Source organism: Gavia stellata, chromosome Z (genome assembly GCF_030936135.1).
Source record: "Gavia stellata isolate bGavSte3 chromosome Z, bGavSte3.hap2, whole genome shotgun sequence".
Classification (NCBI taxonomy): domain Eukaryota; kingdom Metazoa; phylum Chordata; class Aves; order Gaviiformes; family Gaviidae; genus Gavia; species Gavia stellata.
The window spans coordinates 79,449,865-79,521,953 of record NC_082637.1 but is presented as its reverse complement, the minus strand read 5'-3'; positions in this window follow the sequence as shown (position 1 = coordinate 79,521,953).

Here is a 72,089-nt window from a genome sequence, read left to right as displayed (position 1 = left end):
GACATGGCCCTGAGGCTCCAGGGGCCCATGGCCGTGCCCCCCAGCAGGCCGGTGACACCCATGGTGGGGTGCGGGGTCAGGGCGAGGCACCAGGAGAAGGGGGAGAAAGCAGCACCCAGAGACTGTGTCGGGGAAATAGGAATTTATTTCCGTTCTCTGGACTCTTGGGTTGCTGGGGCCCTGCTAGCGCTGCCGACGGGGCGGCCTCTTGCAGGGCTGGGCAGAGTCCTGGGGGCCGGGGGCCCTCCTCTTTGGGGGGCGTCGGGGCCCCCTGGGCGAGCGGTTCCTGCCCCGGCCGGGAGCGGAGGGGCTGCGGCTGCAGCCCTGGGCAGAGGGACCTGCCGCCACCACCGCCTCCCCCGGCTCCGCCGGGGGCTGCCCCTGCTCTGCAGGGTGGGGCACAGATGGGGGGCCGCTGGGTCCCCCGCGGAGGGCGGCCTCCGACGTGCTGGCTTGGTCCTCCCCGTCAGAGTGTGCAGGGCTGCTGGAGGAGGCCAGGCTGGAGTCGGCAGTGCCTCCCCGGGAGGCGGTGGGGCTGGGGCTGGCTGCAGGGCTGTCCTCGTAGCCTCGTAGCAGCAGCCTCCAGGCCTCCTCCCTGCACCGCTGCACGATGACATCGATGAGGCCACGGACAAGCGGTGCTGCATCTTCCTCGAGGCCAGGCTGCATCCGCTGGACCACGGCCTCCTCGTCCAGCCCGTAGCAGCACAGGGCATGCAGGATCAGCTTTTCTGCTGCCATTGCCAGCCACCACTCTTCCTCGTAGATTGCCTCGAGCTGGCGGCGCAGCCAGGGCAGCACGGGGTAGAGGAGATGCCGGTGCTGCTGGAAAAGCGCCGCCCAGACCTCGGGCCAGAGGCCACCCAAGGTAGCCCTGGCCTGTGTCCCCGCAGCCCCTTGCTCTTCCAGGAGCGGCATCCCCTGCGGAGAGGACGCAGGGGAAGCCGCGTGGCGATGGGGGCTGCTGTTGGCCAGGCGGCCGGGAGCTCTGCCTGCCTGGCTGCTGGCGACTGATGGCTGTGCGGGGGGCGAGATAACATGCTCTAGGTAGTCATCTCCTCCCCGCACAGAAAACTTGAGCTTCTCCATCAGTCTTCTGCAGAGTGGGCAACTTGATGTCCTTTTTGTCCACCGCAGGATGCAGCCCAGGCAGAACTGGTGTTGGCATGGCTGCACGAAGGCAGTGCTCTTCGACGCACCACAGCAGATGGGGCAGCTCCACTGTGTCTCGGTGGCCATGTGTGTGCTCCGCCGAGGGTTGGGGAGAGCTGAGGATGAGGAGCTGCTCCCCCTCGCTGGCGCCGGTGCTGCCAAAGGGTGTCATGCACTGCAAAAGGGAGAGAGGCCATGGTCACTCGCTATCCAGGGGAGGGGAGGGGAGGGGAGGGGAGGGGAGAGGAGGGGAGGGGAGGGGAGGAAGAAACCCCTAGGTCCCTCGAGAAGGACACTCTCCTGGCTCCCCGAGCCCCACCGCCCACCCCACGGCCACCCCGGGGGGACGTTTCCCCGCACAGCTCACCTCGGTTGCTGCGAGCACGCCCCGCAGTGCTCGGCTGCCCGAACCAGGCAGGGCCGGGGAAACACAGGGGATGGCTCCGGGACAGGCACCGAGAGCTGCCGACAGCAGCCCCCAAAGCACCACCCAGCACCACCAGAAGCCTCGCTCGACCCTCCAGACCTCGCAGGCACGCTCAGCTGGAGTGCAGCCACGAGCCAGACTGAGGCAGGCTCTGCCAGTGCCCAAACATAAGCAGCGAGGCATGCGAGGTCACAGTCCATCGCTCGGTGACGTCAGCCGCCACCACTCGGTGATGTCACAGCAGGCCCTCTCTACAGCCCCACTGGACTGGGGATGAAGGGCACAAGGACACTTTACTTCTGTTTGTAGGGCTGCACAGTTTTTCTCCATGGGTCCCCTTGCTGCTCTCCGGCGGTAGGGGAATACGAAAACCCGGCATGAGTTCTCTCTGCAATTTCTCTTCGCAGCACTGTTTCATCTGGGTGTTTACAAGGACAGGCCTCCATCGTGCGAACATCTCTGAAATGACAAGGACGTTCTCAAAATTACAGCATTGAGGCCTCTGAATAAAGCAAATCTGCAAATTTACAAATGGTCCCCTCCCTTGTGCAGATGAAAAATATTATGACTCCTGTATTCCTTGAACTCAGAAACTCCTCTCTTCTATGGCTTGAACATGTTTGACTGCAAGCACAAGTTCTCCAGAGGTGACATAGCTGAAGCGTGACAGATGAGAAGAAGCCATCAGTAATCTTCACTGCCTAAGCAGCCATGTTAGGAAGCTCAAAAGCAAAGGCATAGTTTGAACAGAAAATGTCTGGGATATGTCAGAAGGACAAATCTTACATTCAGATTTTTGCAGAGAGTTGTTCACTACAGGAAACTGATGCCCAAAAAGGTTTTCTCTGACTTTCTTTTCCTAGTCATCATCCTGTATTTTTTTCACTCCATTTTAATTCCAAGTTACCATCTTGGGATGAAACATGGGGAAAAAGGAGAGTAGAATTTTACCAGGGGGAGGTGTATATGTATGATATGGTGAGAGGTTGAGAAGATCAGCCTTTCTTGATTAGACAGTGTATTCAAGCACACAGTATACCCTGCAGATAACTCGAACAAATGGCAAGTCTACTCTTCAAAATGCCAATAATTTAAAAGTTTCAGGTAAGCCACAGGCCTGCACCATTTTGTCTTCAATCCTGTACGATCTTCCCTCAAACAGTTCTCTAAAACACTATTCATTGAAGATTTCTTTTGAAAGGAATGGAAAACCTGTTCTTCCTTTCTTTGGAAGCCGGACTATCAATGGTCACCTGTGATAATTAAGATTTCTGAAGAACACTACAATATTTTTAAACAGAATTTCTATTAATAAGGACATTATTTTGCTGCCAGCAATCTGGACTTATTCTCATAATACACCTAAAATAGAACTCTGTATTTCTGCTTTTAATTGATCTCTTTAGCCAAAGACACATATATGTGTAGTTTAATTCAGATGTTATTACTTAAGATTAATACTTTTAGAAAAGCCATTTGCAGTGATTTGGAATGTATTTCTTTTGGTAGGGCTTAAACAAAACCTCAGGAACAGGTTTAAATAAAAGACAAACAGGAAATTACATCCCTGCTAGTACTACTGAGACAAACAGCTCACATAATACCACAGAATATATGAATTCGAAAAAGTTGCACTTTCTGCCATACTTCTGCACAACACTCCGTAGTGAGGATCCCAGTTAAAGGACTAGATAAAGTAACAACAGTTCACAAAACAGAAGACAGCACAATAATGAAGGACCTCTTCCAGCTGGGCCAAGTATTAAAATAGGTCTCAGAGGGGACAAGAATTGAAGCCATTGTTGTTTTCTTCTATGTAGATAACTTCAATGGCGTGTCGATGGAGCAAGTGAAATGCTGAGCCCCAAGACAGTTGCAGACAGATTTCATAAGGATTTGGAATTGGTCTGCAAATGGCCTGACATATGATGAATAAAATTTAACGTTGACAAATAGATACTAATACACATCAGGTTCAAAAAATGACAGACATGGAGGGGTACACATGAACGAACCAGGATTCATCGTTGAGGCCACCCTGGAGCGTGAGGAAGTAACAGTGGACTTCTTGTTAGCAAACAAGCCATACATTATAAAGCTGCATAACCAAGTCGGTGTGAGGTATTTAATAGCTCAAGTGAAGAAGTTTGGAACACCAGTGCTCATAGCTTCACTGCCGCAGCTTGTAATGAAGAGAGCTCTCACATGCTTGGAATATTTTCTTTAAGCCTGCTCGCCCAAGTCCAGATGCTATTTTCCCATCACTGAAATTTAGCTTTATGTGCACATTTAAAAAGCAGATAGCAACCTCCCGATGCTATTTAGGAGTTTCTGGCTTTGCTGCTGTACTCAGAAGGGGTGGACCTCTTGTGCTTCACAGGAAAACAGTAGTCTATGATTATGCTTCTCCTTCCAAGTCCTAAGGTCCATCAGCTAAGTTCTATATCAGAAGTTACCTGGTGGGTTTCTCCAGTCTAACAGTATGATTTTTATAGCCAGAGGAGTTTTCAGAAAACCATAGTTAATAGTTAATTCCTAACTCATGATTCACATTATTATAACATGAAAAGATATGCAAGATGTAGAACAGTAAAGCGTCTGAGAAGGAATCCCAAAGGCACAAGTTTCACCTTCATTTTGGGCTTTCAAATACTTAGAACAGGAAATTAGTTGTACAAAAGGTGCCTGATTTGTTCGGTTGGGGAAGACAAAAGAAATCGGTGATCTTATTCACACTGCTTCTTAGCATGAGCTGAAAACAGTGGCTGACATTGCTCAGACCAGCTTTTTTTTTTTTTTTTTTTTTAACAAGCTGAGGTATTTAACCCATGTTTTTACAACTTGAGATGGTCTTTTACATGCTCCCCAGGTAAATTTTCATCATGGTGAAAGTGGAGTAAAATAAACATGCTGACCACTAAATCAGAGTTGCTAAATATGTGCTATCCTTCAGCAATGTTCTGCTACAATATCCATTCCTATGGGATGTATCTACCGTACATTCAGCACTTGACATTTTTCCAATTCATATAATCAACCAGACCTCTCTCCAGTCCTCTTCTGTATTGATCTGTACCATCTGATTTATAACCAAACCTCACAAAATCAAGAACCACTGTGTAATTCACACTCCATGTCATGATTATCCTGATCAAATACAAGAAAAAATGGTGTTTTACTAGTTTCACTGTGGAGGTGTGATGTGGAGGCATGTCTTCAAGAGCACCAGGGACAGAGAAAGTTTTGTGCATTAATGAGTTACAAAAGTTGCTAGTCCTAAAATGGGAGTTACATGTCATATATCTAGATCTTGAAGAGAAGTTGTGTTTGAGTAAATAATTGCCAGAATTAGCTAATTCCACACTAACTCTGCTTCCTTTTCTAAGCAGAGGTAGCCATTAAGGGAAGTTCTTTCCTACTTACCCTCATGATCAAGCTGGTAATTTTATGATTTCTAGTATATTAATTAGCCCTGATAAGATAGAATATGGCATACAATTTAAGGTTATGTTTGAGGCACAGTAAGGATTCTGCTGAGATCAGGAAAGTAATTTCACCAGCCCTAAGTCAACTACCAAACTGCCAAATCAGAGTCTGTCCAAAGGTTTTTTTGGGTAACAACTTTCTCTTGGGAAACAACACTGAATATTTTGTGCCTGGAAGTCTTAAACCAAATATAATATGTTACTCTGCCCTGGAAGCTCCTGTTTCAACTTCCTGAGGTAACCAGATTACCTAGGATTATATCCAAATCCTCTGTGAGGAAGCCCTGAGAAAATACCCACTTAACTTTGATCCTGGTGTTGTATCTCTAAACCTCAGAAATGTATTTGCACACCACTTCTGTAAGCCCCTACAAAATAAAGCATTTAAATACATGCCTCTTAAGCAAGGCAGTAAACATACCATAGCAATGGCACTTGAACTCATATTTAACTCTGCTCAACTAGAATCAAGAATGCAATGTTGAATTAGAATTTTGAATTTAATGTACAATGCTTCTGTGGCTGGCTCTCAGCAGTGGGACACATTTCCCAGAGAGAGACTGGACGACCTTCCGCTCCTACAGTCAACAGCCTACCTTCGAAAACTAGTGGAAGCATTGTCAACACCCCTGACAGGTCTCAGACAACTAATCATTATTACAATAAATACTGTCAAAGGTGTATCTTTCATGAAGTGCTGCTACCGATTACAAGAGTAACTGTTCATGTCTTATTTAAAAGCAAACCAAATATTTGCATAAAACTTACATAAACATTGAAGTATGAGTTCAGTTCACCCGCTGGCACATTTAATTTATACTGGGTAGGTGTGCTGGTTATTTTCCTCCCTGGCTGTTTTAAAGAACTTTGAAATGCACAAAACAAGTGCTGATTATTGGAGTGAGGCATATCTCCTTGTGTTATTGATGGAAATATGCAGTTAGTGTTGACCTTAAGATACTCGAAAGTAAACTGAAATGCTTCCAACTCTTTCTTACAAAAATACTATGGTATTGCAAAGACAGACCAAATAGAATGCCAAGAAAATAACTGCTCTAACTACATCAGCATATATGCTGGGTTTGTCTGGGATAGAGTTAATTTTCTTCACAGCAGCTAGTACAGGGGTATATTTTGGATTTGTGCTGGAAACAGTGGTGATAACACCGGGGTGTTTTTGTGACTGCTGAGCAGTGCTTACACAGAGTCAAGGCCTTTTCTGCTCCTCACACCAGCCCACCAGAGAGTAGGCTAGGGGTGCACAACAAGTTGGGAGGGGACACAGCTGGGACAGCTGACCCCAACTGACCAAAGGGATATTCCAGACCATACGACATCATGCTCAGCACATAAAGCTGGGGGAAGGAAGTGAGGGATGTTCAGAGTTATGCTGGTTTTCTTCCCAAGTAACCATTACGCGTGATGGAGCACCGCTTTCCTGGAGACGGCTGAACACCTGCCTGCCGATGGGACATAGCGAATGAATTCCTTGTTCGGCTTTGCTTGTGTGCGTGGCTTTTGCTTTACCTATTAAACTCTCTTTATCTCAACCCACCAGTTTTCTCATTTTTACTCTTCTGAGTCTCTCCCCATCCCCCCACGGGGGAGTGAGCGAGCGGCTCTGTGGTTCTTAGTTGCCAGCTGGGGCTAAACCACGACAGCATACCATGCTTGGTGCAGCAAAAAGGCTTCGGGTATGGAAACTACTACAGAAAAATTATTTCTTCTCTCTTGCAGAAATATGCACGTACAGCACTTTACGTTTTCACCAGCGAACAGCATTTTGTCATTCTGCACAATATCACTGCATACTGCACATAGCTGTAAGCACACAAATCAGAAGTGCAACGTTATTCTCTTTTTTTGCACCAGTTCATAGCCTTCCTCTTTCCATGGGTCACGATTATTTTTGTTAGGCATTGAAAAGTAAGTGGTTCTTAGTGCCCTAAGGCAGCTAAGGCATTTAAGGAAAAGACTGTATATACTTTTAAACTCAGAAACTTTCACATACACTTTGCCATTCATTGAGCTGCCCTGCAGAACCAGCAAAAGCCCACAGAAATATGACAAACTAACTCCTTGGCAATAAAGATAGTGACAGAGACCAGCTTCCTTCATCCCTGTGATTCTGAAACAAATCCACAGGGGCAGATCTGGTGCCATAGGGTTCTTATAGCATCAGTGTCAAGACCTGCTTTTCTGCAGAAAATAAGGTAATTAAGAAATTTCTGTTGGAGAGAGACTGTGAGTAAAATACCTCTTCGAAAATGTAACATTTTCACCAAGTTTTCCCTTGAGGGTTTTTTGATATACTCTAATGTACGACTGTCAATAAAAATTTACCTCTCTCTTCGATAAGGGGATTCAGGAGAATAAATTCTATCCTACAGATCAATCCTATACACATTTGCAGCTCCAGTTCCAGAAAAAAAAAAAAAAAAAATTGTTCCCATGAATGCAAATACAGAAGTCCTTGACACAAGACTTCATTGTCACTAGCTAGTATTTGGAAGGGATGTGTTAATATTCAGATCAAGACATCTCAGAAAATTCCTTGCATGGTAGGATAGGTGATAAAGGTACAATGATGAGACAAAACACAGCCAATGTGAAATGGGATTTCAAAATAAGAATCTGCTGAAATCATCTGCAATACAAACCTGAACAGGAAATATATCTATTAGCAAAGACTGAAGGAAAAAAAAGTCTTACTAGTACAGCAAAGTTTATGCCTGGCACCCACATGCTCAGATTAGGGGAAACTCTAACATTTTCCCATGGAACTGAGAAGTAACAACAGTTGCCATCCTCCATAAAAATAAATATGTGATCTTTAAAGTTTTTAATTTAAAAAGTAAAAGCAAGATTTCTATAACAAAAATACCATTAGGTCCAGAAAAACAATACTGCCTTTTCTTCTCAAATCCCAAATACTAAAGAAGAAAGTCAAAGCTCTTTCAAAACAGACCAGATTTGAGGTCTTCCTCTTATCAAACAAAATGTCCCATCAGGACAGGTTTTCAGTCCTTCCCCTCCCAGAATCAGACCACTCAGCAGAATTTGGAGATGTGGGACTGGCATTGTGCTGGTCTGTGGCGGGGAGGAGGTATGGTGGTGTTGCCAGCAATCTCGGCTTTGGATCAGTCTGAAGCTGAGAAGAAACACCTTCCAAATAAAATTTCCTTGAAACAGTGTCTTCTTGTAAAAGGAGTTGTTTTCTATGAATAGACGTTTTTCATCAAAAATGTTTCTAAAAACTCCCAGTCAGTTTTAACCTCTATTCAGCTTTAATAACAGGCTGGTAATTGCAATGTCCTGCAGGTTGCAGACTTCAGACTGCAGTACTGCAGCAGAAAGCAAAGCAGAACTGCTAAAGAAATAATCCAAAGAGAAACCCCCCAAACTCTCTCTCTCTCAACCTTTCATGGAGATGGTTCATCTGTACAGCAGCACTCAGTTTTCAGGAGTTCCATCTCTGGTCATTATTCTTACAACAAGCCTGTCGCTCAGCTCACTGGACACCTCCACAGTCGATGCTCATCCTGCCTTGCCTACCATGTATGGTTCTTGGAATAGAAGTGTATGATATTACTGGAGCAGCATGGGTACTGAAATCTAAGCTTTAATTTCACTTCTTTAAAAGTAATGATAGATTTGTAAGAAGATACTCTGATTTTTAACAGATAAGTAGCAAGTAAATGAAAAGGAAACAGTGTAACTAAGAGATCTATCTTTAGGGTTGGCCCTTCTTCGGTCAGAGAGCTGGACTGGGTTAGATGAGCTCCAGAAGTACCACTCAGCCTAAAGTATTTTTTGATTCTGTGATAAATTTCAAACTACCAATAGTTACACTATGCTCTTAGCATATAACTGCATGTTCTCTAGTGTACAGTAACAGCTTTCAAAACCAAGTTTTCCTCAGTAAAATGCCTAAGCACTTACTAAAGTGCTAGCAAAACCAAAAGAGAAACATCTGCTGAAAATTAAGGTAAGGGTATTTTTACATTGCATAAATGAGGGACCGAGGGCTTATGCCTAAAGCTCTCCTGTTGCCACCATTAAACCTGAGTCCTGGGCATGACCACTCACTGAAGTCCAAGACTAAATCCAACCCACAAATCTAAAACCAGAGCACAGAAATCTCATCTCAAGCATGAATATTATGTGCAATAGACTAAGTTAGGTCAAGGTCACACAATTTAAGCCACCATAGATTCAAACTGTTTGTGAAAACAGTTGTCCTACCTCTCTCCTTTCTCCTCTTTTCCCTGCACCAACATTTGCACAGCTGATCTTGCTGATCTGCTAGAACCTGGTTAATAATTTCTTTTTTACTTTTTTCTTTTTTAAATGAGGTTCATTTTTTGCCTGATGATTTCTCTGATCTAGCTCAGCACATGGTCATGAACATTGAATGGAAAAAAAATGGAAGCAGCAGAAATGAGTTCCCAAGTTAAACAGGGAACAGGACTCTTACCTACTGTGTAGTCACAGCACCAGGCTGGTGTCCTGTCCATGCATTCTCCCTCCACTGTTCTATACTTCTCTGCCAGGAACATGAGCCGGACAACACTAACTCCTCTACCTCACTCCTATTCAAAATTCCCCCTTAGAGTTTTAATTTCTGTGTTTGCGTGTAACCAAAAATGAGCAATAAAGAGGCTTGTAAATGAAAGTGAGAATGAACATGTGCTAATGAATTCTGGATTAAAGTTAACCCTTTTTCTTCTCTCATACCCAGCCAAGGCTGGCTACATAACTTGCTGACCCTATGAACTCAGTGCCCAGCCTACTAAAGTAGCAATTAGCTAAAGAGCCGGTGGATGGAAGAGTAATAAATAAATTGCAGGTAAATACTTTGGCCAGTATTAAGCCTCTAAGGGAAAAGGAGGGATATCAGACAGCAGTCCAGGTACAAAGTTTAGCTTTGCCTAGCAAGTGCTGTCTGGGAGAAATGGAAGCTGCTGCATGTGCAGCTTCTGCAACTGCTATAGCATCGGAGGTGTCAGGAATTGCAGCATCTCCTTTGCAGGCTGGATGTGAACAGCAGAGTCAGCGGAGGCAGAGCTGGGACTTAGGGGTTTCCAGGAGAGTCTGTTCACTTCTCTGCATCTAGAAATCATCCTTCTCCCCTCCCTTTCTTGATTATTCCTTCCTTGGACTTCAGCAATAGGTTAGGGGCAGGTCAGTGGCCTCATCCAGGATTGCAGCAACTGCTCACAGGTCCCTACAAAGGCCACTGCAGGAGGAGGTGGCCTCACCTTTGTCTTAAACGATCATCTTCGGCAAAAAACCAAAACCACCAAACAAAGATCTTTTTCCTCCAGAAGCCACGCACATATCCCACTCTCTACAGCAGCCTGAAATAGTGATCATGCATCTTCACCATTCATTCTGAATAGATAGTACTATGTGAAGCTACACACCTACAAATGCTGGTAATAAGTTTACAGTAGTGATGGTTAAACAGTGTGCTGGGTGAACCCAGGCAGTGGTATATATCTTATCAACACGTGAGAAGGTAGTGCAGAAAGAGCATACACACACTGACTGTCACGCAACTACTGAGAAGGCTGTAAAAAACACTTCAAAAATAAACAAAACTGTACATTTCAAAGGCTAAAACTTGAGTGGATCATAACAAGAATATGTCACCTCTCAGAGATATTGCTACTACAATATTTCAATTCATTTGTGAACTGCCTTTACAAGTCTTCAAAGCAGGCTCCCCCTTCCTGAACATCACATTCCCTTTCTCCCCTTTTTCTGCTGCATCTGCATTGCAGATACCTCAACAAAAAGCAGCCACGGTATAACTAATCACATTGAAAAATCACTTGTGCTCAATTTCCAGTTTCGCTAATTTAATATCCTTGTTGCATGCCTAGAAACTACACTGAGAAGTACATTGGAAAGCATGTTAGTACTTAGATAAGATTCACCTAAGGTGTGGCTGAAAAACTTAATGGTACACATCAAAGGTTCAGACAAAACATTCCAACAAAAGGTTCAGAAAAAGGCTCAGAACTGGAGCCTATCCAGTCTTTCTTTTTTGCACCACAAGGCAATCACCACGGCTAATTGCAAATTTCTGTTGGCATTTCAATTGTCCATTCACAACAACTTCCCTTTCAGAATGAAAATACCAGGAATGACAAGGAACAATGACAGTTAGGGACTTGTTCATACAGGCCCAGTGACAGTCCATGAAGTCACAGGGAATGTGACTGTGGAGTCCTTCATTCAAGGGCCTGCCTCTTTGCCCAGCAGTCACTCTGAGCACTTCTTGGCTGCTGAACCAGAAGAGGCAGACGCATGATTGAATCACATCATGTCACTTGTCTTCCTTTGTTACTGCTAAAGTGGATTGAGATATCCCTTTGTTAAGGGATGCCTAAAAACTGCCATTCCTTTCTTTGGTCATTAACATTTGAAGGAAGTTTGCTATTATGTTTGTACTGTATTCAGGGGATTATTTAATACCAGTATAAACCTAAGGCATAGCGTTTGAATACATTTGAAATGTCTGAGTCCTTTTTTAAAATTAAAACATGACCATTGAGAACATTAAGTAGGTTTATAAGCAATGCCCCTAATGTTTATATTATACGTACTACAACACGACAACTTTAAGCTAATTTTTTTCTCTCATTAATAAGCTGGTTGTTTGAATGTAAAACAAGTAATTCTTTATGATAAAGTCCAGTGTGTCCATAGTGTTGAAAGAACATGAAGCTGTATTTCTCAGGTTTGCAAAAACCTGAAAATACAAAAAGCCTGAAATTAGAAATATATTTTCTAAATCATGAATTGCAGCCATTTGAATTTAAAGCATTTGATATCTATGATGCAAATAGATCTTGAAGATGCAGTGATCATAACTTAGTGTGAAACACACCTCTTTCACGCAGAAGTTTCCATCTTTTTATTCTCCTCATAGTAACTATAAAGGTATCACGAAGAAGAAAGACTGTTGGATTTTAGGGGATATTTTTGTTGGCTTTTTTCCAAAATGGATTAAATGTTTCTTCTTTTTTTTTAATGCATACTAGCACTGAAACAATGTCAGTGCTCTGAAGACTGGTTTTTAAGTATCGCTAGATGGTACCACATTGCAGCCTTCCTTTCACTGAATGAAAATCTGACTTTAAACAGTGATTTAAAGAGATTTTATTTACTGCAATAGAATTTTGTTCTGTTACATTAGTCTGTGATGCTTGCATTTATACCTGTGTTTTAAAAACTCAGTGACACAGTAAGAACCATATGAGACTGAAATAAAGGAAGGGACAAACTGGGTCACCAAGAGAGTGGGTCTAGGCCTTCATTTTGACTCAAGGAAGCCACGTTCTCTGGTTTAGGTAAGCCGAGGACTCCAAATAGGTACCAATAATATAAGAGTTAAAAACTCTTTTCATGGAAATCTTAAAATCAAACCAGCGGTAGCATCTCTAAGTGAATCCAAAAAATATACATGGGGGAAGCACATGTAAGCAGCCTTTAATGATATTTTCATCATAGTCTTGTCCAACATGAAATGGACCAAAATTTTTTTTCTTAAGGAGCCAAAACCAAAATTTTAGACTACGAATATGCATTAGCAATGAGCCCAGAACTCTGCAACCCCAGCTGCTAGCCATCACACCTTGGGCATTCCTCTGAGAAAAGGAAGTCATCCATCTGGACACCCTTAATACAGAAGAAATCTGAATTTGGGTCTTCCCTCATCCTGTTTGCATGCACTGACTCCAGCTTAAAAGTGGGGCGGAGGGGGAGTGCCAGTAAGTTCAACTCACTTTCATATATATTAGAGTCAGTCAAACAAGCTTCCCTCCTTAATCACTCAGTTCTAGCAATACTGTGCCATAACATGGCAGTGTGAAAATCGTGCAGTTACATCAAACATGTTAAAAACTGTGCAACTTCTTTAAACGAAGTTTTGGGTTCCAAAGTAATTTATACACATCTCATACAAATGTCATAATGTCCTTTTAACTAGAGTTCTGCAATTACAAAAGGACTGTCCCTACTCTGCTGTTAACATCTTCCAAGTTTTAGAAGGAACAGGCTTTGAACTAATGTCTGCTGATTAAATCTAAAGATTTGTATGTTACCATACCCAGTATGAGTATTTGCTGAATCACAATTAGGTTTCAGAGCTCTCTTTACACTTGCACTTTGCAACAGAGACTTCTCTCCACTAATGTAGCATCAGCCTTTAAATTTGCCCTTGCAACTATGTGAGATTACATACGCCAATACTTGAGACTCTCCCCTCCACCCAGAATGCTTGCATGGCAGACACCTATTGAACTAGCTTGAATGTAATCTTTAGCTCCTGCTGCAACAGCAGCTATCAATTGACTATTGATCCCAGACTATAAGCTACGCTTATGACTAGAAAAGTTATAAGCATAAGCAGCATTTATCCAAGCTCTCTAAATATTTCTACTCTGAAAAAAAAACAAAGCTCCAAAGAAAACCCAAGACCTAAAAGCACATCAGCCCTCTGACCTTATCAGAGAACTGTGTCAATTCTACCAGTCTACTCCTCCCTGGGCAACACCAGCTCCCTGTTTCCTTGGTATAGGGCTATGCTCTGCAGTATTTGAGTTCCTCTAAGAACATGAGCCAAAGCCAGAATACTCAACATAAAATTCCCCTTCCCTGGGTCTTGTTAGTTAAAATTTTAATGACACTGTGGAAAATCCTTGTAGAAAAGAATGCTCCCAAGGGATTTTCTAAGTACCAGAAAGCTTTCCTGGATACCCTTGCTCATTAGAAGATGCTTCTTATTCTCTTAACATTCATGCCACTTCTCTAGCTGCTAACTCACTCCTATTGGGACATATCTTGGTACCCCTGGGACACTATGCAACGTGCAGGGAGGCAGGTAGAGTCCCAGTGTCCTGGTTTATAGGTTCACTGTGCTGCTTTGTGAAGACTGTCTTGCTAGCCAGTTTACTGTGAAATCATTCTTAACTCAAGCCAGGTTAAAGTAAAATGCAAATAAAAGTATTCATAACATTCAGTATAGAAAACAGCTGCAGAGACTTGAGTGAAGAAATGAAGAAAAAAGCACTTTTAAACTACTTATGGTTAAATTAAATCAGAATTGGTCTCCCTCCCCCACCAGCAGACTAACTCATCATTTTTCCTAACACATAGTTTGCTAGAGAATCCCTGTTTACTCATTAAAGAAAGTCTGTTTCTTATGGTGCATTCTGGTTGTGCAGCCAACTTAGCCTTCTGAAGACCTGTAGGGCTGAGACAGACTAGATCTTTCTTTCCAAAGTTTGGTCATTCCTTCCTTTTCATGAAATGATCTTTCTTTTCCTCCCAGCTGAAACAGTTTCACTTTCTTTAAGGAGTCTCTCTTTTTAATCCAGGTGTCATTTTCTGCATTTGTTCGGTTAATTAACAACTCTCTCACCTAACAAGTGAAAATCTCTTCTTTTGGTAACTCACTCTAGATCTTCCCCTATGAAATGTCTTCTCTGCTATACCTCTTATAAATCACTCTGTGATGACAACAGATTTGGGGTGATACCCACCAACTCCTCACATCTAAGCATACTGTATGCAACAGGTACTCTACAGTTCTCCTGTCTTTTGAGATCCACACCTTATTTTTCTTTATGGAAGGCTCATTCTTTCAGAAGAGGTGCTAAAATATCACTGATGAGGGACATTAATGGTTAACTTCCAAAGGGTTCAAATTCAGACAAGCAGAAGTTAGGCAATATTAAAGTTAAGCTCTCTCTGGCATCTTTCATTCTTATCTCTCGTTACCTGTGCATCATCACATGGGTTTTAATTTCTTGGCTTTCTGTTATCTTTTTTCTTATGAAAGATCTGAACTTCAGGTGCATTAGAAGACATTGTGTTTCTATGGAAATATGACAATTTTAGCTGTAAGAGGAACGGTGTATCTTGAAGAATGTTATCTTTTATGCCTTCTGGCTCACAGCTAATTACTGTTCTTTTCCTACATCCCTCTTGCAATTTTGAAAGGGAATAGACTTCACAGTGCACTGAGTAATAAGGAGGAGACAGAGGGTCACTAAAGAGGTGATCTGAATTACTCCAGCATGCCCTTTATAAAGTTCTGTGGTGTGCCTGGGACAAACTCCAGAGATATTATTAGGCACCAGCAGCTGAAGAGGGAGAAAAAACAACTCCCCAAAACAAGAATTAAGTAAGAAGCACAAAAGCATTAAAAATAAACATTCTGTAGCTTCTGCTACCAACCAACCTAGTCAATTCCATACCGATGTCCAGGCTCCTACTGGATAATTCATAAAAACTCACAATTAAGGAAGGGAAATTCTGTGCTAAAAGTAAGCTTAAAAAATTATACTAATCCTGAATTTCTGCTGAGGATGTTCAGAGAAATGAATAGTGAGCAGATCTAGCCACGACATGTTCAACCATTAAAGAAAGTTAATTCCTTTGACACGGCAGTTCACCATCTCTGACTCATCTGGAACCAGGTTCAGCCATTTTAGAGTAATTAGGGCCATTTCAGAGTAGCCCTCTTCCACTCTTGCAGCTGCTTATTGGAACAGGCAGTAGCTGAGTGTCTTGCAGACTGAGTGATAAAAGAAGACGAGTGCAAGTGAAGCGGCTTCTGCTGGTGACATATGCGTATTAAAACCCAGAGAACTGCTCTGGGAGAAAAGTGGCATTTGCATATCTCAGGCAGACCTGGAACACAGAGGTAACTACTGTCAGGGGAAGGGGTACCACTGCTTAGAGCTGGTGGAAGAATTTAGATTTTAGGTGAAAGTTATTAAGTGAGGAAAGAATTATGCTTAAGAATTCTGAATCTCTCAATAAAAGCAGATCAGTATTTTCAGCACAGCAGGACATTTTGGGAGGAAAAACATTTGGGTGGTATTTCATGAAGAACCTGATCTTCTTTTCTTTGTTACAAAAGGTCTGCAAGAACTATTTGCCCAACTACAGGTTAGCTCTAGTTTGACATACCTAGACATCTGCCACCTCATGATCGTCCCACTCAGAAAAATAATGGGGAAAAAAAAAAAATAGAAGCTCAGCAATCAACTTTTAGCAAATTACCCTCTTTTCCCTCACCACCTTCCTCTCCTATTCTCTTTGTCCCTGATAACAGCAAAGATCTTTATATTCTCACAGCTGCTGCTCAGAACATCCTGACCTACAATGTGCTGTTGAGAGTTTTGGTATAGGTCATTTAAAAACTTTAATTAGAGATTATGATGAAGCACAAATATTCCCAGCCTACAAATTCTGGAGGGGTTTGTTGGTTTTGGGTTGGTTTTTTTTTACATTCCCCCTTTAATTAATCTACTTACATGCCATTTTCCTCAGACATAATGACAGAAATCTGTTTATCATAGATAAACAGGAATTATGTCAAACCTGAACAGAATGCAAAGCAGAAGTATCATCAGGTACAGCATGACCAGTTTCAACTTCACATTTAAAACAACTTGTATAACAGTGTAGCAAACAGACACGTTTCTGCACCTGAAAATGCTTTATAAGTATAGCAATGCTTCTTCTCACAGTTGTCTCATACTTGTCACAAAAACTTACACTGTCTGGGAAAGGAAACATTCTAGAGCATATGACCTGTTGTTAATTTTACCACCTTCTAAAATTCCTCAGTTCCTTCACTTCAAGAGCAAGCTTTTTACTTCACCAACTCAGAGCTTTTGTTTAAGGAAAAAAAATGAAAAAAACCCCCAAACTTCTAACTCAGAATTATTAGGTTTCACATCTTTCATAACAGTTCTACCAAAATATCCTAAAGAAATAAGAGAACAGCAGAATTAGCCAGAAGGAGACACAGAAAAGGAGGGGCAAGGATAACAAAAGGGGATTTTCACTTTAAAAAAAAAAAAATACAGAAAAGTGCAAAAATTCACAGGAGTTCTGGACAGTTCCCATGGGGGGCCTAGTACTAGAGCAAGGTCATGCTGAACAAAGAAGGACTAGGCAGATGCCAACACAGAAGTCAGTCAGATGAAAAGATGAAGGAGAAAGGTTTTTGCAGAGCATATTTGAATCAAGTACCTGGAGAGTTTTTGAGCTGAAGTTGGGGCTGGGGGGGAATTTTGCTAAATAACTGTTCTTCAAGATGTTGAACTCTGACACCTCGGCTCTTCAGATCCCAAGATCTTCATGTGCGCATGATCATATCCTTGTGCCTAAGAGTAGGAAATAGAGAGATAACTGAGACACAAGGCACTTAAGTGTTTTGTAACTTTACATGGTTTCCAAAAGAATGAACAAACTGCAGACATGGTGTTAAAACAATTTTCATGCTCTGACAACCCATGTAAGCAAATAGAAGTTACAATCCCCAGAGTGTACTTTGCTTACTCAACATATAGAAAACATGATGAATGAAGTATAGTGTTTTGCATGATGTCTGTGAACCATGTACTTCTGAAGACAACCTGGTACGCTAAGCTCCAGAGAACACAGTGATACATAATACAAAACAATCCCAGAGGTTTCTAAAGGAACAGGTAAGTGAATCTCACGTGATTTTCTGGTTTCTCTGTAATGCAATAAAACTATACTGCTCATGCTTGGCTAAATAGATTGCAAAACACTCATTCTCACATGCAAACTTTGGTTATTACCCTGCTAGCTGAATTCATACCCACAGACATTCAAGTGTTCTTTCTCCTCCCAAACACAACCTTAAACCCCAGCTCACAGCCACAAGTTAAAGCTAAAGCGAATTCAGCAATCCCAAACAATAATTGCACAGAATCAACTGACAATAGGTATTTGCATCAGGAAAACAAAGTATTCTACCAAAAGGTTTTGTTCCATCCATTAGATGAGCTATCTTTATAGAATTCCTTGGTTTTAACTATCTAGTAAGCATTTGTAAATGTACTAACTTTCATTCTCCTTCAAATCTTACATTTATGACTTCAGTTTTAATGGATTTATTCACTGAGTTGTGAATTTTGAGTGTTCTGAACATGGTCAACTAAAACTTTCATTTTAAATAAACGTGTATGCTACACTGTAAGTATGCACTTTGTTTTCTTCAAATTATACTGTTTGTTTCAATACATTATGAACTAGACTTTCTTCCTTGCTCTGCTATTTCTGTTTGTCTTTTATGGATATAGCTGATTAAACTTTAATAACTTAAGGATAGTGTTTACATTCTCCCTGTTGAGCCATTATGTTTGATACATTTCACATCTAAATTTACTTCCAGGCTGCGGAGAAATGGAACGTGTGCTTCAGAATTGTCTTCTAGGTTTTTCCATGCTCTTTACATTTGTATTACCACTACCAGTTATTAACAGCTTTTAAAAGGAGGAACTGGACGTTTCTCCATTTTTTATTTTCTCAGTTGAAGGAATCATAAAAATCTTTGGTTTATTGCTCTTTGGAAGAGCACCTTTCCTACTCTATGAGCTCTGTGCTAAACCATTCCTTTAGTCCAGAAGAAAAGGATAATTATATTAACACTGAGCTGACAACATGCAGATACTTCTCAGCTCTTTTCCAAACAATTCACTGAACAATCAGCATCTGAGGGCCACTAACAGCCATGTGACAACCAGTCAAGTCAGCACTTCATAAAGGTCAAAATTTTCCATATAGCTCAAATCAAAGCTGAGACTTCCAGCACTGCATACAGGGGTTTCATTTTCAAACACAGGCATTCAGTGAGCTAAATATCTCTGGATAAACTGGTAGGGACTGATTCCTAGCATACCAACCTGCATCTCCATCCCTCCTGCCTGTCTGGACAGCCAGAGAAGCTGTGGAGCATACCTGCTCTTCAGGGAAGAGCCTCTTTTGCCTGTAAAATGGAAAAGGTATTCAAACACCATGGCTGCATTTTCAATTGCTCTGTGCTCAGCAGCTTCTAGACCAGTCCCTGAGAGCCACAACATGTGGGTTATGTGGCACAGGTCCCTCTCTTCAGAGTAGTTTGCTAAGTCTGTATAAGGACATTTAAACTACATAGTTTGGGGAAGTGCTGAGGGCCTTCCTGGTCACACCCATATCACAAGGGATTTCTCTACCATCCCCACTGCTAACAGCTTCCATATGTAAAGATCATTTCTCAACTACTTGGTCATATTGTAGCAGAGGCAGCTAATGTGTGACTGTGTTTATAGATGAATAGATTTTTTGGGCCAGCGGAATTAAGTAGATTACCTCAGACTTCCTTCATCTCAGAAGTCATCCACTTACTTCTGGCATGATCCCAGATGTAGCTTATGACTGATGAAGCCTGAATTTCAGACAAGCATCCAGGCTTTTTCACCTAAACTAACATTTTGGAAACACACACATATTAAGTACAGTGTATCTACATGAAACTTCGGTTGTTTGCTGTGATGTTTTATGTCCTAGTGACCAGAGAGCATTACATAGAGCTAGACAGAAATGATCTAATCTCTGAATGAAAGCTGGAAGTAGGAAACATCACTTAAGGGGAGCCAGTTACAGCATCTATATATTCTGTTCATGCAATCACAACAGCCTGAAGGAAGAAAGTGAAAACTGGGAAGTTACCACAGGAAGACCAAGAATCTCCTTTCTCCTACATCCTCATTAGCCTTACACAGATCACTAGCTCCTGGCTGTAGCTTGTCACCTTTGAAATAGTTTTTTTTCAATACGGCTACCACCCGACAAATGGCTTCTGGACATGGACAGCTCAATCTCTGCACACTCAGTAGTTTCCATGGCAAAAGACAAGTCCATGACAAAACTCAACAGACCAATTCAAAAGTAAATAGTTATTGCATATCTGGGATAGTTCCACTGACAGAGGGATACAAAAGAAAAGGTGGATCCCTCTCAATTACTCACCTTTCAGAAACGTCCCATGAGAGACCATAAACAGACAGAAAAAAAGAGCTTTGGGTTCTGAGTTACCAGCCAGGTTTGCATCTTGGTCTTAGGCATAGGCAAAAGCAAGTGTTCACACAAACACAGAAACCAACCATCTTAAAAACTGTCACTAAAACAGATCCAGAAAAGGCTGAATATCTTTCAAAAGTGAGGAATAAACTGCCTTTCACTTAATCCTGAAAGCAGTATACATGCTCTTACTCGAACTATGGCATGTGAACAGTGGCAATGTGCTAAACACTCCATTGAAGAACTGGAGAACAGAATCTTTTTTCCCCACAGTCCTAACAGTTACAGAAATCAAACTGTGAAAGAGGGAAAGAAAATAAAATGAAATCTTAGTCTAGCAGCTACTCGCTACTGATGTAAATGGAAGCAGACTGAATTCTTAGTCTCTACTCCCCATCTAACCACTAGCAACAGCACGTATTCAGTGTGTATTAAGACTGACTACTTAGATTTTCTCATCTCCTGGCCAGGCAACTTTCTTGCTGTGCTTTCTGTGCTGTACAATACCTCATCACCAGACATAGGGCTGGCTGATGACTGAGACAACACAAGGATATTGCTAATAATTTGCAGAAAAGCTCTTCAGGTACGTCATTTAAAGCATTTTAAAATGATCTAAAGGTGCATGCTCTGAGGCATGAGCAGCTGACAAAGACTTCTTCCTGATCTGTGCAAAATCCAGTCAGATCAAATGTAAGGATAGAGGAGCATTTTGCAAAATAAATCCTAAAACCTGGTATCTTAGAACAAGGGTGGTCTGGGAAGATCTTTAGATCAGCTAAGCAGCTGAAAAACTGTAAAAAAGTTGGGAAGGAGCATGACAAGTAACACTTGGAAGAAACAGAGAAGAAAGCAGTGACTGGAGGAAGATCACTTGGTTTCCTGTGGTTTCTAAACCTCATTACAACAAAGAGCATAAATGTTCACAGTGAGAGAAAGACCTGCTCCATTGCCTTCGTTCGTGAAATGGGGATTTCCAAGCCTGGAGGAATGGGTGTCTTGACTCAGAGGAGATGACTGCTGCTGCAATTTGAGTGGTCTTTAGAAATGCCCTTTAGAAGACCATGGAAGAGGCAGCAATTTCTAGTCTGCTTGATCAAAGATTGTTCCATGCTTATTTATACCAAACATAACACACAAAGTCCTCTGGAGACCTACCAGAAGAGGGGAACTTTCCTTATTTCAAACAAAATTCAAAATCCTAATGAAATTCCTATTAATGCTCAAATTCCTATTAATGCCCAAATTTGTTGGGCACTCCAAGGGATCTGGCACTATATAATCAGAACAAATTAACACTTGTTCTCCCTCTTTATCAATTTCTATATTTTAAAATAATCTTTTATAGCTCAAACAAAAGGTATTTAACTTTCTCATCTGAGCTCAAACCTTTATTGCTAAGTCGTTCTGTCCCTCCGTTCCTCCTAGGATACATGACTTTCATCTTTTTGTCAACCAGTCAGAGGCTACCAAAAAGACTCCGATCACCCCAGCGTGAAGAAAATAATTTCTTCCACAGTGAACTCTTCAGATCACCACTGTTCTTAGTATGTACGGAAAAAGATCCTATTGCCTGAATTTTCCTTATCAATGAACTCTTTAAGTTTCTAGCTACCTTGCTATATGACTGCCAAATAACCTTGGAAGAGAAAGTAATAAACAATGCCATTGAAGGCAGGCTGTTAACTCCAAGTAGCTCTTTAAGAGTGATTATTTATCACTAAATCACAGGAAAATATTAAAAGGTTACTGAGTCAATAGGATATAACTGCAATAAGAATTTGAAGCTTTAGGAATGGAAGATTTTGATCATTCAGCATGCCAAGTGCAATCTTACCACTAACATTTCATTTTTACATTTTTAGTTCACATTGTCTAGGAAAAAAAATCCTCTTCAAACAAAAACATTTATGAGTTGCACTATGAGCTTAAATATTTCCCCCCATAATATCTTCTCACATGTTGAAGCAGACAGTTTACACCACTGGCATCAGCTACTAATTAATTGTTTGCCCTGTGGCAGTGCATCAAGGAACTGAAGCCATTGATTCCTTGTGTTCAGCTCCATTCAAACCTGACTAAAATTGCAGTGCATGCCCCAAAGGCTGTACAGTCTAAATAATGAGTGAGTTTTTTGATTACTTTCAGTGATCTTTGCAGCAGATCCTTGGACTTCTTTTCAGATAAAATAGTGTTTTATCAGCACAGGGCAAGAATCTGATTTACCAAAATGACTGGAGAGAGTAATAGAAATAAAGGTTTAATTCATCTTAACATTTTACCCCCATCACGCATTTCAAAGGGCTGTTCTGCACACTTATGGCTGTTGCTTTATAGACAGTTATCATTGACTGAAACAGCAGCAGCAAAGTAATCCAGCCAAAAACAGGGCTAGCATCACAACATACTAAACACTCTGCAGACACAAAGGACTGTCTCACCCTACAAACTTGTAATCTACACAAGGTAGAGTCACAGAGTTTGTAAAAGTTTCCCACTAAGGCAGCCCAAATAATGAAGATTTTTAAACTGACCCTGCCCTTAGAGCGTGACACGTAGCAAATTAGCCAGAAGACACTGACTTGTAATGATTCAGCCTCAGTGATCAACCTACAGAGTACAGATCGACCTACTGCAAGTAGTTTTTGAAAAAATTTGCCAAGAGCCATCTGATTGTTTGCAAGCACTAAAAGCGTGTGAGTTAAAAAACATTCACGTGGAGATAGCACAGATTTCATCCATGATCAGTAACACTCAGTGTTAGTCAAAATTAGAAAGTCCTTTTGATAAAAAAATGCTGGAGAAGTTAAGTCAGAGATCACATATGCTGAAGTCAAGAAATAAAGGTGCAATCACATAAAAATATTAGAAGATGAGCTAACCAATGTGGATAAAAGAGAGACAACTGAAAAAACTAATTCAAATATGATGTTTTCCCTAATACAGTTTCAAGAAAATGTTAAATAAAAGCAAAAAACCCAGCAGTCCTCCAAAAAGAGCCAGTTAAATTGAACAGTTTTAAGATAACAGGATACATAGGGCTGGATAAGCCAGGTCAGGGAAACCTTGAGAAAGGTTATCAAATTGAAAGCAAAAATCAAAGGAAATGATGATGAGGAAATGATTGCAAACCAGTAACTAGAGCCATTTGGTCTGGAATGACTTTCATGAGCTGCTTTTTAACAGCCCTGACCTGTATACCCCACATATCATATTAGCAGATATTACTAAACTCTATCATTTCCAAAACCAGTGCAAGAGTCAGCAGTGTCACAACAGGATTTTCTCTTCTGGGCACTTGATTTGAGCCAAAAAGCCCACATCTTTCTTCACAATAAGCAAGTTCTCACCTAAGATGCAACTTGGCCCTTCACTCCTGCACTTGGGTCACAACAACCCCACGCAACGCTACAGATTTGGGGACGAGTGGCTGGAAAGCTGCCCTGCAGAAAAGGACCTGGGGGTGCTGGTCAACAGCCAGCTGAAGATGAGCCAGCAGTGTGCCCAGGTGGCCAAGAAGACCAACGGCATCCTGGCCTGTATCAGAAATAGTGTGGCCAGCAGGACTAGGGAAGTGATCGTGCCCCTGTACTCGGCGCTGGTGAGGCCGCACCTCGAATCCTGTGTTCAGTTTTGGGCCCCTTACTCCAAGAAGGACATTGAGGTGCTGGAGCATGTCCAGAGAAGGGCGACGAAGCTGGTGAGGGGTCTGGAGCACAGGTCTTATGAGGAGAGGCTGAGAGGTTGTTCAGTCTGGAGAAGAGGAGGCTGAGGGGAGACCTCATCGCTCTCTAAAATTACCTGAAAGGGGGTTGCAGAGAGGTGGGTGTTGGTCTCTTCTCCCAAGTGATGAGTGACAGGACTAGAGGAAATGGCCTCAAGTTGCACCAGGGGAGATTTAGGCTGGATATTAGGAAAAATTTCTTTACTGAGAGAGTGGTGAGACCCTGGAATAAACTGCCCCGGGAGGTGGTGGAGTCACCATCCCTGGAGGTGTTCAAGGAACGTGTGGACGAGGCATTGTGGGACATGGTTTAATGGGCATGGTGGTGTTTGTTGATTGATGGTTGAACTTGATGATCTTACAGGTCTTTTCCAACCTTAGTGATTCTGTGTGATTCTGTGTGTGATTCTGTGTAATAATTCACATTCAGCCCATAAGGGTCTACAAAAGACTGTTACTTAAGCAGTAGCATGCACTTGTTTAGGGAGAAAATCATGTTGAGGAAAAAAAATTAATCAAAAACTTGCACACAACTACACAAACGGGAAACAAAGTAAGATTTGGAGAGTGGAGCACAGCAGTTAAGGCAGCAATGTCATTTCAGCCCATTAGTCTACAAAGACAGAGGTCAGGCACTGAAGGAGTTTTCTCTTCCCAAACATGAAAATGCCTGAAAAGTTGAGTAACTGATAAAACAACTAAGAGAGAGAAATGTCAGTAAATTAAAAGTGCAAAAGGTACATATCGGACTTGGCAGCCTGACACAGGCAAGACTGCCACAACTTCATGCCCCAGGTCCAAAGGGTAGTGAGGCTGAGCATGCATTCCCAGTAGGTACGCATATAGAAACACACCTGTCTAATACCTACGTTCATGTACGTACAGCCAGACATGCAGACTAACATGGACAGAAAACAGCCAGTCTGAGGAACAAGGAGGCTCTCAGAAGTTGTATCACCATCCTTTCATATACTGGGAAAAAAGCACAGTGTCAGTAAGGACGTTTTGCAGGATAATTGAGAAGTCAAAACCAAAAGTAAGTACACTGCCTTTTATATACTTGCAAATCATTACCAAAGCAACAAGCAATTAACTTCCAAGTAAAAACCCATGTTTCTTGTGGAGTTTCCTTTACAAATTAAGAACCTTTATGGGACATTGGGGTATAGGTTGTAAATACTGTATGGAAGGCCATTGTGTTTGCCTGTTGATGGCACTTTTGACTCATCAGAGAACTCAGCGCTTTTTAGAAAACCACAGATGTTGCCCTAGCAGAGGGGGAGAGCAGGTGAAAGATTCCCATTGCATCAGTGTGCTCAGAAAATCTGGAGGAGGAGGGGGTATGAACAGCAGCCTTGGTATCTTCTGAAAAGGACCAGTGGCTCAGACAAATTGCAGGGTTTCACGTCTTTGACGCTGGTTTACTAGAACATAGATCCTGCAGAGCTGTCTCAGTGTAAACACTAATTGAATTTCTGAATTTCCAAGTTTCCAATAAGTTAAATTAAATTTCCAAATTTCCAACTTATTTCCAGTAAGTACTAGTTATATTTCCAAATTCCTCAGAAAGCTTGCTAAGTAACGCTTGGAGTGTGAAGAAACAATATACCCAGCTCTGCTCTCCAACCCAGAAAAGATGGCGTATCGGCTGCAATGACTGATGACACAATAGACTTCAAATGGAGACAGTGAATTGCTATGCTTGTGCATGAAAACCATCTTTTAACACTGAAGAGGGCACTACCTCCCTTTCTGAGCTCTGGCTTCAGCTTCCCTTACAGAGGGCGGAGGGAAAACAGCACTTAGTCCTGCTCAGGACATTCTTTCTTTTCACAGCCTGGTAAACTGAAAATAATCCTTTATCATTTGAATCTTACTTACGACAGATAGTGAATGAGATAGGCACCAGAGGCATGCCAGCATGGAGTGAGGTATTTCTACAAAGCAGTCCAGAGCAGTTAATGAATGCTTCTCACAGCTCAGTAACAAAATGCTGACAAAATGCTCCCTCTTTTCCCAGTCAAGGCTGTAACTTCACCTGTGTAAATCACAAAAGCAGGCTTAGCCCTGACTCGGCAAGGGAAGGTATGTTTTCTCACAAACAACCTGATTTTGCTTCTTGTCTTGTCCACCTATTTTTTGATTTATGCCACTTCATCCTTGTAGTGAACTACTTGCAGTTTTCTTTTGGCTGGCTTTCAGGTGCTGCAGAGCAGCCTCCTGTCAGGTGCACTGGTGGTGACAAGGACAGAAATTATGGGTAACGTTAATCAAAAAGTCTGCCAATGGCAGACCTACCACAGAAACTGTTATCCCAGTTGTTGCAGGAACTGGGATCCAGGTTTCTTCCAAGCTGGCCATGTCCTCTATGACACCCAGACCTCAAAACAGCCCTTTTCATTGGATTTGCCCAATAAATGCAGGAAAGACTTCCCTACAATGCCCAATCTCTTGATTAACAATCAAGTCGTTACAGTGAAATGGCCAATTCAGAATGGCAGTCTGGCATCTGTTTCTTATAACATGGCAATCATTTAGGGGGGTGGACTGCAGACCCTTATATGTCTTATGGCAGTTTCAACTTCCAGGTACATATGATCCTAAAATACCAGAGTGACAAAAAATACTGCTGAGGGAAACACAAAGAAGTCATCATGTCATAGTATGTAGTCATCACTTTGTGCAATGTTCATTGACTTGTACAAAATGATGAAACTTTATTCACTGTTGAGAAGTTAAAGTGGTACATGCCTATTTATAGCACACACACACAAAAAAAGAAAACCTATCTCAATCTGTACAGTGCAACTTTCATCTCATTTTTCAGCCATCCTGAATATTTTTGGTTACGGAGAACAGAAATAGACAGCAAACTAATTAACTCATTGACTTGATTCTCCCATTCAAAATGTTGCCATCTTTTGGAAATAGCAGAGGACACAAAGGGTCATTCCTTATCATAGAACTCAGTGTACTGCACATATTTTGGCTTGCACTTTGGTTGCCTTGGGTGGCTTTTTCTTTTACAAAAAAATCCCTATAAATGCAATACATATAAATTATCTTCAGTTTCAGAAATTTTATATTCATTTTATGCAAATATTTAATTCTCTATTAAATAAAACATGAGCTGGTACTGTACTTATTGTCATAAGCACTTTGTTAAACACACTCTTGGTCATATTTAACTTAGTAGAAATTGTTTGCTAAAGAAGTGGATCAGTTAGCATCTATTGGCTTAAATTTTGCAATCCCCACTAGCCAGGCCATGCAAACAATTTTCAGTTTGATGGTCAGAAATAAAAATGGGAGAAAAAGCTCTGAGAGCTATAACAAAGTTACTCTTGGACAAAAATTTTGGAAAAGTTTTAATTAGATGTTGGAAAATTCAGTTTCAAAATGCAATACTGAAATACCAATTTTAAAATGTTCTTGTAGATGTTTAATTCATTAAACTTGATTAATTGTATACATAAAAATGGCAACATTACTTTTATGCAGTTCAGTAAACTAATATTTTTCATTTTTCCCCAAGACAGTCATCCAGCTAAACAGTCACACAACTCTAACAAGGATTTCACTAGAGTCATTCTTGTTCCTCTAGACCACAGAGTTAATTCCCCAACTGCTCTCACTCTTTAAGTTACCCAGAAAGAACTTCTGGATTCTGAAGAAATCCTTCTGCTCTAACTGCAGCCCTCCAGCTCTGGGGGGAAGGAGTACATATTCATAGGTGTGTCAGTACTCTAGCCAAAGCAGAGGCCTGTCTCATCTACAAATCACAGATGTACTAACCAGGATAAAATTAGTATTATCTTGCCTTGAACTTGAATATAGGTGTACTGAAATGTTATAACAACAGCATGTAAGTTTTCTGTAATACTGTGAGCCAGGCACAGTTTTAGATAAGGATGTGACCAGTGTGATCATACAAAAGGCAACAGTGGGTAAAGTTACACCAGAAGGATGAGTGGGAAGACAAAAGAAATCAAAACAGGCAAAACAGTGAGCAGAAGAGAAACCCTCCCCCTTGTGGAAAGGGAGAGCAACAGCACAAATACAGGCGTGAGCAAGGAGAACCTGAGAAGAAAACAAATTCAGTTGAGTTCTGATTTTTCTCACTGCGGATCTCTCAAGCCTGCTCCCGTTGACCTCAGGACAAGCAACCACCAGGGAATCCAGCCATATGGACCCCCTATATGGCATCAGCTCCATGATACTGTAAAACCCACAGCTAATTTAGAATATAACTGTTTAAGTTAATAGTTTTGTATACGCACAGGTATTGATTAATGTTCTGTAAGAACTGCCCATCAGCACCAAGTGAGTCACTAATGAATGTATTCAATAAAGTTCAAAACTGGCCTCATTTGTCAGTCTTCTAAACACTCCTATCACAGCAATCCCTAATTTCCTGAGTTATATAGATATAGATACATGAACATATATTCTGTTGCAACTTCAACAGTATAAACAGGAATAAGCATTTTAGATGGTACAGGATCTCCCAAAAAAGGAGACTTGTAGCAAAAGCAGAAAATTCTAAATTTAAGCCAGACAGGTTGAAGTGGGTAACCCCTTAATATTACTAGGACATTATTAGCAATTTCTTTCATATGGTAAGCCATAATTTAATTTTAAAAATATACTTGAAAATCATGTTTCTTTCCTGACTTGTCAATTGATTTCTTTCTTCATACCAGAGCTCTCAAGCAAACTTATGTACAGAAAAACAACTGCTGGTTCAAAGAGCGAGGAAAAAAACAAAACAGCTATTCTACTGTACAGGGACAGTGTTGGAAGTAACAATAGGATTGTCACCTTCCCACCGGTTTTTGTTCTTATTGCTCAGATCAAACTGGCATGAATATTTTGCTTACCAAAAAACTTAAGCCACAAGTATTTGTATGAAAAGGAGATTACCTGGGTCTGAACAAAAAGAGGAATGCAAAAATGAGGAGACAGTTTCTATGAAGTGTGGGAAACGAGGAAAATGAAAAGTGGTATATGAAGCGAGTTTGTGGTAGTGCTCTTAGCTGAGGTAGTGAAAGAAATGTTGCATAGGAAAAAACACCACTGACAAAGGGGAGCAGCAAATCTCCACCATGGCCATACCCAAAAAAGGACACTTCCCCTCCAAGAACAGCAGTTTCCTTTGTGGCCACCAGACCCAGCACCACGGCAAACCCCTCTGCCAAGCTGTGAGGAGAGGGGTTCTTTAAAAGGTATCTGACATATAAAATTGATGGGAACTTGCTACTGCTCATGTCTTTGAAACTCTCCTTTGAGGATCACAGCACTCTCTTGGGTTTCTGATCACATACATGGTATAGAAGAGTCCTTAATGATATGGATAGTGGAGACAGGAATTCACTGGTCTGCCGTCCCCGGTTTGAAAAGTTTTGGGTTCCATCTAGTACCTAATGCAAAGCCTAGTTTGTCTGATCAATCCCATATGCCAAGGAAGACTCAGTGTCTTTCTCCTCCCAATAGATCTTGGCTCTGTGCTCCCTGTAATAATGACTGGTTTTCTCTAATGCCTAAATACATTGAAACAGTGATCCTTCCATTATTAAATAGAGCTATACAGTACTATTGATTTAAAATGAAAGCGAAGAAACCAGACACAAATCTCTTAAGGCTCCAGACACTTAAGATATTGTTCAAATTGGACAAGAAAGTTGCAGCTTCCAAGTATGTGCCTTTTCTAATAATTTGGCACCCAAGACAGAGTTAGATTGTAAGTAAGTGACTATTTAAAGAAGACTTATGCCAATCTTTCTGCAATAAACTCACTTGCATATTTCCTTCCAACTGATCAGTTATCTAACCACAAGAAAAAAACAAAAACAACCCAAACTTCAAACAACTTCTGGCAACAGGGTGTGATGTAAGGAGGGAAGTAATTTTCAGAAACTGAGGTTTCAGGAGGTAAGCCTCAACACTTTGGCTCACATTTAATGAATCTTAATGCAGCGTGAACTTCATTGGCCAACAAAAGTTTAAAATAAAAGCTCCTCTGAATTGGGTTTGGTCATCTTTCACATTACAGTTAGAGCAAAGGTTTTTGCTTTACGCAGTTTTAGTCCCATTGCATTTTTTCAGGACACGTAATTTTCTCATGGATCTTCTCAAGTCTTTTCTGTTCCAGCCCTTACCTCAGCTTGCATTCTATCATTTAAGTATGACCATCTCTCAGAAAGGAAATTGTGACAATATTTCTCCCTCAGAATCATTTTGCACTTACTTGAAATACTGAGGCTCAGAGACTTTGAAGATGGCACGCTGATTTACTGCAGCTTAGGATTTGGCCCTATTGGGAATGACAAGGTGCAGTCAGTGAAGCTGTTATAAACAGAACAGAATGATTTCAGTATGTCCCACTCCCTAAATCAAGTAATAACTCTACATTTTCTCATTTTAGATGACATTAGAAATAACCGTTTGTACCAAAGGTCTCTCACCGTCCAGGAAGCTAACCTATCTGGATTGTCCCACGTTTTCACAGGAAACTCTTTGGAGGCTCAGGTCGCGCCTGTTTCTCTGCCTCCTGTACAGCCTTGAGCCCTCAGCCAATGTCCAACCTGGAGGCAGACTACTGTCTGTTCCTCACCAGCAGAATGGTGGCAGAATGGCATAGCTCTACCTTAACCACACTGTCAAGCTATAAATAGCAAGCTTCCTATTCACCTCACCTCCAACAGAAAAATTCTTTTCTATCTATGAATTTCACCCAGCGTTCAGCTTGTACACTTTGTATTTTGGCAAGCAAACCTCACTCCGGCACAGTCTTGCCATGTGAGCGTACACCGAGTGAATACGTATTCCTTTTTAAGCAAAGCCTTGGCTTAGAACAATATGTAGCATGATAGGCATGTAACCCATGAGAGGAAGTCTCAGTGCCTGTTTAATAAAATCTGGGAGTATGTCCTCTTTGCAAAGCCTGGTGTGGGAGGAGGAGTTCTCCACAACAACTATGTACTTCAGTAAAAGGGAACAACAATTCCTACTTAACCTTTTACATCCGTCAGTTTCCAGCTCAGTAAATGAGTATAGTATACACTCACTAAATCTGACCAAATAATGGAGGAAGTAATTTAATTTAATGTGGACAGCAAATGCTGTATTTGTTAATGCTATGTAGACTGCTCTTAAACTTTGGCTAAACCCACTGCTATGAAATGGAGTTAGCAAATACTTACTACCGGCTTTTATATGTCTCTATCCATTCTGTAAGGGGGAGCTCTAAACTTTACTATTATTGGAAACAGAAACAGGAAGTAAGTCATACACACCAGTAACCATCTGTCCGCACCCCAAAGAAGATGGTTTTGCCTGTGAAACCATTGTCACTAAAATCCTTATGTTCAGGTTTGACAACAGCAACAAAAACAGAGCAGCTGTAATGCAAGTATGACTACAGTTACGTAATACCCCACATGCCATTAATACAGGCCCAGCCACATGAAACCTCCATCAATTTTCTCCAGAAACAATTTAACATTACCTCATATTAGTAATCTCCAGACAAATATTCTGCACCCACTGTGGTGGTGTACTTGAACGGGATGACTCACAGCTGCCTAATGGAAGCCAAGCCAGTCCTGGAACAATGCAACTCTCCACTCCACTAGCAAGTCAGACTCATTGAGAACCTTTAATAGGGTATTTTTCTAAGTGGTATTTCATTGGCAATAAAACTTTCAATCTATAACTGATACATTAGTAAGTATTTTCTTCTCATTTGTTCTTTGCTCAATCATAATGACTTCACAGCCGGAGCAACACAGCAACAAAAATGGTACCTCTAATCCTTAATATGCACAGTCAGGAACTAGAAGGTGCAGTCTCAAATCTTAGAATACTAGCAGTTCTGCAGAAGAGGTTAGATTTCACAGAAACCTGGGCTGGGGGTGTTAAGTGAAAGTCATCTAGGAAAGCAGGAAAAGATAAGTATTCACTTCCACATATCAATACAAACAGCTTAAAAAGAAACACAGATGAGTTAGAAAGCTTGGCATCAAGAGAGGTTGTGTGTAAAGAGGTGTTTCCAACTCATGGTAGGGTGACAGTAATAAGTAGAGTCATTTTTTCAAGACAAACAGATTAGGTCATGAAAGAGCTACTTCTAAAACTAGCCATTCTGGCAGGTAGCCCACACAATGGAGGTGCTTCAGACAAGGAAAGTGCACTTTGCCGGGAAGTCAGCGGAGACAGGAGAGCAACTCCAGAGGGCTGAACCACAGTGCAGAAAACAGCAGCACCTGTCTGCTGGCTACATCACATCTCTGAATATGCAGTTTGTTCAGAAGCACTAGTGTAATCCAAAAGGCCATATTTTCAAAGAAACTTGGCATCTGTGGCATTCCAAATATGGTGTTCCCACCAAGTGCTTAAATACCCTTGAAAAATAGGATCTGCAGTGAAAACAGAACTTACAGATTTTAAATGATTTTTTACTTTTACTTTCAGCTTCTATTTAAATACATAGGTACATAAGAGAGGAACCTTTCTGAATTGAAGTGTCTTTTGCAAACTCACAGCCAACACAACACCTTGATGCTAACAGGAATGGGGACATCGACCAAGGAGCGTACAGTGGGGTTCAACAAACAAGAGGAATGCAAACTTCCTACACACCCTTCCTGCCAGAGCTGGATAAAATTTTCCACGGAACCTGCTGTATCAGAAAATTCAGTTTGCTAAAAATCAAACTGTTTCCTGGGAATGCTCTGATTTTCATCAGACATTGTCAACATATTGAGCCTATTTTGTATCACAAGAAAGCATTTCCTTCTGAACGCTCTGATAACCATTCCGAACTAGGCATTGCAAACAATGTTTTGGTAAGGCCATTTTGAGTTTCTTGCCCCTTGAAATCATTACATTTTAGAACGTTCACTCCACAACACATTTCAAGCTTGCTTGTGTTCCAAATACTGATGACAAAGGACTCTTTCAGATTTCAGAAATTGCTGTATGCTCTGAAGCCTGCCTGTTTTTTCCTCAAAAGGTTGGTTTACTAATGGAAGAAGGGGACAGCAGACCATTAAACCAGATGCTTACATGTGGCATTATTCCATTGCATGCATACTATCTCAGTGCTTTAATGAAAGGAACTTTATACGTGCTAACTTTGCCACTGACAGCAGAAGAAGCCCATGAGGCAAGAAGTAATTTATTAGAAACAGAAGGCACTTGCAGGTTTACTCAAACATTGCACTAAGCAACACTCAAAATCCATTTTGCATGAGCAACCTTTGCTGGCAACATCAGGTCTCTTTTTGCTCAATATAAACAGTGACCTTTTCACAGTTCTATTTCATCTGTATCTAATGTATCACTTGAATTACAAAATGTTTTCACTTATACTCAGAGTGTTTCACTTACACCTCAGTATTAAACAAACTGTGACTACCAGTGAAGTAAGAGTAATTTAGAAGTCACATGTAAAATGAATGAGTAAAACAAGAGGTCTAGCTTGGCCACAGCCTCCTCTAAACCACTGCTGCCACAACAGCTAGACAGCATCTCTCTCCATTCCCCCCGACAGCTCCAGCTGGAATTTGATTAGCCCACTGTGCTCATAAACTCAGAGACCTCAACACTCGGGCAGAGACTCTCATTTGTTGTGGGATCTAGAAACTGCCAGTGCTAAACAGGGATGCCTCTGTGCTCTGCAGATCACTACTGAGGACTCAAGACATTTCACGTGGCACATGGCGGCCAAGCTTAGCCTGGCTGACAGCCAGCTTCGTTAGAGAAGAGCAGGAGGTCACCAAGAAGCTGTTCCACTGGTCTCTGGCTGCAGTGGGGAATGAACAGGAGTCGGGAAGGAAATCTCAAAGCTTGCGATTTCACTAGCATCGTATCTTTTCAAGCATCTTCTTCAACTATCGCTTTCTCTACACACCCCCATGTGGCTAGCGCCGTTCACTGCAGGATGGGTTAAGCTACAAAATTTAACTTCACAGCTGAGACAGTGTAACAGGGCACGGTCAGTAACAAAAGCTCCACTTTTGGGAGCTTGTCAAATGCTCACCCAGGAGTCTCTTTTTGGATGTTCAGTATCATTAACACCAAGCCTGAGGGAAAAAAAATGCTATCAGGAAGTCAACAGCTAGAACTGCTCAAAGCTGGTGATTCTGTACTTTGTACTAATTCCCTGTTTTCCACTCCTTTTTCTTCCCTCTCCCCTCCCCTCTTCTTCTCTCTTCCCCTCCCCTTTCCCCTTCCCAGTCCCCACTCCCTTGCCCTTCCCTCCCATTTTCCTTTCCCCTTCTCCCTCCCTTCCTTCCTTCTTTCCTTCCCTCCTTCCTTCCTTCCCTGGATCATGAAATCCAAAAGTTCAGAAAACAGAAGCTGAGAAACACAAATTGCAAGGCAATAAAAGAAAAAAAAAAAAATTAAGAGTATGTAACAAGCTATTGGTGTTTCACACAGATTGACAGGTGGGTAAATCATTTAGTGCTTTCACCCATGACTCCTAAATTCAAACCCGTCCTGCAGGAGGCTTTGGCGCTGTGACCTCCCCTGTCCTTTAATCCAGTCATACACACCAAATCCTTCTGCAGTTGTTCACGGACAGAATTTGACTCTCCTGTGTGGTGGATCAGAAAACACCAGCACCAGAGTCCATCTCGGAAATGCCCAGAGGGGAGCTCACTCTCTCTGCTAACTCTGTGTAGGAGTCTAGCTTCTTAATTCAGGCCTCCAGTTTAAAGGTCTAAAAGCCGTTTGATGCAAGCACTTCCCTTTCTGGACTTTCTTCCTCTTTCCCCTCGCTGGATTTAACACATTTGTGACTGGTCACATCTTTAACCCCAAGGGTGGAATCTTGTAACAGTCCACCTCATAAATTAGGATTTGGTCCAGTGATATCTCACATTGCCGTTTCTAAAAGAAAGATTCCCATTTCATGGATGATCACCATTCAAATTCAGATAACATTCAATTGGAAGCATTACTGGGTAGTTTATGGGGTGGGCTCTCTTTAAGATCTGTACTGAAACCAGCTCAACTGAACAGGTTCTCTTAGTCATGACAGAACTTTTTTGAATGTAATTTTCTCCAGCTATAGGGAATCTATCTACAAGGAGTCTAGAATCTCCTTGTTCCTCTACAAATTTACCTGACTTACATGAATTGTAGTCTGCTTTTGGCCAGAAGAGGGTTTTTGACATTGTTTTGCATTTTCATTTGTTTCTACAAATGGAAATTATCCTATATGTTCCCAAAGAGGAAAAAAACTAATTCATATTAAGAAAATCACCTAGCGAAAACATGAATAGTTTATCATTTCATGAAAAGTGTAGGTTTTTCTACAGGGTTAAAGGTTGCTGTTGAGCTAAATATTTTAAAACTGTACATCTATTTTCTACTACATTGTCTCCTGATGTTTATTACACCTAGCTCTTCCATTCTAAAATAAATTACTGTCCTTCAATAACCCACTAAACATTACGGCAGGTTCAAATCTTGTTAGAAGAGGGAAGTTGGAAATACAGTGTTGAGTCACATGGGTTTAGCTTATTCAAAGCCAAAACATAGAATCATAGAATCATTTTGGTTGGAAAAGACCCTTAAGATCATCAAGTCCAACCAAAAACCTAATACTGCCAAGTCCACCACTAAACCACGTCCCTAAGTGCCATGTCTACAATTGTTAGTGACTGCACATTTGGAATGAATTATTCAGATTACCTGTAAAGAAATTCATAGACGACCTGTTGCAGAGTATGTGAGGTGGGGGAAAAGCTGTTTGATATGGTGCTTTGGATACTATCTAGCAATACATTACATAAGAAAAAGCAAATAAACTATATATGCAACGGCAAATAAATTTGATTTTTCTAACTACTTATAAGACAAATGTGAAGATACATGCTATGAATATTGCCTGGCAGTTTGGTGCACACCATAAAATAATGGAGTTTAGGATTCCATAACAACTTAAGTGTCTAACACTGAAAATCTAATACTTCAAGTCCCCGGTGCACTTATGAATAAATGCTGAAAGAAGGCAAAGAAATACTTCAGCTAATGCTATGCTGTAATAGCCAGTGTAATAACAACATTTGCAGGGTTTAAGCTTTTAAAAAGAAACTAAAATCTCTTTACTAAATTTCCTAGTTTCATGTTAGAAATGCTTTTCCAACCATTGAAGTAAAGAGATCATTAAAATACAGTTTAAAACACAGAGCACTGGCATAGCCCTTCCTATCACAGTTTAGAGGAGTAAAAATTGGTGATTAAACATAAAAAGGGCAATGCCAGAATATTAAAAAATATTCTTAATCTGCAGGATTTAGCAGGCGTTTGATACCCCTTTTTATGGGCAAAAATATAAATGAGTAAACAATGAAGACTTCAGCAACTGCAACCAATCACTGATTTTTGTTCTCAACCAAATGAGGGAAATTTCACAATACGTTGTAATACTGTTCTCAGCTGCTCCGTGATTATTCAGAGGGTAAAAGACTACGTGCAACTACTCCAGATTTATAAAAAGACACTAGCTGTAAGAGATGTCTTCTATTTCAGTAATTTTGAGAGCTGCCATCAGTGTACCAAGACTTTTTTTCATACAGGTGTATAATTCTACCTATATGCAACACTTTTGCTTATCCAAATAAATGTTGGACCAGACTTTTCTCTTTACCTTATTTTTTAAATACATACATTCTAGCTGCCCAGGGTAAATGAAAGAGTACAAAATTGGATTCATTAGGGTGAGACCTTCCAATCAGGAATGTCTCCTGGCTAGGAGTAAGTTCCATATCATAAAATGTTTCATGTGTCAGAAATTAGTTTGTTTCACATCTGAATGAAATCCAGAGTTTCAGATTATTTCTAAAGCACATTAATCAGAAACAGGCAGGCACAGCTGCAAGGTTTTGCATTGTTGATACAATCACAAGTTTAAATTGAAATGTGAATATTTTCAGACTATGATTCAAGAAATAAATGAGCCAGCTTACACATACCAACAGTTAAAATGCATTCTCAACAGACATTCTGTAAGTAAACTGTCCCCCACACACTGCTACGTTTAGATAAAGTGATCATTATCAAGATTACAGGAACACCTTGCCATTCTTCCATGATGCCAGAAAATTATTAGATGAAGAATGATCCATGTGCTAATGAGAATAAATTAAATGAGTGGGAAAGGTGGGATTATTTCTCAAAGGTCTGGAGGTTTTATGGCAAAACATGCTACCTTCATTGAGTCACTCCCCTGTAACCCACATGGTTACCAAAACAAAGCGCTTAGAGTATCATTAGGCACAATGACTGTACAACAAGGTTACTGCTTTTACTATGACACAGAGCACCAGTAAAGCAAAATCTAACAAAGCAGGTCAGAAGAAAAACCTGTAAAGAAGTGCTGTGATATGGTGAAGATAATACCTGTAGTTGAAAGTGTGTAGGACTGTGCAAAGACAATGTTTCTGACAAAAGAAGAAAAATATTCTTATTTACGAATAAAACATCATCTGAATGAGTAAAAAAATTATAAATAGGAAAAATTAGAGAGAATACTTTGGATTCAGAAACGTAATTTATAAAAAGTATAGTTTATAAAAAGGATGGGTATTTATAAGCCTTTTAAAGCATCACTACGAGGAGTCTAAAGAGAACTTTATCTATTTATATACCAAAATAAAGGAAAACTTTTTATTATTTATACTGAGTTTTCCTTTAAGGTTAAGTTTTAAACAAATGTAGAAAAGTAAATGCTATAAATTTATCAAAAGAAAACTCCAAATAAAACAAGAAAAACACACACCCTTTTTAACAGCCTTGATGCTGTCCATAATTAGCAAACACTTTTAAGGGGTGACGGATGTTTCTAACAATTACAGTAACACATCGCTATCCCCATTTCTATTCCTTTTGCAGTACCCAGAACGTAAGACTTGTTCATCCCCCAGTGCTGGGTCAATAGCCATTAGTGTTAGTGAACATGTGACATAAGAACTGACAGAAAACACAGAAAAGTATGTTTATGGCACAGGTCCTTTTGGCATGCTAGTCAGCAGACTACCCCGGCAGGAAGCATCACACTTCCACAGCTGCATACCGTCCCTTGGGTTACTGGTGCCACATGACACCTAATTCCATCCTTTCCTACTATTACTTGGTGTCCAGTGCAACCTGCATTTTCTCTCATCTGCTTAGTCAATGACTCAGTATTAGTTCAGAGATTTTGTACTAGTTCGTAACTCATTTCAGTTAATGCCAGCCTTTTCACTGTTTGTCAGCAGTCCAGTTCCAAACCAGCTTCTCCTCACAGCATTTTTTTCCTTCAGCTGACTGTTTTTTCATAGACGAGATACGTTCTGATCATCCTTAATTCTCACTGCTTTATGCCACTGTCCATAAATAGCAATTTCTCCAAGGCAAACAGTCTGGGCCGTAGCTCTAGCAGATATAAATCTCCATCCTTCTATTGACTTGAGTGTAACTACTGAGATTTACATCTGCTCAGAATGTGTGTATATGAACTTCAGTGCTCTTTAAATACCGTCTAAGAGCACAGATCTGTATCCATTTAAATTTGTGGCAACAGTTAATTTGCGAGGAGTCAAGTTTTAAACAGATGTCTGCTTTATTAGTACTAAAACAGGTTGTCTGAAATATCTATGTTCATTTCTCAGCTGAGCTGACTATTCATGCCATCAAGTGACTTTTATGACACAAGGGAGAATTTTCACATAAAACATATATGCTTTACACAGCACATTAGTGATACAATATCAAAGAAATGGCACACATTAATATATCATGCGATATCCCTTAATTTTTTGTTTGAAATAGATTAAAATATGCAAAATGCATTAAATATGACTGAGAAATTATATTTTTTCTAATACAATAAAAAAAAAGCGCAATTAATTTTTAGGGCATACCTGCTTCTGGTGAATATCACAGGTACTGGAATAGCAGTGAGCTTTCAACCACACCTAGAAGAAGCTAGAATTTTTTTTTTGCTTCAGACTGAGACACAGAAGAACCTGAATTCTTTGGATGTCCATGTAGATATGTCAGTTTAAGCAAACTGCAATTCAGCTATCCAGTCTCTGCAGGACTGCTTGAGGAGCACAGAGGAGTCAAGAAGTAATATTAAAATAGGCTTGTCTGTAATTTCAGAGGTGCAAAATAAAATATTGAGACTAGCTTGCTTATATAGCAATCCATCTCCTATTAGATTATATACTTAAAAGGACCACATAGATCTCAGGAAAACAACCAACCAACCAAAAAGACAAACCACCATATTATCTAGATAAATTTGAGAAGTAGAGCTATAAACAGTAAAAGAAATAGAGAAAGGTGGTTTAAATGCCAAGAACTAAGGAAGAGAAGGTTCTTTGCATGAGTAATGATAGAATGGTTAATAAGACAGACACACAGATGTCACAGAAAATCAACGAAAATGGAACTGTAATTTCCATTGTGAGTCTTCTGCACTATAGGGAGGATCTTTGTTCCACTGAAGTCTTGCTTCAGTGCCTCCAGCACTGAAACTTAAACTGGTATAAATTGAATCTATTTAGTTTGCCTTTTCATTTTGAGCCTTTAGCTTTTAAGGACCTGTTTCTCCTTGGAAACATTAAGGTTTCCCAATGGCCTGCATGGCTGATCCAAAGCATTTGGAAGTAGGTACCCTAGAATATTATTGTCTTATATATAATTATGCTATAAAGAGTGTTATATTTTAACTGACATAATTGTCCCATGGGTATTTATGTTACCTTGGCCTGTTACTAGGATTGCCTTTCCTGCACGATTATATTAGTTTATGCCAAGAGGCATTTCTATGAATTCAGCCAGAAAGGAGAACTGCTGTTCAAAACAGCCCCATTACTTTAAAGCCACTTGTCAAGAGCCAAAGACAGAAGTGTTGGCTGTCATTTCCTGCTGACTGGTAAAACTTGCTCAACAAGGACTGGAAAAGCTTCAGAAAAACAAAGGAGAACAAACAACTTACAAGGCACCTGTCGTGGGAAAAAGCGTTTTAAATAGGTGCTGAAAAATCAGACTTACGTCATGTAAAACAAGTCCCTTTCTTTAGATAACATTATGAGCTAAAAAGACTTAAAATAGGTATGTAAACCAGCACTTTAAAATAAGCATGAATTTGAAGATTCAGAAAACTTTTTTTCCTAATGTTTCATCAAAATAAGGCATTCCATAAAGCCATATAAATTTCAATAGACTCTGTTGTGGCAGTTTGGAAAAACCTGCTCTTGTGGATTAACCTCCATAGCAGCTAGGCCCCATACAGTGCCTCGCGCACTCCCCCTCAGCAGGATGAGGGAGAGAATCAGAAGGGCAAAAGTGGGAAAACTTGTGGTTTGAGATAAAGACCTTTTTAATAGGTAAAGCAAAAGCCGCACACACAAGCAAAGCAAAATAAGGATTCCTTCACTAACTCCCATCAGCAGGCATTTCCAGGAAAGCAGAGCTCCATCATGCGTAACAGTTATGTGGGGAGACAAACACCATAACTCTGAACATCCCCCCTTCCTCCTTCTTCCCCCAGCTTTTATTGCTGAGCATGACATCATATGGTATGGAATATCCCTTTGGTCAGTGGGGGTCAACAGTCCCGCCTGTGCCCCCCCCCAACTTCTTGCGTACCCCCAGCCTACTCACTGGCTGGGCAGACTGAGACACAGAGAAGGCCTTGACTCTGTGTAAGCACTCCTCGGCAATAGCTAAAACATTGGTGTGTTATAGCAAGACTGTTTTGGTCACAAATCCAAAACATAGTACTGCGGTCCCTAAATCAGGGTTCTTCACCTGATATGCAAAACACCGATCAACACACTGAGTCAAGATACTTTTATTTATTGCCAATCCACAGAGTGGGGTGCCAGGCATTCAACATCAGCCAGCACACCTCTCAGAAACACACAGGGTCTTTTACACAAAACAGTAACAAAGAAAGAATCACACTACATCATCTGACTGGTCACTCATACAAAAGTTCATCTGCTCATGTCTTAGTTTTAGTTTAATTCACTATACTAAGGTAGGCCTATAGTTGCATTTAAAAGCTCCTCCTAGGGGTGTGTTTTTTAGTATTAAAATCACCTAAGGTAACTAGGGGACATACCTTTACCCTATCAGCTACCACTAACTCACTGTTTAACTTTACATCTCTACAACTAATCATATATCATTACACACCACTACACACATTGAATAGGTTATTACACATTCTGAAAGGTTCTTGAACAGTATCATTTGTCTTAAGGACTTTCTATTCTCGTTGTCACGGCTTCAAAACTGACCATCATGGTTGTGACCGTCATGGTTGCGACCGTCATGGCTGTCTGCTTTTATTTAACCCTTCAACATCAGCACCATATGAGCTACTGCGAAGAAAATTTACTCTATCCCAGCCAAACCAGTAAACCTGCGCAGACTGTCTAGGAAGCATAAGCACATTTGTAAACCCAACCTTTTCAATCCAAAAATGGACGCTACAACCTTGGAAAGATTGTGGATGTGTTCCAGCTTTAAATAAATTTCAAGTCCTCAAAAGGTTTTCATGAAAACAAAATCGTCAATTTTGAGCCAGCTGTGTTTCAAATCCCATGCTTTTGGATATTTCGCTCCACTTCACTCCACTCCAAATGAAATTACTATTTCTTTAAAAAAAATTTTCTGTTACAAAGGCTCCAGAGAAGCTATAGGTACCCAAAGTCTGTGAAATAAAAAGGACAGGAATAGTCAGGAATGTATAGAAAATTAGGCCTGTCCTGCCATGAGGAAAAAAAAAATCTACAGTCATAAGAACTGAAAAAACAACTTTGAAAAGAACAGCAAAGGGATCGAACTGAAATTAGCCTTAAAGGTAGGAGAGTGAGGTACTTAAAACAGGACTTGCAGAGCTTAAAAATTAAATAACCAGAAAATGTCTACAAAGTAAATAACCAGAACTGCCCAAATGCACAGTAGAAATTGGTATAACCTAGCACAAGAAATTCAGGCAATTTAAAGACTTGCAACCCTTTCAAGCAACTGGAGAGAAAAGATGAGCTTGAAGGAATTACTGACATATAAATTCTTTTGAACTTTGTATGTACACCTGGTGAGATCTCACTGGCAGTGCTGGCACTGCCTGTTCTCAGCACCTTGTCCCCCATCACACACCTCGTGTCAGCCAGTGACCACCACATTGCTGTGAAACAGCTGTTAGAAATTTTTAAAGGTATCTTTCAACTGTTGAGCGGCATGCTGTGTGAATGGACTGATGCTGTGTGTGGAATTAAATCCTAAGAAATTATATTTGGGCTCAGAAATACCATGGCAATTGCTAGCTTGAACTCCTCTTTTTGTCACACAAAGAAACTCTCTACTGATATTATGAACTTTCAGAAAGTAGTCCACTAGTTCTTCAGTTCCTGATAAATGTTTTTTTCTCACAGAGCTATCTGTCTTAATAGCCCCAATTGACTTAACCAGAAGTACACTTTACCATTGGTGAAAATGCAATGTGTTTTGTTAATTCAAAGCAAAGCTGATCAAACTGAGGTTCTTTTGTCAGTTTATGCTTATTTTTGTTTATATTTAGCATTCCATATAATTACAACATATCCAATGGCCATACAAAACTCAGATTTTCACCATAGATTCATTTAAATGTGTGCTAAGAATAACAGAGTATTATTCACTACAGGCTTGAATTTAACACATTCTGCATAAAACTTCTTCTCCTTCCTCCCTGTTTCCCCTCCTCTGTTTCTGGTTATTCTTCATCTAAAGGAGTAAAACCATAACTAAGATTGTATTTGCTGAGTCTGCTTTAAGAGAAAACTTCTACATTAGGAGCAAGCAAGTATGAAATGTCATGTATTAAACATATTGAACTGGAGGGCAAGAGACTCAGTGTGGCAGGATTCCATGGTCACAGAGAAGTCCCCTTTCATACCACCAAAGAGACATACCCCTATTGCTGGATGAACAAAGAACCAGAGTTTACATAAACAATATACTCAAGGAATTGCCTTAAACTGCAGTTGGACTATCTGAACTGGTATCACCTATCTCCTTTGCAAAAGTAACAAAAAATAAAAAACAGGACTATCATTATGATGTAGTGATATGGCATTATCTTAATATAACATGCATTGTACAAGTAAATTAACATGGCACAAGTCACTGTAGTTCTGATGTTTTCCAACTTTTCATTCTTTGACCTAGTAGCAAAAGGGAGGTTTCTCAGTACAGATTATTGGATGCTGTTTCCATTAATGACGGGGGGTTGTGTGCTTCCCAAGAAAAACTACAAAATTTGGATAGCGACAAGTCCCAACATCTTTCACTTACTTGTGTTTAAACCTGATTATGCATGCAGCATATGTAAAATTCATCTGGTAACAAAAGGATGCCACTCAGTAACTGAGAGCAGGAAAATGCTCTCCCAGATGAAGAAAAATAGGGTGTTGAGTTCATACCCCAGATCTAAAGAATTCTTCTCTGTACCTGAGAAGGCATACATCCCCCATATCACTCTCATTCCCGCTTGAACAGCCTCTGGAACATCCCAGTAGATGTACGTTACTATCATTACTACAATTTCTGCCCTTAGGTTATTTCTTGTGTCAGTGTTACATAGGAGGCCCACTAAAAATTTCCCATCCCAGCTACACTGAAAGTGGAGTCTCACAGTACAAACAGAAGGTGTCTGTTTGCCCAAAAGCCCTCTTCCTGTCTTAACAATGGAGGTAATTCTCAAAGGAAATAAATGCACAAGAAACTAATGCCCTACACAGTCACCAGCTGCCATTACAAACACATACACACCAAACAGAGTCCCTGCTCATAGCAGTAGTTTGACAACCTAAAATGATCTTGGTTTTCTGTGATCTAACTTTTTACAGTGTGTAAAATACTCTTCTTCCTCCCATCCTGGACACCAACCCTCACAGCCACACACGCCATTCTCCTGTCCTCACTTTCCTGGAGATGTGTGCATTGCCTGATCTTCCACTAGTTCACATTTCTGTTTGCATCAACATCAGTAAGACCATGCAAACTCATTTTTTGTTTATCCACTGAAATACTGAAGTTGACTGCAGGAAACATTATTAAGTGACTGGGTGACACACAGAGCACCAACCCAGCTTCACACTGTTCAGTTAATTACACACACACACACAACCCATAAGACAGAAGATCATTTCCAAGTTTGAAAAGTTAAGCAGTCTTAAGCTCAAATATGCCCCCAATCCCACCTCTGCGACCCATTTCTGCCCTTCACAGTTGGCACTGATGTTCACAAAATTCAGGCCTTCTTTAGCACTTATAATATGATAATGACTTCAGAATAAAGGTGAAGCTGTGGCATGACCCCTAAAACACTGAAAGTCTCCCATGAGTCCACCGTCCCACATAATTTCTCCACCGTTTCCTCAATTTGTATTATATTACGACCTCGTTTTTGTGTTTTCTAAGTTCTCACTAACTCAGTTTGAATCACTCACTTTACTCCTGATTTACCCATGTGCAACTGAAGCAGAATTTTCCCACATGTACCTTTGACTTCCTGAAAAATTCGAAACAAAATAAAAACAAAAAATCCACATGATAATAAAAAGTTAAGCAGCTTTAATTATCAAGAGGATATGCTAATTTAACTGGAATCTTTGGGTTGCAGCTAAAGGCAACTTTCACAAAGGCAGCCACAGTATCCCTGCCTGTGGCTGGAAACAAAATCCATTTTCAAGTTTGTTTGAATAAAGCAGTAAATTAAAAGCTAACATAACTCCAGCCGCTTCTTCTGTACTCCTCCACCTCCAGGCTCTTCTTAGTTTCAAGCCTCCCATCCTCTATTCTTTTCCTTTCTGGGATTTGAAACCCTCTAGCTTCTTAGACAATGAGCTACTTCTGCCTTAGGAGCCCTCGGGAGCCCTCAGGAGCCACCAGTCAGCTGCCTGAGGAAACCCCCCTGTTTCTTGCTGAATTCAGTCTCCGCTAGTTTTTATCAAGCCATCCAGTTCCCAAGGCTCCCTTTTCCTCCAGCAAGTAAATCTGCCCCTTCCAAAATTACACTGGCAAACAAACCTCCCCTCTGCCACAAGCCTTGTCCCCTTTAGCACTCTCTGTCTTTTAACTGCATGCCCTAGGCTCCAGTCCTGAATCCAAGTTCTTCAAGATGTTTTTTATAGACATTTACAAGACAGAAATAGAGAGCATGTAATTCAACAGCCTTTTTGTAATATTGCCCTTTCAGAATGAAGACAGTTTGACATTAAACTAACTGGAGCTTGACTCGTCAGTCAAACCAGCTAGTGAAGAACTCTTACTTCACTGACATGTATCTCTGCCATGGATCAGTACAAAGGTACATAAACTGTCAAGCTAAGTGTGAAGCGCATGAGGGTCTCACATAAATTCACTCTCATTAAATGAGTTCACACAAGCAATAAACACCAGAGTCTCATTTCCATCTACAAAGTCAATTGTGTGTGTTTTGGGGCTTGCCTTCTTAACAGACGTAAGTTTTACTTCCTTGGGTATATGTAATTTAGCATTTTTTAAGATGCAACAGAATAGCTTAGCTTCTTCAGCTGGTATGAAACGTGTACAAGGCCAGAAGTGACTAGATCCTGACCCTACTGTCTACATAAGAAAACTTCAGACACTTATCTGGCTGACAAAAGCACATGGGAAACAGTCACTTCAAGTGAGGAAAATTTAAATTGCATATCACGTACATCTTTTAACAGAGAAGTGTATTAACCACTAGAACAACTAGCTAGGTGGAATGACCATGGAGAATATCCCATTGCCTGATCTTTTAAAAAACAAGAGCAGGTATTTTTCTGCAACATATGCTCCAGTTCTAGTAAATGCCATCAGACTTGACACAGGAACCACTTGGTGAAATTCTGAGGTTTATTTTACATGGGAAGCCAGACGTGCCAATTGCAAGAATGGCTCCTTCTGGCCCTAAAATTACAAATCTATTAAGTCCATGGAACAGTGCCAGTTCATATCCAGCTCCTAATGTGAATTTGAAGAAGATACTCCTATAGTGGGGCTGCTCCTCGTTAGCTCTAACAATCTCTGTAGTCTGTTCATCATTGAGTAGATAACAAATATAAACTCAGCTGCTCAGGTCACTGCACAAGTAACATTTTTTAAAAGGGCTGGCTCAAGGAACAAAAACAAGTGCTATTCTAAAAACAGATCTGAAAACATTAAAGAGAGGATAGAACCTGACAGAAGGGCCAAGAAATATTTAAGCAGAAGATACATGGGAAAGAAAACAATGTTTTCTTGTTCTCATTAAAATGGGTGTCTGAGGTGTCAGAAGAACACTTCACATGAAGGTGGGCGAAACCCCTGCAAAAGTCCTCCAGCACACCACAGTATGATGTGCGGCGGAGGTCAGAAACCTCATTTCAAGATGTGTGAGCAACACATGGTAACATGTTCAGCACAGCAAGGAAGAACCCTGTTCTCCTTGACACCGAAGGCGTCCAAACCCCAGGCTGCTGTTTTAAAGAAAGCAGAGTATAGAAGTGTGATATTTACATAAACTTTAATTTCTCCAGGTTCTGCAAGATAATAATACAACACAAATTCATGAGCTTCTGCCATAAAATAACATACAACTGCAGTGCAGTTTTTAACCTGTGTTTGCTGAATAGAAAGCCCTACAAATAAAAACAGCATTCAGAGATGCATTGCTACAGGACATACTCAATTTTTGTGACACCTGATGGTGCCTTCAACACTACTCATGTCCACGAAGTGTACATAAAAGGAACTTGTTGTAAAGTAGATTCATGGTAGCCTGACTTCAGTCAGCTTTTAATGACAAATTGGAGCATCGTTAAATGCACATAACTCTCATAACACATACTCTTAAGATGTAAAATAAAAACTACAAGCCTCTGTACAGTGCAAAGTAATTATACTGCAGCCTTCTTTTGCTTGAAGTCATTGCTACACCTGACATTCTCAAAACTACCTTGACCCTCCTTTGCTCCTAGCAAGAAAGATTTCCCTCTCACCCTTTTATTCTTAATGACTTCATCGGGAAGTACTGCTCTGTTGCCACTTTGTTCAGACTTAAGCCACGTAATTATCTTTTTTCTCATAGCCACTGAGCCTTTATTATGCCAGTAACAGATCTGAGTAGCCTTTAGGATAGCTTAAGTGATCCTGACCTGTTCTTTGTAAGCACTCTGATGCAAACACATACAATATTGAAACGTGATTACCATTCTCCTTTTTCAGCTGTGTCACAGCTCTGCATATAAAACCCTGTCTTGTGCACACACTGCACTCGCTTCCTGAAAATCAAAGACACACAAGAGTTGCTTCTTGTCCAAGTTGCTGGAAGCTCTTGGTCTTGTCACTGTGCATATCTTTTAACAACTCAGATCAAACATCTTCCCACAGTAATTTTACATATATTGATAAAATGATCAAATCTATCAGTTGAATGAGGACATTTTGACTTACCCGTTACAAAGGTCATAAATGCGGATTTTAATGATGTGAAGTATAATATTTGGGCTTACAGGCATCAAAAGGTGCCTTTAATTGATGAAGTACTTATGAAGTATCTAGCATCATTTACTGGAAGTGCTTTAATTTATAGGCAGATATAAAATCCAGCTGCCTGCTGAGGTTACAACAACAGCTATTCTGTCAGAGATGCTATTGCTGTCAGCCTCTATCTGCAGATTCAGCTGTGGGGTTTGCAGTCTGTCATTTCATTTCTTCTCCTCATGGAAAATCAGAGCTAAATTATGACCCTATCTCCATACACCTTCTTTTGAATCTGAACGGTTAACTAGAAAACCAGCTAAAAGCCAGGTAATACCAAGAAGGCACTACTTCCCGATGCAAGGTATTCAAACATTGTCACGCCCCAAACCACTGGGAAGACAGGAGTGAAGGGCACTTATTTGGGCCACCAATTTCAGTTCTTCTAAATCATAGGTAACAGTGCAGAAGGTCTCACAGGACATCTACAAACTAGGCTCTCTCTACCAACGGCTGATGGCAAATCTTAAGACTGTGGAGGGCTAACCTCGGCAAAAGGCCCATCTCCCAGCCAGCCCTGCCAGTCACTCCTCAGCAGGACGGGGAAAACAGGATCAGAAAGCCTGTGGCTGCAGGTAAAGGCAGGGAGATTGCTTGCCAGCTGCTGTTGCAGGCAAGTCAAACTCGACTTGGTGAGAATCAATGTCATTTACTGCCAGTTAAAACGGATTCGGGTAGTAATAAACAAAGACAAACCCCACACCAGCACCCTTCCCCCCGGGCACTCCCCAGGGCCCAACCTCACCCCCTCCCTCCAGGCCCCCCTACACCCACAGCACTGCACGGGGTGGGCTACGCTCAGCACTTTCCCCTTCCTCCGGCCGATCCTTCCCCCTCGCACCCTCCCCTCCCCCGGCGTGGGCTCTCCGCAGGCGGCGGGGCAGATCTGCTCCGGCCCCGGGAGCTGCGCGGCGCCGCCCGCCCCTCCCTCCTCCTCCCCCTCCTACCCCTCGCTCTTTTTTCCTCACTCCTCCGCTCCTCCGGCCGTTTTGCACTTTCTTCCAAGAGTTTTGGCAGCTGCAGCCGTGGCTGAGGGGCTGGGCTGTGCCCGGCTGTTCGTCCCTGGAGCGGCTGGAAGCGGCTGGAACTGGCCGTAGCCGGCCGAGGGCGGCCCCCGGCCTCCTCAGGGGTCCCCCCGGCCACCCCGGACGGACCCCAGCGCCATGGGGAAAAGCCAGAAACGGTTTGGTGTGAGGGGAGGGCAGAGGCGGAGGTAAAGGGCAGCTTCTCGCAGCTTTGCGCTTACGTGGGGGATAGAAAAAGAGCGAATTTACCAGCCAGCCGACCAGCCAGCCCCCCACAGCTGTCACTGCCACCTCTCCAGAGGGCATCTCTGCCGAGTGGTGTGACAGGACCCTCGAGGGGGCTGGCGGCATCCCGGCCTCTGGGCAGGTCGGCCAGAAGCGGTGACGACGTAGCTGGATCCCAACGCGCAAGTGCAAAGTACGGCACAAACTGCGGCAAGCATTTTCAGAATTACCTGAGGCATCTTGAAGGCCATCCTCTCTGAAACACACCCTTCCTTAAATGTATTGTTTCAGAAAATAAGTCACAAATTCCTACAAATTCGAATGCGTGTGGGCAGGCAACCCAGAGGCAGGAGCCCATCGGCTTTTGGAGGCAACTGGAGTCACATCTGGGACTTGGTGCCTACCAACGCTGCCCTGGACATCCCATGAAGGACATGGACACTTTCAGGAGCCTAATGAAAATTCAGCAATTAGAATTATTATTACCAAAATAAAAAAAAAGTTAAGTCCTTTATACATACATGAGATAATGGCAAATATGCAAAACATCTACAGGGAGCAGGAAGAAATACCTCCGAGAAACAGTGTCTGAGAAGGATTCTCCAGGGGACAGGGACCTTGTCAATGTGTTGAAGACATCCTCTTACCTCCTTCTCTATGAAGAATATACCAAGACACCAACAAATCAGCCCTGGAGAATTTTGTTGGGACGATACAAGAAGTAACCACCCTTAGCTGTATACCTGACCCTTTGCCCAACTTCTGCAGGCATCTATGGTACAGCCACATCTTTTTGCTGATCCTACTGAGCAGCCAGGAACCTCACTGTCTCTGTTCCTCCTCATTATGGGGACTAACAGTTTTTCTCTGCTGTAAGGTGGGACTCCCACATGATTAGAGCCCTGCAGACTGATGGGACTTCCCCATTTGTCTCCAGCAAATCTGAACCCAGCTTCTGGGACAGGGCAGTTCAGAAGTCATCACTGTGAGAAGGAAAATCAACACTATAAATCACGCCAAACTATGGTGACACCGAAAGGGTGGCATTTTGGAAAATATCACCACTTCCTGTTCAAGCTGAAGAAATGTCCCATCCCTAGAGAGTCATCCAGTTGTCTTCTGAGAGCTTCTTTGGTGAGGTCTGTGAGGGCTTGATGACTCCTGTGGCAGGATCCCGGTTTGTGGAAGGAGCAGAGGAAGCATACCAGAGATTCAGGGTGCTCCTGTCGATTCCTCCATGCTCTCCACAGAAATTCCTTTTCTACTGAGCAAATCTGAGACGTAATTTAGACTCCAGCTCAAAAATTAAGCCTACATCCTTAAAATTCTGCTGTCATTGCAGGAAAAAAACAGATTTAAGAACTCAGTAGGATTTTATCTGCAGAATGGATGAAACGCAGAGAGCTAAAGCAGTAAAAGTCTCTTTCTAGCTGGCTGAGGATCTGCAGAGTGACAGTATGCAATCTGTAAAAGGTATTGACAAATTGTAGAATGATTATGTATTATTAAAACCATTCAGATGCTATATTCATGTCACTTGCTAAAAAGCAGAGACTGCGAGAAAAGAGAAGAAACAAGGCCCAGCAAAAGATTCCCCTTTCCCCTTGAGTCAACATGAAGGAAGCATTATGTTGTACTGAAGACCAAACTCTATTTTAAAGTCAGCTACCAAGTCTGGGGCAGGCAATAATCTCAATAAAGTTTGGGGGTGGAAAGATTTTGCCATCTGGGGACACTGAGTGGTCCTGCAGCTGCAGTTTGGAGAGGAACAGAAAAGAGAGGAGCAAAAATGCATAAGGGGAATATCCAGAAATCCTGGAATCAAGGACAATAAAAACAGGTAATTGGGTTTTTTGGTACCATAATGCAGGAGAATAAAAACAGTGAATGACTGAGGAGTTCAGATGGGGGAATAAGTTAGATTGACTGGCTTAGATTGACTAAATCAGAATGGTTGGGGACAGGAGTCAGGTATTTAGATTAACAGGCTAAAAAAAGTCTTGCCTTAGAGGGAACAGAACAGAATGAACGAAATGGATGAGAACAGACACATTTCCCTGTTACTTCTAACTCCCTTCAGCCTATTTCTAGGATACTTTGTCCAAGCAAAATGCGTGTGTCACCAATTGCATGGGCAGCAACAACAGCGTTCCCCTGCCTCCCCTCGCTCCTCCAATTTCCAGCCACTGGCAAATAGTGCTTTGTGTCGTGTGCAACCATTGAGATGTTTTCTTTTTCAGTCTCCTACAGATATAGAAATCTCCCTGAAAATTCATGTGCAGATACATGTTCATTTCATATAACAATATCCATTTATTCTAAGTGCCACAAAGCTCATTTGTGTTGTGAAATTGAGAGTTTCCATGTCAAACAGTGTGCTGCAGACATTAGCGTTCCTTTTTGTTTGGCAAAAAGTCCACTTTTCAGAAAGAAAGTTTCCAGGAGCTTTTCTTAAATTTTATTTTATTTTTACAGCCAAACACATAGCAACCATCTATTTGGTCTTAATTTTGCTCCATCTTTTTATGTTCTCTTCCCACTCTCTTTTCCCATGAAGAAACCTTGGTCAGTCCTGTGTTTGGATTATTTCTGAAGCTGGAGAAAATTTTTGTTAGCAAATACTATTTCATTTTTACCTTCCTTTCACCTGTTTTTCTCCCTTTCCTTGCTCAACTATGCTACACTCCATCTTACTCCCTCCTGGGCTGTCAAAGCTATTTCACACTGTTGCTGTTCACCACAGGAACACCAACTATGTCTCCTACAGCAGCAAAATAGGGAATGTTGCTTTTCAAAAGATGGGTAATGAACCTGGCTTCCAAAGAAGTGTGCCTGTCCCTCCTCTGATGTTTAGAGGTTTGTCAGGGGTGGAAAAATTTGGTCACCTGGGAGCCTGTATTCTGAAATGATTCAGTAAGCACAGTAGTGCAGCAGGAGGAAAGGAAATTAAAAATAAAGCTGACTGACTATTCAATTATTAATCCTATTCATGAAGAATTTAGCCTCTGTTTTGTTTAGCAAATAGCTTGCAAACTCGTCCATTCCTGCCCTATGCAATGTGTTTGTTATTTGAATGGTCTGGAAAATGTTTTTCGGATCTGTGCTTTTTTCCTTCATCATTTGCTTTTGGTGTAGCATGGTGCATACACTTGGTTCAGGCAGCAGTAGTGACCTCATGCCTGGAAAATTTTAAATGGAATGATAACGATGGGGGCAGAGGGAATATACACAAAAATTTATCAAGACCTGTTTTTGCAAATTATCAGTTATGATGAAAAATACCAGTGTACTGAATTCCCACACATTCTTCGCAAGTACTAAGCAGTGATTTGTATACTTTTCAATAATACATACTGGGTTTCAGATCTTCCTGTGAGTCCAATCCTACGGACTCACAGAATCATTGCAATTGGAAGAGACAAGGGGAAGTCTCTAGCCCAACCTCCAGCTCACACCTCTGTCAGCACTGAATTCAGGCTGAGACTCCAGGGTCAGGCAACATCCAGTCATGTCTTGAAAACCTCCCAGGACAGAGACCTCACAGCCTCCCTGGTCCCCTGTTCCTCTGCCAGGCTGACCACATTGTGTTTTTTTTTATTTTTTCAAATCAGAATCTCACCTTTTTCAGATTGTAACTATTGCTGCTTAGCACAAATCAAAACCAATCAGATTTCATAAGCATCAGGTATGTAAAACTCAAGAAGATAATTCACTACTTCGTGGACTTTATTAAAGCTTTGGTTGGCCATTCAACAGAGCTTTGATCCATATCTCATCTCAAGTTGTTCTTAAGGGACTGGGACTCTTGAAACTTCTGGTTTGAGTTTTTTTTCTTTAGAGGTGAAATTTAGGACACTACAGCACAGAAGCCTCACTTAAGACTATTTAGATATGGTCCCATATTAGGAAAAACTTCTTCACTGAAAGGGTTGTCAGACATTGGAACTGGCTGCCCAGGGAGGTGGTTGAGTCACCATCCGTGGAGGTATTTAAGAGACGTGTGAATGAGGCACTTAGGGACATGGTTTAGTGGTGGACTTAGCAGTGTTAGGTTTAAGGCTGGACTTGATGATCTTAAAGGTCTTTTCCAACCTAAATGATTCTATGATTCCCACCCCATTCTGGCAGTTTTAAGGGGCTAATTTTGCAAAGAGCTAATAGGGAAAAAGACCTCACATAATAGGGACTAATTTCAGAATAGTTCTAATTATTTTATTTCATGGCTCTAAGCCAGAAACCAGTGCCTGATTGTTGCTGTGTCTTCTTCCCAAAAGTGCGCACAGAGATGCAAAAAGCCCACACATCCGCAAGCCTTTCCATAGATACAATAAATGAGCAACAGAGAGGAAGAGCAAGCAAATAACTTGTGTGATACAATTAACTTCATTGGAAAGTTTTGGTGAACTGATGCATGAAACTTCTGTAGTTATTTGCTTCTTTCATAAAGGCATTTTTTTAAAATTTTATTTTCACTTCTTTTACAGAAATTTTTTACAGACCACAAGAATTTAACAATGCTTTTCTTGCATTCCATGAACATGGAAATTTCCCACCTAGCAGGAAATACTTTTTTACAAACTTCAGAGTAGTTCTTATTTCACCATTCTTTGTCATGACTTTCTGAAATTAAGTCATGTTAGCTAAGCTGCAAACCAGTAAATGTCTATGTCTCAAAAGGCATTACATCTTCTAAGTACCCCTCTTCCTTCCTAGAGGAGGCAGAGTTTCTGTAGCTCAGGATGTCATAAGGAAAGGGTTAGTGCAGCATTGTACTGTATCATCACTTCCTAACCCAATTGCCCATAAGTAACCAAAATTAGCATTAAACCACTTAAGAATAGCCCTGTCTTGCATCAATTTTTTATTTATGTAATTTGATCTTGTATTAATGACAACAGCAATTAATGTAATGTATTTCTTGTTAGGAAGGGAATAATCACTGCTATTTTTCTTGAATTGAGCAAGGATCTTGCCTTACAGCGCAGAACTGTAAGCAAGATAGGGGACGAAAAAGAGGGTTAGGTGAATGCAAAACTGAGATAAAAAATGCAGTCAGCCTTCATATATCAGTGAAACAATCTAGAAAGTAAAATTCCACAGAACTTTCTCATTCAGTATGCATTAGTGACACAGACTGTGGGCCCACATTAAATCTGCAGGAGGCACTAAGCTACAAAGTCTCAGTAACATCAGAAAATGAGATTAACAATTCAAAAAGCTTCTGATTAGTGCTGAATACAAAAGAAACAGTTTGATAAGGACAAGGGTGTGGGTAGAGATAATAATTTAGGGAATTGTTGACTAGTCAATAATCCTATAAAAGGGATCAAGCAACTGACTTAATTCATTTGAGGAGGCATCAGCAATGCCCTGCTGCTCCAAAACGAGGAAGTGACGTAGTGGGTGACACAAGCATGAGTGTCATACCCAAAGCAGAGAAAATGATACCTCAAAGCCTTGGAGTCCAGAAAGGAGAGAAGGGGGGGGGGGGGGGGGGGAAGGAAGACCTAGGAAAGGTACTTACTACATAAAAATAGAAAAGATCAGGGTCATTTAGTCTAGAGAAGAGAGAACAAGATAACAGTCTTAAAGCGTGTAAGAGTTGCTCCAGAGTTGTAGATAATAAGCAATTATCTTAAACTGCATCATGATTTCAGTCAAGACTTTTAGAAAATCTTTCTATCCAGAAGGAGAGAGAAGCATTGGAAGAGTCTGCCAAAAGGCAAAGGCAAACTCTTACAGTGAAAGCTGCATCAAGTGAAAGGTAAAACAAACAGCTTCTAGAAATGACAACTGCATAGTTGATCCTGCCTGGAGGCAGCAGACCAAACTAATAATTTTTTTAAATGCTCCCAGCTTTATCTTTTCCATTTCTTTGATAGTCTGTCTAAGCAAAAAGAGAGGTTCGTTGTTGTTTGTGGGTTTGTGGGTTTTTTTCTCTTGAACTTCTTGGATAATTAGCTTTTGGTTTAGAATATGAGAGGCATCTTGTCTCATGGCTTTTCCCTCCTTGTTAATGATGTTTAGCAAATCATTAGTTGGAAAAGTAGAAGCTGACAATGTACTTGGAGACCAATTGACACAGAAGTCCCCTACAAGGCTGGGAAAATAAGCACAGGCTGGTCATAGCCTGTAAATCAGCCCCTTGCTGCAGTGCTCCCACAGCAATCAAGAGAAATAATTACAGTTTGTGAAACAGCAGCTACTTTGCTTTTCCTTCTGTCAGTCTATTTTATAATCCTGTTACTACAACTCCTAGGTCAGCTTATCTCAGTGCAGACTGGGCCCTCATTCCCTTGCAGCTCCCAGCATGTATGCAGAGCCACATCTCTGGTTGGAAGCATGCTCTGAAAAGCTGTCCTAAATTCATAAAGAAATTTTTTTCACTATTTAATGTACTCTTTCTCCCAGACCAGGAGAATGTCTCACATCAAGGTTTTGGTGACTATTCGCATTAAAACCAATTCTGCACATTTGTCTGTTTAGTCTATTTTCCCTTTCTCACTCTTCCACACTTTTCTTGTCTTCCTATATTTTAAAGTACAAACCAAATAACCTAATAGTAATGAAGGCATTCTAATAATATGCTACTGTATTTCCAGATCATGATAAAGGTTATGAGGAAAACTGAATGGAAAAGGAAGTACTCAGCCAACTAATTTAGTAAAAAAGAACAAAATCTGAATACATTTTATAGCAAATGATAGTAATAAACATCCTTCTGGATTATACTCTCTAAAAGCTGATTTCCACAAATGCTGTTTCGTCAAGTGTTGTCGTAAGACTTTACCCAAAAGTCAAACTCACCTGCTGCACACATCACAGGTCATTTAACAATATGCAGTGAAACTCTAATCACTAATCTGTCAGAACAGTACAAAACAATGGAGCAGAAAGTGGATTCACACAATTTGCCTTTGGGCACCAAAATCAGGAAGCTAGATAAGTGGGTGACTATATCATTAACTCACGTAGTGATGGAAAACAGGGTTCCTCCCTATCAATTGAAGGAAACTCATAGTCCTGGAGCTTTCTTCTTCCCACTTGGACACCAAGCATGAAAGCAATCTCAAGAAATTTCTGAACCCCGGAGAACACAATAGCAACAATGGCCTCTGCACTTCCTGCAAGCATTACGATCACTAAAAAAACCCCCAAAAACCTAAAACATATTACAAATTTTTCACCCAAGTACTTGCTGCTTTTACCCCTGAGGCAGCATCGAGGTAACCAAAAGATGCAGAATGGTGGAAATTGCTGTCTGACTGCTGGTTACAATTATTCCCTGCTATTTTATATCTTCGTTTGCAACCCCTTCTTTAGCTGGTGAACGCTTATTTTACCAGTACTGCTTTTGAGTTCTTTCTCCTGCTGGGTGTGAGGGAGTTGCTGTCCCTCCCCATTCTGGAAATGCAAAGTGGAGAGGGTCTATCTGGTGGGACTCCCAGCTGCTTGGACAACCTGAGCTTCATATTGTGCTTGTTTTCAGCAGCAAAAATACAGAAGCCTTAACTTCAAATACTCATCAAGGAAAATGATTGATAGGGAAAGAAAATTTATTTCAAATAATAGTTTCTAATTTTCATCGCCTCGTGCCTACTATTCACAGAACATTTGTTTTAATCCTGTCAGGCTGTATTGTGCCTAAGCTCTATGTATGTTTATCATACAGATATGTCAGAACAGTTTGTCATTAATGAATAGGGTAAAAGGTTGTCGTGCTTCATATATCATGATGTATAAAAATGAGCGAAGTAATTGTGGCATCAAATGTATGCTTTATGCAGTTTTAAGATTGCTTCAGTTCCTACTAATCCAAATTCATTTCTAAAACTTGTAAAACCATATAAATCTTAACACAGTGCTGTTTCTAACAAACAGTACCTTTTCCCTTCCTTTTTTTCTGTTTTATACAACAGGGAAGCACACATAGAAATTAATTTATTTTTACAACAAACACCAGAACACTGACTTAATACAGTTCAGACTCAGTCAAACTTATTCAGTGAAATTGCAGCATATTTGGACAGTCCATCTTATAATTAGTAGGATCTGAAACAATAATAATGCATATTCCCAAGTGTATGCAACAGCGATTTAAGAAGACTTTGAATTAAAGCACTGTAAAGAAATGCATCAGACATCAGTAAAGCTTTAGTGTCGCATGACCACAATTTATCCAACTTTTGGCAACCTATCATAGTCCTAGGCAGGACTTTTGCATATAAAAGACTCATGCAAAAACAACATGGAAAGCTGTCAGGTGCTGTGAGCCCTCACTTCTGGCCATCAAGCCATCTTAAAAAGTTCATTTCTCAAGCCTATTTGGAAATCATCATTAGTCAGAAACAGAGCAAAAACCCTGCCCTACAAAAGTTCATGACAGGGAGCTGGATCACAAGAGGCATACCAGATGCCAGCATCTCTTAGTAAAGCTGGCTTAAGGCTATCAATAAGAGCAATTCCTGCACAACAGGAAGCACATAAACTTCTAGTACCTTCTTTACTCTGGGAAATGGGCTCCTGATGAGGAAGAACAAAAGCAATTATACCTTCAAGCAGCCTCTGGTATCTCTGATGTGATGAAAGCTGCCTTATTTTTTCCCAAGAAGGTATAAGTAGCCAAGAATTACACACAGAAAAGTTAAAATATTCCTTTAGAAAATGCCCAAAAGGGAAACAATGCATTCTTCTTCTCTTCCACCAGGCAAGGGTGAGAAATGTCATATCATTCACTTACTTTAACTCATTTACAGTGCAAATTCATTAACCTGAACTTCTCAGGACACAGTAAGAGACTCAGACAAGAGCAATGTGCTTTTTTTTTTTGTAAACTCTTTATCTGTGTTTGTGAATTAACATTTATGAACATACTTTATGCAGAGAGCCACAGATGGAGGAACATTTTCAGCTATGTGGTTCTAATAAATTTAAAAATAAAATGTTCTTCATTTTCATGGCTTCTCTATCCTGCTCAGTTCAAACTAATAGAAACTACACTATCACTGCTATTTGACCTTGTAATTGCTTTATTAAAAACCAGATTAATGATGAGCTCATGAATGATAGTCTGCCAAAGATATAACATCTTTTCTGTCAATATTTAAAAGAGAAGGCAACGTAAGGCCTCTCCAGAACCAAAATTACAGATTCTGAACAAGAGCAAAAAATGTATAGTTGGTATTACTGAAAAATTCAAAATTATTTAGCCAGCTTTTTAGCTAAGAATACTTGCATTAGCTTGTGAAACTGGAAAGAACATAATTAAAATATAAAATCAAGATGGTCTGCATACTTCCTGCAGTCAAATAATTTTTTTGTGAGATGCAAGTAATACTTTTTTCACCACTATCATCTTGCATAGTATGAGTGAATAGACTTTAAATCTGAACCACTAAGTTCTTGCCGTGGGTTCTCAAGGGAGGAGATACGCAGTTAGCTACAAAAAAAAAGAGAGAAAAAACCAAAGTCCTGCTGCAGTTGACTGCTGTGATCTACTTCTTCATCTCCCTCTTCATAGATCTCTTGTGATCTTGATTCACCACTCACCAGTTGTTTTATGGTGATCATTAGAGTCACGCTTATCAAAGCCAGTCTCAGGTTTTTACTAGAGCTAGATGGCTAACACACAAATCCAGGAAAGAAGCTATAAAAGGAAAAGGCTTTTCTTCAAGTTCATGCAGTGAAGGATTGCAGTCACAGGCAGTTAACACAATGAGGACATCTGAGGAGTGTTAATCTGCTCACAACAATGTATTGATTGTATGCCAGTCAACAGTGGTCTCTGAAAAAAAGAAATTAATATCTGGGCTTTAAATTCAGTCTTTAAACAATTGTTTTGCAGTTACTTAGGTGGAATTTCTGCCAAATGGAGTATCCTGAATGTAGTTTACTCCTAATGCTTCAGGGAAACCAAATTCTATAATTATTTACTCAGTAATTATTCAGTGGGCTGGCATAGGTGTTTTTCAAACAACGCCCTGAATTCAGGCCTTGCCGAACATGGGAGAGCAGGAGGAGGATATCCTACACATACTGAGGAGTGGTGACAATGGCCATACAATAATCAGTGGAGCTTGGCAAAGCCCCGGTTCACTGAACTCATTTGCATTGAAGGTCCACTAGTAATTTTCAGCAAAACTGTACCCCATATCCCACTTTCTAGTTTGTTTCATAAACTTTTCCAAATGTGAAGGCAATGTCTTCTGCAAAATACACCCTTTAGGTATGGCAGAGATTTTAAACTGAGCTTACTTTTTAGAAAATATATACTGTTAAGAGCAATAGTGGATGCTGTAAGTAACATCATCACATTCATTCAGTCACTTGTATATTAGTCAAGCTCCCACTTTTCCAGGCAGAAATTTCCCTTTTTCCTGGCCTGTTCTTTTTTAAAATCTTGTTGAATAGGGAAAAGATGGAACAAAGACATGAAAAATTCTGCAACTTTTGATGGATACCTTTTTGTTTTCTTTCAATAAGAGAGCATCTTCCATTTCTATGGATAGATCAGTAACCAGACTGGTAAGTGTTTGAGATGTTAATCTGGAGTTGGGCAAGTAACGCAGGGAAATCATAAGATTATTTAGTTTTATGATGCATGCACAGTACATACTCTTTAATTTCTAGATTGCTCATTTACTTTCTGCTTTCTAGCTGCACGAGAAGACATAGTTACTGCTGCATGTACAACATTGGTGCCATTGACCTTCAACCTGCCATTATGCAAATCTAGTACTCGATATTGCAATTATCTGCATGATATAGACAAGTGTATATTAAACTGATATGTGTAAGTATTTCCAGTGTTTAGCATTTTCCTCTTAATGAGGAATCAGTCTCTTACAGTCTGTTACCTAATGAAATATAATTTAACTCCTCAATTGTAGAATATTAATTCTAGCAGAAGAAGTAACTTTCTCAAATCTTTACAAACTACTTGGTTTTGAAATAGGAGTTTTCTTTGTGATCCAAATTTTAATCTTGGGGAAGCTGTGTACAGTATTCTTAAGGGACTGTGTCTCTGTAGTCTTCTCTAAGAGCACAAAAGAAAATAAATAGTAATTACATTGGGTCTTTGTAAGAAAAGTCAAAATTCTTTCTGACAAAATATCTGCATTGTAATCTAGCTACTAGGACTGTTAATCTTAGTACAGAAAGAACACAGAAGAAAATTCCATCAGATTGACAAATTTATGTCAATCTTGGGAAAAAAATTATGCCTTTGCAATGCTACAGCTATTTTTACTCTAAAGCTATTTTGGAGTTTCATCCAACTTGTATAAGCTTGATTTAGGAGTACAGTTCTAGGTCAGAGAAGACTGACAGTATCCAAGCAGCAAGTGATTAATTAAACAATAGTTTTCAAGTTGTCATATGCAAGAAGAAGGTGTACCTAGCAAAAGTAAACATAAGAGGGTGAAAACGCAACAGCTCAACCCAAAATCTAGATTTATTCACATTCCATTCAAACATACAGTATTTTTCTGGAAAAATCTTGAAAGGTTAAAGCATAGCCTGTCAGCAAAGCACCACACTGTCTCCACCACTTGTCTGTGAGGGAGATTATTTACACCCACATCACATAATGTGATCCTTCTTAGACCTTGTTCTACTATATGTATTGCCATAGGGGGGAAAAATGGAAAAAAACCATCAGTTATGAATTACTTTGGTCTCATTGGAGCAATGCTCCATTACAATCCTGGAGAAAATGCTGAAGTTAATCTAATTTTGTGACTCAGGACACCATAACAGTACAGCTTTGGAATCATGAAAGCAATAGCTGAATGCTATTTATTTGGTGCCACTGTCTCTATTCACTATTTTCTTCTTCTTGTTTTTTCCATGTATTTTCCAGAGGTTTTGACAGCCCAGAACATCAAGTTTCCCGAAGTATTCAGAGCAGGTAAAGGGATCGTCAGGAGAGCTTAAAGGTACAGCCCAGCCTGATCTGAAGGAAGAAAATTCAAGAGTGAAAAGGCAAAAGAGTTTTCATTATTATTCCAATTCTGCTGCCACTTGTTGAAATTATCATTATGACATCATCTGCTTATCTACCCTGTGCACTTTATGACATACACCTAGCAATGCATCTGTCCAGATTTGCTGAATATACCAATTTGTAACTTAATGTGGGCAAACATATTCTGCCCATCCAAAAAATATTAAACCAAAGTAATGTAGGATTTAATTTATCTTCATTGATTGTATTTTCATTTTCGCTTTTGTCTCACCTGAATTCTGTAAGAGAGGAGTCCTCTTAATCTCAGAAATACCCTTCCACAGGAACTTCCTTATTTCTGCATATGATTTTGTTCCTATTTTTAATGAAAATATTTTTGAAATTTCCAGTGACCTGAAAATTCTACAGATCATTTCTGATGGAAATACTAGCACAGAGCATTTCTGTTTCTGCAACTGTATACTTTCAAAGATTCTAGAAGCATAGAAAGATTGGAAAACCTTCAGAAGATATTAAATTTTTTTACATTGAATCGAGCAAGACTGTGGACAAATAAGAGGGTGAAATTAACTGATCTTTCAGTTCTGTATCTTTTGTGTTTTACCCATGTACCCTACCCTTTGAGTTAAATGCTATAGGGAGAAAAAGAGGATTCATCAACATGGACTTTCCCTACCCCATCTTCCAGCTTTTTTGTTAGAACATAGATCTCTTGCAAGCACATCCACAAAACTGAAACAGCCCTGATTTTGCACAACTGTTCAGCTGAGTGCTACCATCTCCACACACATTCTTCACTTCTCATTCAGCCAGTTTACTGAAGTTGATGGCACATCACAAAATAATTTTGGTCACTCTTGTTTTCTTGGCAAATAATTTACAAATCTAGAGGAAAAAAAGTGCTTGGTTGAACTGGCATAGCAGCAGTTTAAGAAGCTGAACTCCTAGAGTTCAGAGTCAGCATATGTTTGCAATAAAAAGAAAGTGCAAGGCAAAATCAGTTCGTGTCTGTCACATCATGCAGAACCCAGGAATTAAGCCCAAGGAAGAAAAGTCACAAACCTGACCCCTGAAGTAATTCTGAAACAAGGACAAAGGCAGATCAGTGGGAGAAGCAAAGAACATTTTCCTGTGCGACCAACCAGGTTCTCAGTTAATACCTGCATTATGTATTACTTCATGTTCTTTCAGCACTTACCCAGCTACAGTAACAACTAAGCATGTCTATGCTAATGCCTAGGGAGAAATCCTTTCACATACGTATTTGTACAGCTGAAATGTTAAAACCCCTGCAGCTTGCAGGGGAACAAGTAAGGGAACTGCCATACTTTTATCATTTAACTTGAATGCTCCAGTAAGAACCCTTTCCTAGTTTGACACCAGTTATCGCCGTGACTGGAAACTGATGTTCTCATCTGAATGAAACAGTACATAATACTTTCACAGTTTTGTGGTGCAATATGATTCACTGTGTTTTGAGCTTCTTACTTTTTTCTCCCTCTTCAGTAAGTGAAACCAGCCCTGTTTTTTATCATGGTATACTATGCAGGGCCCACAGTCTTGGCTAAACAAAATGTCAATTAAAGTAATTATTTTCTTCAAGAAGAATCAGCTCTCTCATAGATAAAATGACCTTCTGAGAGTGAGTGTTACTTACACTGTTTATTAGAATGCAATTAAACTGTAAACAGCATTCCAGTAAAAGGTGGTGTTTTCTCTCTATGTCATGGTGTCAACTCTCAAATATATTGGCAAACAACTGTAATAGAAATAAGATTCTTTTATTCAGCACAAGTGTATCCCATTTTTAATAGGTAAGAAGAGTACTAGGACTGTAAAAATGCTCTGTTTATGCAAATCACAGAATCACAGAATCACTACAGTTGGAAAAGACCTGTAAGATCATCAAGTCCAACCTGGAGGGAAAAAAAAAAAAAAAAAACAACACACCCCACACCAAAAACCCACCACACAACAACAACAAGCCACAACCCACCCAACACCACACAGCACCGTGTCCATCAAGCTACATCCCACAATGCCACATCCACACGCTCCTTGAATATCTCCAGGGAGGGTGACTCTACCACCTCCCTGGGCAGCCTATTCCAATGTTTCACCACTCTCTCAGTGAAGAACTTTTTCCTAATATCCAGCCTGAACCTCCCCTGGCGCAACTTGAGGCCATTTCCTCTAGTCCTGTCACTAGTCACTTGGGAGAAGAGACCAACACCCACCTCTCTGCAACCCCCTTTCAGGTAGTTGTAGAGAGCGATAAGGTCTCCCCTCAGCCTCCTCTTCTCCAGGCTAAACAACCCCAGCTCCCTCAGCCGCTCCTCATCAGACTTGTGCTCCAGACCCCTCACCAGCTTCGTCGCCCTTCTCTGGACACGCTCCAGCACCTAAAAATAAACATGTAGGTACTTGCAATCTTTGGATACTGCAGCTATTCTCTCATTTGAAAGTTATAATGTGATATCACAAAATTATATCTACTTAGGCAAAATGTAGTTACTGCTCTTGAACTTGTAACCATCTCCCCACTACCACAAAAATCCCTTAAAGTTTTTCTTTTAACTGACACTCTCACTTTTCAAGTGTTCCAATAAATAATAGCTATTCACTTCAGCCAGCACATATTTAGGGGGCAGGGGAGAATTTCATGCACCTCTCTACCAATCTTCCACACAAATTCTAAGCAGTCTTCTTTTGCTGAGAACCCTCCTATCTGACAAGTAACACTTTAACTCCTCCTGTCAATATGCCGTTGGCTTCTTGCTCCCAAACAAGGAATCAAAGTGTCGCCTCTCCCCTCTTCCTAGGAAGAAGATTCTTAGTTTCTTTCTCCTATTGTTGTCCTCTCTTTCCTGAAAATCTCTGGGCAAAGTTCTTTTCAGTAACTTACTGATTTTTTGGTATGACCTTAATCAGTTTCTTTAAGGAAACTGCAGCTTACTTGTCACCAGACATAAATACTACATAGTAGACAAGTATTTATCCAAGGGGTTTTCCCTATGACCAGAGGGACATCAAATTTTACTGTGAGCTGTGTATTCTACTCCTTTGAAAATTCAGTCTTATATGCAAGTTAAAGAGAATTAAAACTTCATATTCAAAATGGATGTTGTATTCTGACACATGTACTCAGAGAGTTGCCTTTATCAGACAGAATTCATGGCTGTACACAGACACATTTCCCAATAACACAACATCAGTAAAAATCACATGATGCAAAGCAGGCCAGACTTAAACAATTTCAAAGGAAATTTAAGCAGAGCCTAAAAGCTGTTTGCTGAAAGTTTTCACAATAGAACTGTAATTTTAATAACGGAGATTTGTGTATATTAGGCGAAATCTGTCTATCATCTGAAATGACCTGTAACAGACGAAAATACTCTAGGTAGGAGACTGACTAAAGCTATTGTTAAAGATAAAGGAGTACAATGGACAACAGGTTTCTTCTATTGCCTGCCTCACTCAGAAGATACGCTTCCGTCACTTGTTTTTGGAAACCTGTTAGACATTATTTAGCACAGACATTCAAGATTACTTGTAATTGTTTTTTACCCATAAAATAAGTCTTTTTAAAAACAAGGATAGACTCATACAGTGTTTACTCTAAAGAAGGACAACTTACACAGTGAAAAAACATGTTTTTTAATTTTGAGGCTAAAGGCATTAAAAGAGGCTCAAGGCATTAAAAGAAACCAATCACTCTTAACTGCAATAGGTGTTAACAATGCTACAGGAAAGTTACTGAACCTGTATTGCTAAAATTGTTTAAAATCAGGTTAAAGTAACAGTTTTTAAAGAACAGTATAGGTGTGCTTGTTCCTCCCTCAGAGAAAGCAGGCAGGCTAGATAAATGTGAGATAAGGTATTGGTAGGTAACAATCACTGTTTTCTAGGATTCAGCAAAAAACAGGATTATCATAGTTCTAGCTCTGCAAATTATGGTGTCTCAGAAGATTGCCAAAACACAAGATATCCAAATACTCACTTGAAATATGGTTACATTTCCAGTTTTCTTTTTAAAAAGGTGTATTGGGTTTGCGTGGCAGCGCTTTGGTAGCGGGGGGGCTACAGGGGTGGCTTCTGTGAGAAGCTGCTAGAAACTTCCCCTGTGTCTGATAGAGCCAATGCCAGCCGACTCCAAGACGGATCTGCCACTGGCTAAGGCCAAGCTAAGCAGCAACAGTGGTAGCGCCTCTGTGATAACATATTTAAGAAGGGGGGAAAAACCGGGAAGCGCCAGCCGGAGAAGAGAGGAGTGAGAATATGTGAGAGAAACAACTCTGCAGACACCAAGGTCAGTGAAGAAGGAGGGGGAGGAGAGTCTCCAGGTGCCGGAGCAGAGATTCCCCTGCAGCCCATGGTGAAGACCATGGTGAAGCAGGTTGTCCCCCTGCAGCCCATGGAGGTCCATGGTGGAGCAGATATCCACCTGCAGCCCATGGAAGACCTCACACTGGAGCAGGTGGATGCCCGAAGGAGGCTGTGACAAAAGGCTTTGATCCCCAAATACAAGGCAAACAGATAGGGCTAAGTCTTTTCCCATCTAAAAGCTCATGCTTCCTCCATGCACAAGTCATACCTCTAATGCATATTCCTGAGAGTCCACCTGAACATTTGTTTTTTCAACCAGCTGCTTCTAACTTTCCATTAAAGGAGGAATGCCTGCCTCCTAACTCTTTCTTTTTTGTGCCTAAGTAACTGCAAACCAATCAAACATATGTGAAGAAAAGTTTTGTGGCTTTTTTTTTTTTAATTTAACAAAAAGGATTCTAATGCTTGTACTTAGAATATACCTATTTCTGCTTTGACCAAATTTTTTCCATCATAGGCACAAACTGAAATGCAGAAAATTCCATTTTTAAATATTAAAAAAACCCCACACCTTTTTTACAGGGAGAGTGGTCAAACACTGGAACAGGTTGTCTGGAGATGTTGTAGAGTCTCCATCCTTGGAAATGTTCAAAACCCAACCGGACATGACCCTAAGCAACCTTCTCTTCCTGTTTCTGCTTTGATTCGAGGGGAGTTGACTAGATGATCTGCAGAGGTGCCTTCCAACCTCAATTATTCTGTGATACAGAAAAAGGAAAGACCATAGGAGAAAGGAATGGAGATACTGACATAAGTGCAGCTGCACACAAATAAAACCCACTGTTTCAGAAAGAAAAAAAGAACAGTGGTAAAATGCAATGTATTTTGCAACCATCTGGTGCTTTCTGGTTTTTTGTGTGCTGTCTGTCTTGGTTGATATTCCCTGTGAGGAGTTCATCAGTCTGATACATAAGATGAGCAACCTACTTTCCACAGTGCAGGCTATGTGAAGGAAAATCAAATAAGAATATGGAAAAAGAGAAAAGGTCTGGAAGAAGAAATGAAAGTGTTTGTAAAAATACTAATTCTTCCTAGCAGTAAATGTGTGTAATTGTGGTCATCAGCTGGTGGCAATTCTTTCCCACTGTCCTGTTCCATGTATGTTTCTACACTTTAACATATTATAATCTTTTTTTGTTTATTTTCAGTTAGGCTTGTATAGTATGAGAATTTAAGTACTCGCCACAGGAAAAATGCTTTAAAATTTATGAAAAAAGTTCAAGCTGAGTTGGTGAAAATTTTAATGTAACAACTTTCTGAACCTAAAGCACTTGATTTCGTGCTTACTGGGTGTTCTCCATGGTTTCTGTGTGCTTTTGAGGAAGTGGCAGCTTCTACACTGATCTCGCACTCTAAGGACCACTTCTAATAGCCACCTTTCTAACAAATGAATTGTCTCATGTTAAAGGCTGACACAGAACTTAGGGGTAATCTCAAGTTAGTCAAACTAATTTCTCTTTTTTAATGGATTTGTGTTTAAACTTAACATTCAAAACATTCTAGGTATGTGGTCTAAGAGGCAACTGATTCTCACTTTCGTTAATCTAAGTAGCCCTTAGTAGTAATCACAAATAATGAAACCTCAGGACAACTGAGGGATCAGGCCCAGCCAGCGCAGGTTCATGAAAGGCAGGTCCTGCTTGACCAACCTGATCTCCTTCTATGACCAGGTGACCTGTCTAGTGGATGAGGGAAAGGCTGTCGATGTTGTCTACCTGGACTTTAGTAAAGCCTTCGACACTGTCTCCCACAGTATTCTCCTGGAGAAGTTGGCGACTCGTGGCTTAGACAGGTGCACTCTTCCCTGGGTAAAAAACTGGCTGGATGGCCAAGCCCAGAGAGTCGTGGTGAATGGAGTTGGCGGCCGGTCGCAAGCGGAGTCCCCCAGGGCTCAGTTTTGGGACCGATCTTGTTTAATGTCTTTATTGATGATCTGGATGAGGGGATAGAGTGCTCCCTCAGCAAGTTTGCAGGTGACACCATGTAGGGCAGGAGTGTTGATCTGCTCGAGGGTAGGAAGGCTCTGCAGAGGGATCTGGACAGGCTGGATCGATGGGCCCAGGCCAACAGTATGAGGTTCAACAAGGCCAAGTGCCGGGTCCTGCACTTGGGTCACAACAACCCCGTGCTTTAGCTGGTCTTTCTTTCTAAGTAGTAAAAAGAGTGCCATGTGTGTTCCTAAAATCCAGTAGGTCACTTACAGTATAAACACAAGGTAACTTCTGTTAGCAAAGGCCACATGTAAAGCTGATGCAGTTGACAGATGAGACCTGGGATGGAGACGACCAGAAATTATTCCATCTTCCCACCTCCCTTTCTTTCTCCATGATCATCTAGGTTACTCAAGTACTTCAGTCTCAAATTACTGTCTGCTAATGGCATCCACATGAATGCCCTTGGGAAAATGATGGTGATAATGTCAGATTCAGTTGTCCTGGAAATGTCCTTCAGTTCCACACTAAATGAGAAGCTGTAAAAACTAAACCATAGTACTAGCAAGTTTAAAAGGCAAAACAATGTAAGACCTCTATAGCCTGGCAGAAGGAAAATGTAGGCTTTACAAACATCTGTCTCTCCCTGAAGTTTGTTTTTAATGGCTTTTCAGAAAGACGAAGTTCTCTCACTAATCAGAAAATCATTCTTTGAGAAGCCATTAAGAGAAAAGGGGGAAAATTTGGACTTAGTTAATTACAAACTCTCCTGGCTGTGTTCAGGATAGGTTTGTGTACATTGTATGAATACCTAAGTATTCTGGGGAGGTGGAGGAACTTAGGTCTGCTTAAAATTAAAGCTCTTGGAAGGAGACTTATTTAAACCAGTATGGGCAACACAGTGAGGGGTGTGACTGCTACAAGACAAAAAAGCCTTTGAATAGCAGTATTCTCAGTTTGAAGCATAGGACATAAATTTGTCCTGATCTGCCAACACTATGGTGTGGTCTCCCCGCTATTCTATACTGCTAAGGGCTTAGCAGTAACAGAAAAGCAAAGAAGCTACTGAGATCTATAGGACTTCAGTGCTATCTAATGGGATGCTACATGTACAGATGAGTAAACCTCTTCATAAACCTGTGATTAAAACCTTTCAGCTTTCCTTTCTTTGAAATCTAATTAGAAAAAAACTTAATTCTAAACTATCTCTGTTGTCTCAGCCAACAAACACAAGTTTTATGTTTGACCTGAGAAGCATCCTGGCTAGCCAGTGAGGAATTTTCAGTGAGTTATGAGCACAATTAAAAGCCCATCTCGAATACTGTGATAACTTTTAGTTTTATGACTGCTATGTCGTAAAGATGTATTAGACCCATCATTACCTGTAATATCTGAGCCATAAAGACTTCTGTATGTGCAAACTGAGGAGTTTAGAGCCTTATAGTTCCTAACTGATCTGGTTGGAAAAATAAAACGTGGGGGATCCAAGTATGAGATAGTAGCTACAGAATACTTTAGTTGAACTTGTAACTTTTTGGCTCAGGATGAGAATGTTTTAAATGAGAATGTCTTAATTAAATCTCAGGAATGACTAGAAGGTAGTGAGTGTACACAGTAGAAGAAGGAAGTCAGTAAATAATGTTAAAAATTAAGATAGAAACATTCTTGGTAAGAGCTGTAGGTGTAGTATTTCACCATAACTGGGACAGATAGAAGTGGGAATTGTTCTTGTCACTTGCTTCTTCAGCCTTTCCTTTTTTGTATATGTCAGAATAAAAACCTTAATTTGAGGAATGCAGTTGTGTCCCACATACAATAAAGAAGCTGTGATCTTCACTTAACAGAAGGATGCCTCTAACTGGGTCTGTCAAAACCCTCCATCTTGAGAGGAGCGGTTGTTGAGACCTAGCAATTCAAGGCACACAAAGGACATGTGACACTTAGTCTCATCATGCCTTAAACTACTACTAGTAGAGCCAGTTGCTGTGTGTCATATTCATTCCTTCCCATCAATCAGCTGCAAGTGATGAATGCCTTCTGGAAACAGGACTCTGTAGATGCAACCTCAAATGTTCTGTCATAGACATTGCATTGTTCCTTTACCAAGGACCTTGTGAGAATACTGAGAGGGCGTACACTGGCACACTTGTACTCTCCTTCAATGACTTTGAAGGAATTGAAGTAAAGACAACACAAACAGCTTTATAATGTGATCACTTTCAATGGCATCATTCAGAAACATTTCTCTTGCTATCCCTTCCCTGACTTCACCACGTTCTCTACTGAGCAGGAGGAAAATTTTTCTAAAGTGGACATTACTGATTAAAACAGGTGAATATACCAGTGATCTCCTGTATCAGTTGTATCTTTCAACAAACTTATTAAAAGATACAATATATCTTTGATCAATAGCATCACAGGAGATGATCTTGCCCTCCCCTACTTGTTACCTGTAAGTTTCTGGAGAAACCTACAACAGTTGACAGATCTCTCTACTTGGCAACATAAATTCTCTTAAGCCTGCCAGAACCAAGCATCCATAAGGCCTGATTTAATTTGTCATGAACTTCCTACAACAGAGAAGTTAGTCTTGGGGTGGATTCAGTTCTGGGTAGACAAGAGTGGAAATCAAGGTACAAAAACTGCTCTTTTTTGTACAGCATGCTGCTAACAAGCATCAGAGCTATCAAAAGGAAAACGAATTTTCTGGCTCTCCTTGGAAGCTTAAGCTTCGATTAATCCACTGCCTACCTTTAGGCAGCAGATTGAGACGCACAGCAGACAACCAGACTAAGAACAGACAGGCATAGTTACCAGAGGAAGTAAGGTGACTCTTGTATGCTGCATAGATTTCTCACCAAACACTCCAAGAATCTTATTCTGACACTGAATCTCTTGGGTGGATGGTGGCATGGGTGTTCTTTCTAGAGAGCAATAAGCAGCATGACTGATCTACTGATAGCAGGATCCAGCAACGAAGAAGCATCCCACCCGAAACTTCAGTTCAATGAAACTCAAAGTTAAGAAAATAGTCCTTGCTCCGAACAGCCTGCACTAATAAGAAGCAGGTGACACAGAAGGATGCACAAGTGTTTAAAATCAATCTTGTAGGTTTCAACTTCAGTTCTTCCATCAAGTCTGGGCATCTTTCCTTGCCCAAATGTACTGCCTCGGGCAAATATTAATGTTCCATGAATTGATTTCTTACGGTGCATTTTAACACAAAACTAATGTAATACACATCCTTTGTACACGAGGCACTGAAGGAAAGCTGATGGGTAGAAGTAAATTATGCACTTCTGAAATACCATCCTTAGGACAAGCTAAAATGGACCCAGAAACAATATGGAACTGTGAATCATTCTGACCGATTAAATATATTAATATTCCACTTTTTGGTCTTCCTAAGTGCTCTTTGATGCACAGGACGTCATAGCTTCTGCAGCAGTGGCAGCAAAGGTTTCTGTAACTGAAGTGATGGAAAGAGCTGGAGAAGCTGTTGAGAAGAAGCAAAGACCACCAAACCAGTAGCAACTATTTGCATGGATGCATCTCCAGAGTCAAGCATGGGCCAGAAAGCTGCTGTCAGTTTTGACACCCTGCTTGTAACATCAGAGGAATACCAATAAGTGATGAGGATCTGAGTGAGTATTTTGTATTAACTCCTCTGAAAAGAGGAAACATGACTGAGTTCCTGGAATAAATCAGTTTGATGCTAACTAGATCTAAGAGTTACTTGATATTGGATTATGCTGTCTGCAGGCAACATCTACAAAACACCAGAAATGCTCTTCCCGGTGTGTATAACTGAGACTGAAGGCCTTCACAGGAATAAAGCAGAACTAAAACTCCACCTCTCCTTCCTTGGTCAAGTGGTTGACTTTACAAGCAAATATCCAGGGAAGGGTTAGAAGCTTGTCAAAGTTAAGCAGTGTTTCAGGAATATAGTGAAGCTCCTGCTGCTAAGCATGCATTCTGGACAACAAACTGGTGTGCTAAATGTTCAAGTTAGAATGTGGCTTCCATTTGCTGACATGAAGTGGAATCACTTACTGAGTGATTTAAACTTGGACTTATCTCAGCTCAGCTGTTCGGGATAGAAAGATGCCTCCATGCTAGGCGCTACAAATTAAATGTTAGCAATTTGTAACACTGGTGACAAAAACACCTCTGACTTCCTGTAGGAATTCATAACTGAAAAAGAGGAGTTAAGGAATCATCCTTGACTAACCACTGCAACAGGTGGTGCCAGGTACGGCCAGACAGAACTTGCATTCAGGACTCTTCAGAACTATGCTCCCTTAAACATAGAAGGTAGTGTTTTATGACTGCTTTTTCTGACCATATCACATTCCCTTTGAAGATCAGAGATGCTATGTGTCATCCCTATCTCTACAATAGCTGTCTTCCTCTAAAATCATATGCTACACATTCTTTGAGAATTTGATTTATAAACTAGTGTTCTTCACTGCTGGATTAAAGGATAGGCTTTCACTGAAAATTAGATTTAATGCTTTTGCTGAATCAGAGTTTACTGCCTAATGAGCATGAATCAAAATTGCAAATTCCTGCCTTGATATAACCACAAAATTGCTTGTTATGGCACCTGTTATGGCTGCAGGAATGCTTATAGCACAATATCCATAGGAGGCTGGATTAAAACCAGTTGCACAGAACAGGCTGGCATGCATTAACTTGTTCTTGATCTCTGTCAGGATGGCATGCAGTCATCTAGCAGTTGCCTGTATATTTCCCTTAGCAAGAATAACCCTTGTTATTACTTTCAGCTAAGTTTACAAAAGCTCTGGAGGGGTTTGAAGCTGCTTCCATAGAGCAGGGGAGAAAAACCAAGAAAGTTACTACATATGTCTGGATTCTTATTTCAACCAAATTCCATGAGGGAGCCCGCCAGAGCTCCATGGTGAAAATGAAACAAGTTGGGCAGAGCATGAGGGAAATCTCCCAGCTTCAGCACGCAATACCCCTGACAAGAAACTGTGTAAGGTTTTCAAACACTCTTAAAGTTCAAGCCTCTTGGTTCAAGCTTAATTGAAACAGGTACTAATTTCAGGAGTTCCCAGTTCAGCCTGTATATGCATTGCATTTTGATAGTGGAGTGGCTGACACTCATTCTTTGCTTGCTAATGAAGGGTTTTCCAAATTTGGCATAAGATATAATTTCTGCCCCCCCCCCCCCCAAAAAAAAAATCTATTTTGATCAATTAAAGAAATTTGTCAGAAGTAAACTGAATATAATGCCTTTGACATAACAGCCACTGCTCTGACAG